Genomic DNA, 72,089 nt, shown 5'->3' with positions numbered 1-72,089 from the left:
AACTTATTTGAAACTTACTCTATCCATTTAAACATGAAACATGAAACTTGTGAATCTTGAGACTTTTTGTGCAATGTGAACGTTTAATTCTTGTGTGTAGTTCCGCCTTAACAATAGTAGCGCTATAGGAGTAATGCACCTCCCCGTTAGTCTTTGGGGTATTGTTAGGAGGAGACATATCAACCTCCCGTGAAACTTTGGGTTAGGTACTTAAACGCATTGGGAAACTTGGGCTATCACTTGGACTACGTAAACTAGCACGTTGAAACTATTTTGTTATGTTCATGTTGGATATGAGTTTTTATTCTATTATGTTATGTAAACAAACTTGTATACTCGCTCTTTGCTTTTGCATTGAAACTCTATTTTAATACATGTTGCAGGTTGATTATTGAAGTATGGATGATTCATGAAACAAGTTAGGGTGGACTAGATACACGCCTAGAATATTTTATCTCTTGTTTGTTATGTTACTTGTTGAAACAATGTTGTTATTTCCTTTTGAATCATGTATGACTTTTAGTTTTGAAATGAAATTTGAATTTAAATTAATTATTGTCACATAGTGTTATGACGTTTTGAGCAATCTACACACTTCGTCTCATCCCGATGTTTCCGCCATCGGTTGGGGTGTGACAGATTGGTATCAGAGCCATAACTATAGGGAATTAGGAAAATTGCCATGCTTTTGCCCTAATCTATAGTTCTAAGAATTTTGCCTCTTATATGTTGTTTAAAACTTTTGTACTCTACCATGCATGCTTCCTAGCTATACTTTCGATTAAATTTATGTGCCTTTCCTAAGGCTAACACGAGTACACTTATGCTATTTTTATACTCTTGTAACACCAACGAGAAGAATTTACCAAAATAGGCGTGAAACCCACAATTTGGTAAACGACTCTCATTCTACCTTTAATCTATTTTTGCACGAAATTTCACCATTAAGCTAGGAGTGACATCCACAACTTAATGGTAATTTCCATTTTAACTCTAGTGGACCCTCGTCAAAGTGTCAAAATTTATTTTGGCCGACGAGTACCAACCACATTTAGGGTACGAAATCGTCAAGTTAGGGGTGAAACCCGCATCTTGTCGATTAAGTCCCATTCCTTGATTTTTATTCTCGCCAAAGTCCCGAATGTTTCAATCATTTAGAGATGTGTAGTAACCGGAAGGGTAAGATACCGTTAATCGCTTCTCGACGAGAGTATCTTACTTATAGGCCAAAGCACAATATCTCTAATTCGAAAGAACTTTCGACCCACTTTGGAATAGTCGACGTTTCTCTACCCGAAACACTCCAATGTTTTATTGAGCCTCTCTTTTATGTATCTCAATTTATATGTGATTTTATACTAGAACGTTCGTTCATTTCAAAATGTCGTTTTAAACATTTCGCACGTTATCGCAATCACAAACAATAATAATCCCTCGTGAACAAACTAAATTTACAATGCTTTCATTCATTCATGTTATGCTATGTGGAATCCATGATTATGCTAAATGAGATGTTTAAACATTTGTGCTATGAAACTTTTATGCAATAAGTCTTTTGTGCCATGAACCCTATATGCTATGTGATCAATTTCGTTTTCATAAACAAACATTATGACCAAGTCTCACTCATTTCGTTCTTTAAATCTTAGATGTCTTCTCGTCTCTCCAACGCGTCTAAGAAGTCAAAGTCTCGCTCCACCAAGAAGATGATGGCTTTCATGGCCGATCAATTCGCTCGCGTCGTCCCAAAGGTCATTTCCGAGATTCGTGCATCTGAAACTCCTCACTCTTCCGTCGACTCTAAGGTCGAAATACGCAAGCCCGCCTCGTTCAACTTTAAGCACTTTTCTTCGTGCAATCCCAAGCCATTTACTGGCAATGATGGGGTGACCGCTATGCTTGAGTGGTTTGACAGCATAGAGGTCACATTCATCAATAGCGATTGCCCTGACGAACTCAAGACACGTAGTGCAACCGGGGTATTCCAAGCCCGCGCTCTTGAGTGGTGGTCGAATGAAAGAAACATCCGTTCGAACGAGTTGGCTTATGCGTTGACCTGGGAGGAGACTAAGGCCCTAATGATGGATGAGTTTTGTCCACCGCATGAGCAAAGAAAGTTAGAGGAAGAATTTTGGGTTCTAAAGCAGATTGGTGATGACAACCTAGCCTACACCACCCGTTTCAAGCAACTTAGCTTCATTGTCCCTCACCTTGTTTCAACCCCTGATCGCAAGAAAAGCAAGTATATCAATGGTTTACCCCCTAGTATGCGTGACACAATCGAGGCAGCCAAACTCGATAGCATCGAAGACATTTACCGTTTGGCCGTGTCTTTGAACAACAATCGCGTTCGCGATAAGCAAGCCGCAAACCCCGTTTCTTCTAAGCCAGCCCATCAAGTTACCCAACAATCGAATAACAATAGGGGAAAGAAGCGAAAGCAATCCAACCCCGTTTGTAACGCGATTGTGCCGCCTGTTAACCCAAATCCTGTTGCTCCTGTTGATGCCCCCAAGCCGTACACTGGGATTCACCCCAAGTGTGCCACTTGTAACTTCCATCATCCCACTAATGCTAGGTGTCGTCGTTGTGAAAATTGCAACCGTTATGGTCATACCATAAACTATTGTCGCCAAGGGCAGCCAGCTCAACCAGTTCAGCCCGCGCAACCAGCTCAACAAGCTCCACCTGCTCCCCAAAACGCAAGACCCGCTAGGGCATGTTTCAAATGTGGGGATGTTAATCATCTTCGTCCCCAATGCCCTCAATGGATCCAAGAGCAGCAGCAGCCTCCTCGTGGACGCGTCTTCAACCTAAACGCAAATCAAGCACGCAACGACAATGATGTCGTTAACGGTACGTTTCTTGTTAACCATCTTTATGCTTCGATACTATTTGATACTGGTGCGGACAAAAGCTTTGTGTCCTTAGAATTCGAATCATTGTTAAAATGTGCACGCTCTAAGCTATCTAAGTCGTTTTCCGTTGAAGTCGCCAATGGAAAGTCTATCCTAGTCGAATCCATTCTCCTCGATTGTCGTCTCATTCTTAACGAGCACGTTTTCTCTATCAATCTCATACCCATGCAACTGGGTAGTTTCGACGTCATCATAGGCATGGATTGGCTTCAAAAGAATCATGCCGAAATCGCTTGTCACGAGAAATTCGTTCGCTTACCTCTTCCCTCTGGTGATGTTTTACACGTTTATGGAGACCGACCTTCAAGGGGACTAAAGCTGATGTCCTGCACACAAGCAAACAAGTACTTACGCAAACAGTACTTTGCCTTTTTAGCCCACGTTGTGGAAGAAAAAGGCAAGGGAAAGAGCCTAAGTGATGTTTCAGTGGTGCGTGATTTCCCTGACGTCTTTCCTGAAGAATTGCCCGGTCCTCCTCCTCCTCGATCCGTTGATTTTCGTATTGACCTCGTACCTGGTGCAACTCCTGTTGCCAAGGCTCCTTATCGTCTTGCACCTTCTGAGATGCAAGAATTATCCTCGCAACTCCAAGAACTCCTCGAGAAGGGTTTCATTCGTCCAAGTACCTCTCCTTGGGGTGCTCCCGTGCTCTTCGTTAAAAAGAAAGATGGTTCCTTTCGCATGTGTATCGATTATCGTGAGCTCAACAAACTCACCGTCAAGAATCGTTACCCCCTTCCGCGTATCGACGATCTCTTTGATCAACTCCAAGGCGCTACCTGTTTCTCCAAAATCGATCTTCGTTCTGGTTATCACCAACTTCGAGTCCTCGAAGAGGACGTTCCCAAAACCGCTTTTCGTACTCGCTATGGACATTACGAGTTCGTGGTTATGCCTTTTGGCTTAACCAACGCACCCGCTGTGTTCATGGACCTCATGAATCGTGTTTGTAAACCTTACTTGGATCGCTTCGTGATCGTCTTTATTGACGATATCCTCATTTATTCTAAATCTCGAGCCGATCATGAGCGTCATCTTCGTCTTATACTCGAACTCTTGCGTAGTGAACGTTTATACGCTAAGTTCTCTAAATGCGAGTTTTGGATCAAAGAAGTTCAATTCCTTGGGCACGTTGTTAGTGAAAAAGGAATTCATGTCGACCCTTCAAAAATCGAAGCCGTGAAGAATTGGACCGCGCCTAAATCTCCTTCTGAAATCCGTTCTTTCTTAGGATTGGCGGGTTATTACCGCCGATTCATCTCGAATTTTTCAAAGATCGCCGTTCCTCTCACCTCGTTGACTCAAAAAGAGAAACCTTTTGCTTGGGGTCCTGAGCAAGAGGAATCTTTTCAAACTCTCAAGGAGTTGCTTTGCAATGCTCCTATCCTCGCTCTCCCTGATGGGAATGATGATTTTGTGGTGTATTGTGATGCATCGAATCGTGGTCTTGGTTGTGTGCTCATGCAACGAGACAAAGTCATCGCTTACGCCTCTCGCCAACTCAAAATACATGAGAAAAATTATACTACCCACGACCTCGAGCTTGGCGCAGTTGTCTTTGCGTTAAAGATTTGGCGACACTACCTATATGGTACTAAGTGTGTGGTTTTCACTGACCATAAGAGCCTGCAACACATCTTTGACCAAAAGGAACTCAATATGCGACAGCGACATTGGGTGGAATTACTTAACGACTACGATTGCGAGATTCGCTACCACCCTGGTAAGGTGAATGTCGTGGCCGATGCACTTAGTCGTAAGTCTCATGTAGATGTCATTCGTTGTTTTCATGTCTCAAGCGATCTTCACAATCGTATTCGTGAAGCGCAATACTCGTCTATCAATGAAGGTTCCATGTCGGTAGAAATACGTGGAGCATCTGAAAGTCAACTCGTTTCGAAACCTGATGGTCTTCTCTATTGTTGTGATCGCGTCTGGATCCCAGATCGCGACAATCTTCGTGACCTTATCATGAACGAAGCACACAAATCTAGGTACTCAATTCATCCTGGCGCCGACAAGATGTACCATAATCTACGCACATCCTATTGGTGGCCTGGTATGAAGAGAGACATTGCTGTGTACGTTTCCAAGTGTCTTACCTGTTCGAAAGTCAAAGCCGAGCATCAACGACCTTCTGGTCTACTCGAACAACCTGAAATCCCTGTTTGGAAATGGGATAGCATTGCGATGGACTTCATAACTAAACTTCCTCGTACACCTGCTGGTTACGATAGTATTTGGGTGGTCATTGATCGTTTGACCAAGTCCGCACAATTCATTCCCATTCGTGAGGATTTCAAGGTTGAACGACTTGCTCGTATCTATACCAATGAAGTCATACGCCATCATGGTGTTCCTCTCGACATCATTTCTGATCGTGATGGTCGATTCACTTCGCGTCTCTGGCAAACTTTTCAGTCCGCTATGGGTACTCATTTAAATCTCAGTACGGCCTTTCATCCTCAAACGGATGGACAGACTGAACGTACTATCCAAACCCTAGAGGACATGCTCCGTTCTTGTGTCATCGACTTTGGTGGTAGTTGGGATGTGCATTTACCTTTGATCGAGTTCTCGTATAACAATAGCTACCACTCCAGTATTCAAATGGCCCCTTTCGAGGCATTGTATGGTCGCAAATGCCGATCTCCTTTAAGCTGGCACGAGATTGGTGACAAACATTTTACTGGCCCTGAGATCATTCAAGAAGCAACGGATAAGATTCTCCAAATCCGTGACAATCTACTCAAGGCTCGAAATCGTCAAAAGAGCTATGCTGACAAGGGACGCAAACCTATGGAGTTCAACGTTGGGGACCATGTCCTACTCAAGGTGTCTCCTTGGAAAGGAGTGGTTCGTTTTGGTAAAAAGGGAAAACTTGCCCCTCGCTATGTTGGTCCTTTCAAGATACTCGAAAGGATTGGTAAGGTGGCTTATCGACTCGATTTACCTCAAGAGCTCAGCAATGTTCATCCAACGTTCCACGTCTCAAACCTAAAGAAATGTCTCGCTGATGAAGGACTTCAAGTTCCTCTCGAAGATCTTCAAATCAACGAAACTATGCATTTCGTGGAAAAACCTGTCGAAATCGTGGACCAAGAAGTCAAGTTATTAAGGCGCAGTAAAATCCCTATCGTCAAGGTTAGATGGGAAGGAAAACGTGGCGCTGAATTTACATGGGAACTCAAAAAGGATATGAAGTCGAAGTATCCTCATCTTTTCCCTACGTCTTCCTAAATTTCGGGACGAAATTTCCTAAAGGAGGGGAGACTGTAACGCTCCGCATTTTCGCACTTTCTTATTTTAGCAAGTCGTGTTGTACCTTCCGTATTTAGACTCTTGTACTCTCTTTGTAACCTACTTTCGTTTCGTTTGTAATTCGAGACTATTGATCATAATGAAAACGAAGCTATTTTATTCATGTTTGTGTTAGACTTATGTGCAATGTTCACGTTTGAACGATATATTATCCTAGACTCTCGATTTGTTGTTACGCTCTAAGCTCGTTAAACTAATTGAAACTATTATGAGATTCGGATCCAAATTCTCGCAAGTCGAAAGCTTTGTGAAACGTAAACGTTTAAAAATTTTTATTCGTTATAAATATGGTCATTATTCAAGTTTAAACTAATGAAATTAATTAAAATAATTAATTTTGTTATTTAAATTTTTTTTATTTTTATAATATCTAGTTAGTCTCGTTAGATATTAAAGTTAGTTTTTGTAAAAAAAAAAAAAGATATTAAGTTAGTAAATACAAACTAACTTAGTTAGTTTAAACTTAAAGTTAATTTTCCTTTTTAAATAACAACTTAACTTGGTTAATTAAAGTTAAGGGACTAATAGTGCAGTTTGCTGAAAGTTTAAACCTGCAGGGACTAGTTGTGTAACTTCTGAGGTTGAAAATCAAACACAAAAAAATAAAGGGGGCTGACCAGACTCGAACCCGGGTCTGCCACCCCAGTCACACGCGCACAAACCAGCTGCTCTGCAGCCTTTTTATTGAACAAAACCCAACCTTATTAAATTTAAACACTCGCTTAAAAGGCCTGATCAGCGCGACCAGACCCTTTAGCTCGCTGTTTGAGCGGGATTTTGGGTTTGTTTTGAGTTTTAAACATGTTATAACATTAAATACTCAACCATAAACTAACCCAAACCTTCTCCTATAAATACCACACTAATCCAAGTCCTAAACACTTTACAAACTCATCTAAATCTCTCTCAAATCATCCAAAAACGTAGCTGCAAATTGGTGTTCGAGCAGATTCATCCTACTTCACAAAAGTGAGCATATCTCACTCGTTTCTTGTCCGTTTTTGCTCATTCTTTTTCCTACTTGCTTGGTTAATCATGTAGTTTGATTCCTTGACTTCTCCTTGGAGAAATCAGACCTGGAATTGCTCCGAAATTGACCAAAAACTTTCTGTTTTGTTTCAAACTTATGCAAACTTCATCCAATTTGTGTGAAACACATCTCAAACCAATGTCCTAATGCTTACAACCTCTCTTATGGTTGGTTAGGCTTAAAAACATGGTTGAGACATCTAAATCAGAGGTTAAAACCTCATAAACTTTCTGTTTTTAATTAGGGTTTTACCCACAAGTAATGTTCAAGTGTGAAACTTGTTGAATGTGAGATGGTTGGATTAGCTTGGGCTATCCTTCATAAGAATCCACTCATTACTTGATGTTTTACTATAGATTAGTTGTTGTTAATACTTTGATACTTGTATATTCATGACCCTCCTTGTTGTTTATAACAACAAGTGTAGTGGTGAACAATAGAGGTGCCTAAATGGAAGCTTGTTCTTCCTACCTCATGTATGTATTCTATGACACAAAGAGGTACCTAAATGGAGACATTAATCTCCTACCTCATGCTTGAATCTTAAGACTTGTACAACTATATAATATCTAAGTTATTCTATACGTATACATCTAAGTAACTAAGACTTGATGATGACTTAATAGTTATTTGTTAAGTGGACGTTACATCATCTATGACCATGCCCTTGTTACGACTCTAATGGATCTTAGAATCCATGAAATCATACCAACTCTTTTGAGTTTCAATAGTGTCAAGAACAAGAGTTATGTGTACAAGATGATTATTTTCACCTATGTTACTTTCTTTATATTTTAAAAACTCCGAATCTATAATCTTCCGTATACGCCAAACTCACACACCTACGTTTCCTTGTGTAGAAGGACAAGGTGCTTCGAACTAATTCATCTACAAACTTGCTCTCGGAACTTCAAGTCACCACTTGTAAACCGTGAGTATACTCGAACCCATTTCTACTTTTAACACTTTGGGTGCAACATGTATTCTATATTAAACGCACACGACACTTGAAACTTATTTGAAACTTACTCTATCCATTTAAACATGAAACATGAAACTTGTGAATCTTGAGACTTTTTGTGCAATGTGAACGTTTAATTCTTGTGTGTAGTTCCGCCTTAACAATAGTAGCGCTATAGGAGTAATGCACCTCCCCGTTAGTCTTTGGGGTATTGTTAGGAGGAGACATATCAACCTCCCGTGAAACTTTGGGTTAGGTACTTAAACGCATTGGGAAACTTGGGCTATCACTTGGACTACGTAAACTAGCACGTTGAAACTATTTTGTTATGTTCATGTTGGATATGAGTTTTTATTCTATTATGTTATGTAAACAAACTTGTATACTCGCTCTTTGCTTTTGCATTGAAACTCTATTTTAATACATGTTGCAGGTTGATTATTGAAGTATGGATGATTCATGAAACAAGTTAGGGTGGACTAGATACACGCCTAGAATATTTTATCTCTTGTTTGTTATGTTACTTGTTGAAACAATGTTGTTATTTCCTTTTGAATCATGTATGACTTTTAGTTTTGAAATGAAATTTGAATTTAAATTAATTATTGTCACATAGTGTTATGACGTTTTGAGCAATCTACACACTTCGTCTCATCCCGATGTTTCCGCCATCGGTTGGGGTGTGACAGATTGGTATCAGAGCCATAACTATAGGGAATTAGGAAAATTGCCATGCTTTTGCCCTAATCTATAGTTCTAAGAATTTTGCCTCTTATATGTTGTTTAAAACTTTTGTACTCTACCATGCATGCTTCCTAGCTATACTTTCGATTAAATTTATGTGCCTTTCCTAAGGCTAACACGAGTACACTTATGCTATTTTTATACTCTTGTAACACCAACGAGAAGAATTTACCAAAATAGGCGTGAAACCCACAATTTGGTAAACGACTCTCATTCTACCTTTAATCTATTTTTGCACGAAATTTCACCATTAAGCTAGGAGTGACATCCACAACTTAATGGTAATTTCCATTTTAACTCTAGTGGACCCTCGTCAAAGTGTCAAAATTTATTTTGGCCGACGAGTACCAACCACATTTAGGGTACGAAATCGTCAAGTTAGGGGTGAAACCCGCATCTTGTCGATTAAGTCCCATTCCTTGATTTTTATTCTCGCCAAAGTCCCGAATGTTTCAATCATTTAGAGATGTGTAGTAACCGGAAGGGTAAGATACCGTTAATCGCTTCTCGACGAGAGTATCTTACTTATAGGCCAAAGCACAATATCTCTAATTCGAAAGAACTTTCGACCCACTTTGGAATAGTCGACGTTTCTCTACCCGAAACACTCCAATGTTTTATTGAGCCTCTCTTTTATGTATCTCAATTTATATGTGATTTTATACTAGAACGTTCGTTCATTTCAAAATGTCGTTTTAAACATTTCGCACGTTATCGCAATCACAAACAATAATAATCCCTCGTGAACAAACTAAATTTACAATGCTTTCATTCATTCATGTTATGCTATGTGGAATCCATGATTATGCTAAATGAGATGTTTAAACATTTGTGCTATGAAACTTTTATGCAATAAGTCTTTTGTGCCATGAACCCTATATGCTATGTGATCAATTTCGTTTTCATAAACAAACATTATGACCAAGTCTCACTCATTTCGTTCTTTAAATCTTAGATGTCTTCTCGTCTCTCCAACGCGTCTAAGAAGTCAAAGTCTCGCTCCACCAAGAAGATGATGGCTTTCATGGCCGATCAATTCGCTCGCGTCGTCCCAAAGGTCATTTCCGAGATTCGTGCATCTGAAACTCCTCACTCTTCCGTCGACTCTAAGGTCGAAATACGCAAGCCCGCCTCGTTCAACTTTAAGCACTTTTCTTCGTGCAATCCCAAGCCATTTACTGGCAATGATGGGGTGACCGCTATGCTTGAGTGGTTTGACAGCATAGAGGTCACATTCATCAATAGCGATTGCCCTGACGAACTCAAGACACGTAGTGCAACCGGGGTATTCCAAGCCCGCGCTCTTGAGTGGTGGTCGAATGAAAGAAACATCCGTTCGAACGAGTTGGCTTATGCGTTGACCTGGGAGGAGACTAAGGCCCTAATGATGGATGAGTTTTGTCCACCGCATGAGCAAAGAAAGTTAGAGGAAGAATTTTGGGTTCTAAAGCAGATTGGTGATGACAACCTAGCCTACACCACCCGTTTCAAGCAACTTAGCTTCATTGTCCCTCACCTTGTTTCAACCCCTGATCGCAAGAAAAGCAAGTATATCAATGGTTTACCCCCTAGCATATTCAAAGAATGTCGAAGTATAACCACGACAATCTACACCTATCATCCGATGATTTAGGAACTTATTTGCCATTTCTTCCTTTTCATACTCAGGACAGAATTTTCTTTCTACAAGATTCTTAAATTCTTCCCAAGTCATAGCATAAGCCCTATTTCTTCCTTTAGCTTGTAACACAGTGTTCCACCATTCGAGTGCTCCTTCTTTAAACAGATTTAATGCGTACATGACCTGATCATCTTTGGCACACTTACTTATTGCTATTACTGCTTCGGTTTTCTCTAACCAACGCAGTGATGCAGTTGCCCCTTCATTGCCTGCAAATTCAGTGGGTTTACAAGCAAGGAATTCTTTGAAAGTGCAACCAGGTGTTGCAGCTTTCAGTTTCTTAGGGAGCGGCGTGTGCTGGGATTCATTATCATGATTAACATGATTATTGCCCCCGTTTATACTGTTACTGAAGTTATCTTCAGAAGTACGTTTACTAGGAACGATATGTCGCTGTTCGATTAGACTTTTTACAGCAGCAACGAATGCTGGAATAGCATTGGCTATCCCTTAAGCAACAATATTTTCAATATCTCGTCTAGTCATATATTGATCCCCTGGATGTTGCTCCGACTGATTAACCTCATTTATCGGTTCATTACCAATATTTGCCATCTGATAATATATATAATTTTTTTTATTAGTATCTGATAAATAGTAATTATACACAAACAATCAGACAATTTACAATACACGTATAGTCAAAACTATCGATTTCTCGATTTCATTTTATATCGGTTATAGTATGCATCAATACACACCAATATTTTACAAAGTTTTATTCGTAGTTATGTTACAGACTGATTTCACTATTTCTTTTACTATTACACAACTATAGTTTTACCATCCTCCTATCTCTCGTCACTTGTCGTCCTAAAAACGAAGTTCCCTTTCATCATACTTCCAGGCAATTTGTCCCCCTATCTCCCTGATTCTATTTCCTGCATCCATCAATTCTTCACCATAATGGCGAAGTTCCGCCATATTTTCATTACTCATTGGTGGATTAGGTAGGGGTTCTGGATCGAATTGTGGAAGAAAGGAATAAGGGTCGTTGACAATATTTTGAAATTGCCAATCATTCGTCCACCATTCGTCCATTTCTACAGGTTGAGAGTGGACTATTGGTTCTGGGATTGCTGGTTCAAGATTTATAGGGAGTTGATTTTCAAGAGGATAGGTAAAAACATTAGTATTGACAGGCTGAATAGTCTCACAGCTTGCCAATAGAAAATCTATTTCCTCCTGAAAAGTTATTCCCTGGTTTTGGTTGGAGCTCTCTCCAATTTCTATCTGAGTTGGTCTAGAACCTTGTCCTACTTCCATTTCTATTTCTTTAGAATATTCCTCAAACTGTATTTCCATTTGCCTAGAATCTTTCTTGACTTCAGTTTCCATCTCTTGCTGTTTAGAACTTTCTTTGAGTACAATTTCTTTTCCTTTTTCTAAAGGGTTGTTTATTTTAGGAAGTTTCGTAGTTGGCTTTTTCCTACGTATACGACTACCCCATACATAATTCTTTCTTTTCTTTCGTTTTGGCTTTGTCAAAGGTGGAGCATTGAATTCTACAGGTTGTTCCACATCAGCAAAGTATCCAGTAAAATCTTTGGAAACTTCTACATTCACCGGGTAAAGATTGAGGTTCTGAAAGGCTTCAGATATCTCATTCATGCTGTGTAGCATATATGCAAAATGCACAAAAAGGCTAAGTTAAAACTTTGGAACAAAGTTTAACAAATAAACATTGAAGTTTTATTGCACACTATTTGTACAAAATAACAGGAAAGAACACACTCGGATTTATTTATTTATTTACTGGGAAGTGCTATTACTAGACCTAGGGTATTTAAAGATCTGCATGTTCTGCTATAGTGGCTAGCATATACAAATTTGCCCATTTCTCATCTAGCTTGTCTTCCCAAGGTGATTTATTGATTAATTCATGGGTTTCTTTTTTAATCTTCTTTTCTCGGATTTGCTCTTTACTTTTCTTAATAATCATACTCCTTTTTCTAGGAGAAAGCGGTTTCTCATATTGTGCTTTTCGCACAAATATTTCTTCTTCAGGAATTGTAGGGAGTTTTGAAGATTTGGTTTGGGATGAACTTCCCTCTTCGTAGACTGACCTATCTAATTTAAGATAGATATTTTGCAGCTTTTGCTTACCCATACTGTAACTAACACATAGTCAGTTTAATAAAACACATAATCACATAATAGTAATCAGGAAAAATTAAGTATTTCTAAATACTTAATTAGCTTAACTCAGTGGCTCTGATACCACCTTATTTCTGTCACGGCCCCCGACCCGGTTTGACCCGTTTCAGGAGCTGCGGAACAGAAATCCCGTGATATTTATTTAATTGATTTTAGCAGCAGAAGTTTATCAACAGGATCTTTTTAGAGCTAAAAACTTTTCCCGATTATTTTATTTCACAACTCGGGATAAAATCCCGGTAATTTACAATAACATGATTTTACTGAGAAATCTTTATTTTAGAAAACATATTTCTCTATTTTATAATGGGCCGCTTTCTTAAGCTTGGAATGCTCTCCAGCACTTTTCCTGAATTACAATAGATCACCTGAAACATGTTTGAAAAAGGTTTTTTGTCAGCGGGAAATACTGAGTGAATCATTCTATTTATTTAGAATGACTCGTTTATTATAATTTACAGTATTAAGAGTTTTTACATATGTTTCTAATATCTACCAACTACCCACAGTATTTGTCACTCGACTCATTTCGGTGACTGTGGTCATATCACCATTGGCTGCCCCAATGAATGACGAATATCACTTAATTTTAGGTTCGCACACCTAAAGTGATAACAACAGTAGTAATGTGCACAATACCCCACATACCGGCTGTAATTTGGTGATTACATAAACTTAATCACTGTAATTATAATTCTGAAAATAATTTGGAGTATTGTAAAACAGTTGATAAAAAGAGAATGACTCACATTGCAGATTTAACACGGACAGAATATGATTTAGCCTTGTTAACCTAATTTAAATAATAATGCACACAAAACCGGGTTAGTGATCAATACAGCATTTACGATAACTCACGAGATCAAATTCTTACAACGAACGACAAAGTGCAATACTTAAACATCCATCGATTTAACGACGAACGACAAAGTATAACCCTATGTGGGCGGCACTTAAACATCCATTGGATATATTGATCAGTCGGAAAATGAATCGTAATAGCGATCGAGTGATTACCCTGTTTTGCGGCAGCACTTCGAGATTAGTGTGTGTTTAATTGTACTGTAACAGCCTTAATTCGACGTACAGACAGAGTTGAGACGTCGTTTTCGTATCCAATTTCAAGTCCCAAGGTCGGCTATTTATAGCAATTTTTGAGACTCCCTTACGGACGGTATGCCTGATCCCTTACGGTTCGTAAGCTAAGCAGTCTAATTATAGGCTGCCTAGGCTTGGGACTAGCTTAGCTGATTCAAAAATTTGGTCAAATCATAATTCAACAACGAAAATTATTGATAATTATCACTAGGGTTTATCCCCCCCTTGAGTTTTAGGGGCCCTGATCCTGATTCCGATTGTTCTGAAAATTTTAGGGTTTATGCGGAATCACTTGGGTGTCTCAATTAGGATTTCTTTTTTGATTAATTATCATTCTAATTATGGATTTTAATGAGAGTTATTACAGTAGGTAACTGATCTGCTGTAGGTAAATTGCTACTGATCTGCGTTAAAAATGGATGAAACAGTTAAACTGGAAAATTCCAGTTGTTAAAATGGTGCGTTGCGTATCGGGTCAAAAGCGAGTTGTCTAAGTGTTTGAAACATGCTGTTGTTAACTGCTGGTGTTGCGTATAAATTCAAGAACCTTTATATTGGTGGGACTCAAAAATGTCAAATGCAATTGGGTATTGTCACACCCCGATTTCCACGTGTCTCACCGGTGGGCCCGGTGGGGGATTACCGTGACGTAGTTGGCAACAATATAGTCAAACCACACAATTATATGAATGCACAACAGAAGCATAAAGATAAATATATTTCAACGTTAAGTGTAATATCAAAGTATCACCATTGTTGAAAATAAAATCCACAGGGGATCAATAGTAATAACAAAAGTATTGTTCAACAGACTTCAGGCATCTTAAGCTTGCGAGACTTCTAATGATGCTAAGGAGAAATCCCAGCCAATTACGCATAGTACCTGCATTTAGTCTTTTTGGAGAAAATACGTCAGTTTACACTGGTAAATACATTCAACTGGCACTTTTGTAAAATGTTTAATAAAATTGGTTTAAATGCTCAAGGCACAAACTCTTTATAACTTGGGATAATTTATAATCAAATCTTGTAAAGAATTACATGTTACTATGCGTTCGGTCGCCCGGGTCGTGCCCGGTTAAAGTTTAATAGACACGCCACATAGCATAAAACCGTGGCGGGTAACCAACGGCTACACTTTTATAGTCATGGACATAATGCCGGGTGTACGCCTACACCCGGATGTCGAGGTCGTGGCCATTCGTAAATGCTGCCAAGGATATCCGGGACATGGTCATTAAGCCCTCAAAGGCGTTAAGCCAAACAAAACAAATTTTTAAACGGGTCACATTGATAATACCCAACTACCAATGAGTTGGTGTCAATTGCCCGACCAAGCGGTATTTTAAATACCGTAACCCAAGCCCGTATAACGGAAAATAAGTTAAAAGTATTTACCTTTGCAAGTATAATTCCTTAATTGAAATAAATTGCAGATAGCTTTTACTGGTCCCCTATTCTGGAACGAAGGTTTAAATTAACCTATTAGAATCCTAACGGGTCTTTAATTTAGCCGTAGCTTAGACCGGTCAGTTTCAATGGATAGCTACGGTTTAATCGCGTGAAAGGCGAAAACCGTGAATGGAGTGTGATTTTGACCCAACAAGTTTGAAGACTTGTTTTATATGGGTATAATAATCATACTCTGGATTTTGGGGTCAAAACAATTTGGTTTGACCCGTATCGGCTAGTTTATGTAAACTAGTTACATAAGCCGAACCGTGCGCGCAAAAGGCGCAACGGGTAACCGTAAGAGTCCTACACTGTTTTCCTAAGTCAACATGCTTCAAAGAGGTTGTGGTATCAGTAGGAAACCTTCCATAATGCCCGTAACGAGTTTAAGTTCATATTATGCCCCGTAGGGGTATTTCAGTCTTTTTAAAGATTATAAAAGAGGTTTCAGAGTTCTATAGGAAATTTGAGTTTCCCGAATAGTTTATAAAGTCTAAAATACTTTATTTATTAATTAAAATCAGTAGCAACTGGAATCGGGTCAAAAGACCTTGTAGAACTCAAGTTATGGCCGAAAAGGGCATATTCGGTATTTACCGAACCGTTGCCATAACCGCAGGTTATGAGCAGGTTAAAAATAATTAAAAATCTTTAAAAATCCCAAAATATTATTTTACATCAGTGAGTAAAAGGTTTGGTGTCTAAATACGGGTTTAGATAGGCGTTATGCTAATTGCGCTATTTAATTACTAAAGTTTCGTCATTTGTGCTATTTAGCATAACTCCTATTCTGGACCTTGGATTGACATGAAATTTTAGAGACATGCTTGGAAATCAGTAACCAAGGTTATGATCCTTTCACATGTCCGAAATTCTCGTCTTAATTTAAAAAGGGCGTTACGGTCAACTTTTAAGCATTTAACGGAAATGTGTAAAGGACTCGGACAAACAACGAACCGGTCACAGAGGGTTATACCATCATGTAACCTGGTCCTAAGAGAGTCCTAAGGCATATCTAAATCAAACTTTAACGGGTCAGAACTGAAGTCAATGCAAAAGTCAAACTTTTGCGACTTTCGGCTCCGAACCGGGTCTAAACAGAAAATGGTCGGATCAAACAAGCTTAGACTAGTTCATATACTTATTATCATGTTTTATGAGTGTTCAAACAGGTTACATATCATCTACATTACAGATTATGCAAGAAATCGCAAAATGACATTTCTGTTGACTTTTTCTAAGCACGTTTGACTCGATATTTGAACTAGTTAGAGTGGGAATCAGAGGGTGCCCTTTTAGGGGTTTAAAGCCCACATGATTACCAACATATAACTATCTTTGATTCGACAAACCACTGGACCATTCGTGATTTATCGCATAGTCAATCGTTAATTACGACGGATTGACTTTTAAGCTAAACTAAGCAATAACTAAGCCATAAAAGGGTTGGCATACTTACAGAAGCTTGGTGCACGACTTAGGATGTTAGAAGGGTGCTTGAGAGCTCCAGAGATGGTTTAGAATGCAGGTTTGAGGTGTGTTTCACTTATGCACAATGCCTTGCCTTTTATAGTGAAAAAATGAGGCTTAGGATCATTACACATCAACCTACAAGGCATCATGGATGTTCAGCAGATGGCCCTGGGTGCTAGGGGGCATGTAGACGGCGCCCATGCTTCATTTATTGCTCAAATGATCGTTCACAACTTCAAACAGCAAGTCTGTCCAAGAATTCTGCATCTGGGACTTGTACGCGGCCCGCATTAGGATCAAGCAACTCACACGCGGGCCGCATGGATCCTAATGTCAGAAAACGTATCTTCCTCTGGCACGCGGCCCGCATTGGCTCAAGCATATCTTCAACGCGGCCCGCCTGAGGGCTAAATTCAAAGATTTTCAAATCTTTTGTAATGATTAACCTGACCTTTCGGTTTCGAAGGGGTAACTTTGCGATTTGGCCCTCGATTATTTACGATTAAGGGCCTCGTGACACTTACCCGCATTGTTAAGTCCCCGGTTAGTTTAATTACTATCCGAAAAGCCTTAACTTTCATTGTTGACGTTTTTAACCCCTCTCATACGAATTTGATCATAACTTTCTCGTTTTAAAACAGAACTTCGCGAAATTTACATAGTATATTCTAGTGAGCGTATTTTACTGTTACAAAGCCTCGGGTTCGTCAAAGGGTCACTCAGAGGTATCAATTAAACATGTTGACACAATTAACCCCTGTAGCTTGTAATCTCTCACTTTCTCCCGCGTTTCGCTCCGTACGATCCATGATTTATTCGTTTGAAGGTACGAGCATCATTTAGGGTTACTATACAGTATATTTACCTTTTGTTGACATTTATAACCCTCGAATTTACATACTTTCAAGGTTTGTCAACTTTAGTCCTTTATTTTGATTTTTAATGCCACGTGTAAACTCATGACACGTGTTAACACATTATTGGACACAAAATTTCGAGGTGTTACAGGTATGAGTAGATAGATGATGACCCAATATGGCCGTTTGATTTAAGGATGAAATAGTTAATCGAAATGTTGTTAAACTGATGCTGCCGCTGTTGAGTGTTAACAGATTCAGCAGCAGCAGTCTTAAGTGTTTTACATATATCAAATCATTTTTCTTATAAACTGAATATCATATCAAATCATCTTTTTATTTTTCGTCACGTTGCTGTTTATATTCATACATTAATATAATCATTTTTGGGGTGTATTGGTTTGATTATTATATACACAGTCTACCCCTGCTAATAAAACAAATAAACCTTTCTGAATAAAGAAGTACTGTATACTTTTTTCATTGTTTCAAATTCAAAGTGATTACTATACAGTTTTTATGTTCCAAATGAGCCAAGCGCATATCTTCAAAAGAGCTAGACATTATTTTGTAGTCAATAGTTACTTTCTTGTAGTTTTAGTACTATTCTCATCTGTGGATTATATAATAATACATGCATGAAACAAGAACTTGAAGGGGTATGGTCCCAGATCTCGCGTCAACATCGACCGCGAGTGACCATTACCCTTATCAAAACCCCCCACTAGCTAACAACCTACTTGTGCCCATGCGAGAACGCGTCGGCACAAGGGTTGAATCCAATCTATCTAGTAACGAAGGAGGACTTACATGGAACATGAGAACGGTAGAGTGATGCGACATAGCATCACATCTGGTGTATGAAAACGGAAGTATTCACAGCGATACGGCATCGCACCGCATCCAGTGAACACTTCTATCAATACAAGAAAGCCTTACCTTAGGCATAGAAGAAGATGAACGTAACGGTGCGGCTGACACCGCACCATACGGGCATTTTCGTCACGACAAGGGATGCAGGCAAGACGACGATGCGGCTAGCACCGCATCTCGCGTATTCCTTGATCACAAGTAGGAGACGCGGTAACTTCAGATGTTACCGCACGTAGCGACGCGGCTTGCACCGCATCCTATGCACTCAAACAAGTGGGACTGACACCACAGTGCAAGTGGCACCAATGGCAGTTACCTGTCAGAGCTACGTATGTGACACCCCACGAAAACGCTTAACGAAACTAGCTTCCTCAGTGACTGTTTGCTAAATTTCGGGGCGAGATTCCTCTTCAATTGGGGATGATGCCACAACTGAGCAAAACCCGCAACAACTCTGATTTCTTACTTCGTTTCTCTCACACTTGACGCTTGCCAATTTCGGGACGAAATTTCCTTCAAGTTGGGGATGATGTGACAACCCGAACTTTCGAGGCAAGTAACGCTCCATCTTTTGATCCTTACTCTTCGTTGTTTTCCGCTAATTCGTTAAAACAATACACTAATAGTTAAAGTATGACGTAATGGATCGCGCATTAACCTTGACCACTGTTTAATTAGGTCGTTTACTTGGGCTTGAGCCCATGTCCTACAACCGGCCCAACATGATTCATTTGCTCCGAAGCATAACCCGTTTCCAGGCCCGCATCTCTGCGGCGGTTATGAACCCGGGGACTTTCCTGAGCATAAACCATTGAGTTGTCAAAGCCCAATCACATCGGCCCAACTCTTGCATTGTTTGTTTAGTTCCAGTAATAAGCCCAAATGTTGTCTATTGTCTAAGAGTATATAACCGGCCCAACATACTTGTTTAATAGCTTCCTTTATAATTTGATTAACCGGCCCATATCCCAGACGAATTGTAATCGAAATCAAAGTCAACCTAGTTTAAAACTACAACAAACTCAACCTTTCTCTCTCTCTAACCTACGTACGCAGCTGAGAACCCCCCCCCCCTTCGCGAGACATCGTTGTTTTGGATCAAGTGTGCGGTGAGTAAATCATTCTCTTGTTATCATCGTTCTTTGGTTGCTATTAGCTGCTCGAGTAGGTGTTAATTAAAAAGTGTATTGATTAGTTATGCATGAATCATCGATGGAATTGATTTAATGTTGTTGTTATCGGTTAAATGGATGTTTGTATGTGAATAAGGATATAACATGAATTAGTCATAGTGTCAGAACTCAGAACCTGTCTGGTAGAACTAGTCGGCACATGCTACTGATCAAAAAAAAAAGGGATTCAAACATACTGTTGGTTTTTTTATTATTGTAAACAATATTGGGGATGGGGGTAAAACAACAATAATGGGCCGACAAAAGGGGCTTGATCTGGTAAACATTTACATGAAAGACTGACTTAGTTAAATAACCAGTTGGGCTAGCCAACTCCTTAAATATATGCTAAGTAAAGACGGTGGCCTTGATTGGTGTGAGTTGTGGATTGATTTTTGTAAGTGACTGGGCTGCACGTTTACATTTATATTAGATCAACTACACTGGGCCGCATAACATTCCAATGGATCTTGATTGGTTGTTGGGCCGCACCCTCGGCTGAGAGGTGGGCAGATCACGTAATGGACACAGTAGCACTAATGGACTTTGAGGGGTATGCGAATAAATTAAGTGTGCACGTAACATGAATGGACTGTTGCTAGTTTAAATTGTAAACAGGTAGTAACAATTGAGTTAGGCTTCTGAATTGGTTTGAATTGGTAAACTAGTACGGTTACAATGTGTGGACCGAATCCTTGGCAGGCTGTTACATGTTAAGTAACGATTCGATGGCACATGGTGAACGGATTAACTTTCATGACTTGAATTACATGTGTTTGCTACGTGTGTAATAAATGTGCATTATTTGAACACAAAATACGTGGATTAATTGTACATGAAAGATGTAGTTTATGTGCACCTGAGACGGATGGTTATCGATAATTATGTTAGGACGTGTTTGATTAACTGCTAAACAAGAAACTAATCTAACCGAGCAAACCAAAGGTGAGTTCATTGCATTTTCTCAAGCATGCGTCCTGGTGGTTTGGGACAACTGGTAAACATTTGGAAGGGAAACATTGGGTAAATAACTTAATCGGTTTTGGTTATTGCCTGGAGGGCAATGGGGGTGATTAGTTGATAGCGCTATTAGGTGGGAAACCTCACACCGGGCCGTAAGGACGGGCGTGAACTAATTATCTGGGTATGGCTATGGTTGTTAGAGGCACACTCCTCGGATACATATGGGCACTCTCCCTAGGGTATCTAACGAAGGCAACATAGCAATCGGTCGTTAAGGGGTACCCACTCCCCGGATACTTATGGGCACACTCCCTAGGGTATCTAACATGAGCAACATCGTAACACAACATTGAATCGCATTAACATATATCTGGTAACACAACACGTTAACGAAACCTTGAACTCACCAGCGTAGTCTGACACACTTGTTTACATGCTTGTAGGTAATCACGGAAGGAACTTGGGAACTTGCTGTCTGATGCTGCTGGAGTGGTTATGGTCATGATAAACATTTATATTGCTTGGGTTTAGACACATTTATACTTTTATGCTTCCGCTCATCACCTAGGTTTTGGTTTAACTTTTCAACGTTACATTATTTCAATTGGGAATTTCAATACTTTATAACTTGCGTTTGATATGATTGGTGGCTCTTTGTTGGATCGTTACATCTCCAATAGGGACACGCCCTAGGTGGTTATTTGGGGGTGTGACAACGTAAACAATGGACTGACGTGGCGTAACCTCCACAACCGACGAGCCTGGCACACCTGCAAAGGTGCAGCACGTCGTCAGTCCATCCATCATCATCCTCCTTCACTCCTCGGCTATAAATACCAACCCCAAACCAGGTTTGAGGTATCTCTTCACAACTCTCTCACTACTACTACTATCTTACTTTGCTTCCCAAGCAAACTACTGATTCTCACGCCGGAGAGTGGTAACAAGGAGCACCCCCCACCCCATCCTCCTTGTTGCGAGTCACGGCTTGTTTCCTTGTGCAGGAGATCAACCACCGGTGATCCAGCCAGCGATCCTCAAGAGGAAGGGATTAACCCTTCTTGACGAGACCAGTGTGTTAACCCTGCCCGGTTAACCATTGTTTCATCATTGGCGCCCACCAGTGTGGTACCCTTTGTTTCCTCGATTGCTACAAAGGGTACCACCAAGTACAAATGGCAATCGAGGATGAAGACAAAACGGCATTCCGGACTCCCACCGGAAATTACTGCTACACAAAAATGCCGTTTGGGTTGCGCAACGCGGGCTCAACCTACCAAAAGTTGATGAACGACACTTTCCGCGACCAAATAAGCAAAAGTGTCGAAATCTACATGGACGACCTGGTCGTCGTGAGCATGGAAGAGGATACCATGCTCACAGATATTGAAAGAACATTCCAAACTCTGCGCAGCGTTAACATCAAGCTCAATCCAGGAAAATGCTCGTTTGGAATGGAAGAAGGCAAATTCCTTGGGTTCATCGTCACTAAAGATGGATTCAAGGTAAACCCGGAGAAAGTCCAGGCGATCGAGCGCATGCCATCGCCTTCATCGATGAAGGATATGCAACGGCTAGCCGGCAGGCTAGCGGCGCTTAACAGATTCTTAGCCAACCACGCAGCTAAGTCTTATCCGTTCATCAAGACCCTGCGAAGCTGTTCAAAGAAGGAACAATTCCAGTGGACCGCAGAGGCTGAACAGGCTTTTCGGGAAATGAAGGAGTGTTTGATACAACTCCCAACTCTAACCGCACCACGCAAAGATGAGCCACTCATATTATACCTATCCGCCGCGGATAACGCGGTGGGTGCGGTATTAATAGTGGAGCGAAAGGGGGTTCAAACACCCATCTATTACATCAGCAAGATGCTCAACGACCCAGAGACGAGGTACTCAATAATGGAGAAATTGGTGCTAGCATTAGTGCACGCTTCAAGACGGTTGCGACGCTACTTCGTAAACCACGTCATCACAGTGCTAACCAATTACAGGATCGGCCCGATCCTATCCAAACCCGACATCTCTGGGAGATTAGCAAAATGGGCAATCGAGCTGGGCGCGCACACGATACACTATAAACCGCGCCCGCGATTAAAGGCCAGATCTTAGCTGATTTCGCCGCCGAAGTACCGGTAAATCGCATCCAAGAATGCGAAGAAGCACAAACTCCTGCACCAACGCCATCCTCCTCCGAGACATGGGCACTATTCACAGATGGTGCCTCCAACGACGAAGGTGCGGGTGCAGGTCTGCGACTCGTCAGCCCTGACGGACAAGAGCTTACATATGCAATCCGCCTCGAATTCAAAAGCACAAACAACGAGGCAGAATATGAGGCCCTGTTAGCGGGGCTACGTTTAGCAGTCAAAATCGGCGTGCAACATCTGGAAGCACACGTCGACTCTTTGTTAGTTGCAGGCCAAGTACGCGGCGACTATGCCGCAAAAGGGGATATCATGATCCTCTACCTCGAGCAAGTCCTGCAACTAAAATCCAAATTCGCTTCGTTCAATATTCGCCATATTAATCGAAGCGAAAACAAGTCCGCAGATGCACTATCAAAACTTGCATCTACTAGCTTCCAACACTTGGCAAAGGAGATACGCATCGAAATCCTGCAAAATCCTTCGGTACCCCTGCGCCAAGTCAACGTCATTCAATGCGGTTCAACATCATGGATGACACCTATTATCGCATATCTACAATCCGGTGTGACTCCCGAAAGCAAATCAGAGGCACGCAAGCTCCAATACAAAGCGTGCCATTATCAAATGGGAGACGGTATCTTGTACCGCAAATCATACCTAGGGCCACTACTACGATGCGTCAACCCCCAGGATGCCACATACCTCATCCGAGAGATACACGAGGGCATATGTGGCATACATGCTGGACCACGCATGGTAGTGGCCAAAATCATGAATGCCGGGTATTACTGGCCCGGCATGCACCTGGACGCCGTCAAAGAGTTGCCCAAGCGCATTGACTGTCAACGTCATGCTCCAAAAACTTTGCGGCCAAAGAACAACTTAGTCCCCGTCACAACCGCATGGCCCTTTCAGAAATGGGCAATTGACGTTGTGGGACCTTTCCCTGACGCTCCAGGTGCGGTCAAATTTATCATAGTAGCGGTTGATTACTTCACAAAATGGGTAGAAGCGAAACCGCTCGCCTCAACCACCGCTATGATAACAAGAAAGTTCATTTGGGAACACATCATCTGCCGTTTCGGATTACCAATGTGCATTGTCACCGATAACGGCACCAACTTCGCTGCCGACGAATTCCAAAAATGGCTAAAAGAACTACACATTGAGCACATATTCTCATCAGTCGCACACCCGCAAGGGAACGACCAAGTCGAGAGTATCAATAAAAGCCTAGTCGAAGGGATCAAGGCACGGTTGGGAACGGCCAGACGTGGCTGGGTCGATGAACTCCCAAGTATCTTATGGGCTCACCGTACAAGCCCAAAAACAAGCAACGGGGAAACACCCTTCAGCCTAGTCTACGGTTCAGAAGCGGTGATCCCAGCGGAAGTAGGTCTCCCGTCTCCTAGAATGTTGGCTATTGAAAAACTTGACAACAACACGGAACGTAGGATCGATTTGGACCTCTTGGAAGAAAGGCGCGAAAACGCTGCCATCAACGAGGCCAAATACAAATCCAAACTTGAAAAGTACTACAACACGCGCGTCCGCGTTTGTACTTTCAACCCAGGAGATTACGTCCTACGTGACAATGAGGCATCTAATGCCGAGCGCCCAGGCAAACTTGCCCCCAAGTGGGAAGGACCCTACCTCATCAAAGAGGTCTTAGGGAAAGGCGCGTACAAATTGCAAACACTAGAAGGCGAACCTATCGCACGCATATGGAATGCACAACAGCTTCGACGCTATTATATGTAAGCCATGTTCTTACATTTCTCTATGTAACCTATCGGGCCGCAGGCCATTTGCAAATAAATAAATAAGCAAGTTTATACATTATTGTTTGTTATTACTATTACAAATGCGTGTTCCACTTTGCGGTATCCCAAAAACAGATTGGTAAAATCTTCATTCGCGATACCCATACAAAGTGGTATCCACACACAAATATTGTAATAGGCCAGCAGAAGGCAAAAAGACTTGCATATTTATCCGGCCGGATAAACAAGTTTTTGTCAACACTTAACACAATTCCTGAGCCCAAAAAGGCAAACAATGGAATTGACGCGGACTCATACGACAAAGGTATGGAGTACACTTGACCCCATTCACAAATGGGTAGAGTTCCGGACATATAAGCTTTTACAAAGCTTACACAATTCCTGAGCCCAAAAAGGCAAACAACGGAATTGACGCGGACTCATACGACAAAGGTATGGAGTACACTCGACCCCATTCACAAATGGGTAGAGTTCCGGACATATAAGCTTTTACAAAGTTTACACAATTCTAAAACCCTAACGCGGTAAATAACAGAATTGACGCGTACTCATACAACAAAAGTATAGAGTATACTTGACCCCGTTCATAAATGGGTAAAGTTACGCATACATACGTTCAGACATACAAGAATTAAAAACACTTGTACAAATTGAACAAAAAACTTTATATTCAAAAAATTCAAACACCCACACGGTGCTTAATGGATTTACATAAAGTTCCTAATATATACAAGAGGAAAACAAAAAGGGGGCACACTTGCCAACCTAAACCCTATTTCGTACCGCTGGTACCAGCGTCGTCTCCAGCACCACCAGCGGGATCCTCCTCTTCCGCATCGGCATAGAGCATCCGCAGCCGATCTACATAATCCGCAGCCTCTAAACAGTCGTCCAATTTCTCCACACAGGAGAGAGGCGTATCATAAAAGGAGGCTACGACCGCGTTCAGGCGACCTTCGGTATCCACATCACGGAACCCGGATCGCTTATCAGTATAACCGCCTGCGGATAATACATTGATATGCCCAATGCAGCGGTTATAACCAGCTTTAAAGCCAACATCGCGCACACGTTCCTTAACCAGGTCCAAACCAGATGCGGTCTCAGGGGCATTCATGATAGCCTCAACAATCTTCAATAAAAGGATCATAAGTCTCGGATATTAGTCCAAGCAAATCTAAAGAAAAGGGATACTTACACGCGCGATACCGTGAGCCCGCAACCACTCACGGTCAGCCTCCAGCTGGTTAAAAGAGGACACCAAGGCATCCTTGGCCTCAACAGCGGCGTCAGCCCGCTTCTCCGCAACAGACACGCGGGCAGTAAGGTCTGTAACCGCGACCTCCCGGGCCTGAACCTCAGCCTGTCAAAAAATAGTAAACAGTTTACACGATAAACATTTACGAAACAAGGAAGAAAGTAACACAGTTAAAGAAACATACCTGCAGGCTGGCAACAACTTTGTCCAAACGAATGCGCTCCGCATTCGCCTCTTCAAGAGCCTTAGAAGCACGGCTCTCCCTCTCTTCAGCCTCCTCAAGGGCTTTCGCGGCACGAGCCCCGGCTTCTTTGGCCTCTTCAAGCGCCTTCAGGGCGTCGGCCTTCGCCTGCAGCGCTTTAACATAAATGGCCTCAGCCGCAGCTTTCTCCTGGCTCAAGGTAGCGTTCGCTGCCTTGGCATTTGTCAACTCCTGCCGAGCATGAAACAGAATGTCATTCTGCTTAGCCCAAGATGCATTCCACTTCTTGCGCTCATTGGACATTTTTTCATTCCAACTCTTGCGCTCATCAGCAAGAAGTTTAGCAAGGGTACGCACCTGTTTCAGCTGGGCAGTGGCAGCCCATTCAGAAGTCTGCTTCTGCTTCTCAAAAGCAGCCTTGTCCTTCTCGAGCTGCTCCGCACCCGCGCGCGCAGCCTGGACCAACTTTTCCGCTTCCGCCCGCATACGAGCAGCCTCCTCCTCGCGGCGACCCAGCACTTTATAATCTTCCAAAATGGCATTTGCCACAATGGAAGTCCCTACCAGCATTGTTGAGAGCTGGTTTATACGCAGCTCTCGGGGTGCGGCACGGGCACGCTCGACTTCAAAAGGGGTGCCCAGACCACCCAGAATCTCCTTGCATGCCGCAGGGTCATTAGAAATATCGTCCCCCTGCATAACAGTCCAGGGGGGTCGGTGATACATCATACTGCGACCCTGGGAGTATGTGCGGTAATAATACTCCAACTCAGTCTCCCCAGGCTGAATTGGAGGCCCATCATAACCCGCACCACCGGCATCAGCACCGGTAACCTTCACACCAGCAGAAGAGCTCTGCGGCTCATTAGCAGTCTTCTGCGCCTCCGCATCAGATTTCTGCTTACCAGTTACTGAAAACCTCAAGTCCAATCCATCACCCTCATTAGGAGAGATCAGATTGTCTGAGGAATCAACAGTGTCGAATATCCGGTCAGCAGTCGTTTCCACCGTTTTCTCCAAGGGGGGATCGCGAACCGGCCCAACAGAAGGGGCCGTAGGCTCCTTGGGCACGACAGTCTCCTTCGATACCCCCGCACCCGCATCAGCGGTATGAAGAGGAGACGAAGGGAAGTCAAAAAAAGAATACCCTGCATCTCGGGATTCTGCAACACAAAGAGCATCAATGATTATTCCCACCTATTGTACATACAAAACAAGGAAAAGGGATATACTTACCAGCATCAGCTGCAGGTTTCTTTTGCGCCGGAGCAACTCTCTTGGTCTGCAGTCTCCGACGCTTCGGTGCACCACCACCAGCAGCCTTCTGCTCTGGCCCTCTTTTCTCACCAACAACGGGGGGAATCACAGCAGTTCCACCCGCAGCCGCACCACTACCTATAACACCCAAACCCTCAAGGGTGTCAGATACTACCACGTAATCGGTATATCCCCGATAACAAGATCGATAGGTACCTGCGGCTTCAGCAACTGAAGAAGGGGCAACTGAGCCTTCAGAACTCCCCTTGCCACGACCCCGCACGGTTTTCTTCACCGTTTTCTTCTCCACAGTCTTTTTTGGGACGCGTTTCTCAAACTTCCCCAAATCCGCAAGGATACCTGGATTGACACAATCAACAAAACCAGTCAAAACGATAAACTGCACAAACTAATGCCACGTACGACTTACCTCTTGCGTCTCCCGGCACCGGGGCATCCAGCACCGCACGCGACGGTACGCGGAAGTTGCTAAGAATTTCAAGGTTGAAGCCTTTCTTCAGCTCAACCGCAATCAGTTCAACCCGGCCCTCGAAATCGGGCTCAAACATTCTCCACAAGCCAACCGCATCCGCTGATACATGCATGCAGGTTACTACAAGGCTTAGGAAGTAAGGAAAATAACAAAGTGTAAAGAGCTTACCACCACCCTTTTCCCGCAAAACGGGCCTTTCCTTCCTATCTGGTCTCGAGAGCATCATCCGCAATATCCACAGTTGATCGTTATCCAACTTCTTGAGTTCAATAGGCCGCAGCCTAGAGAACCAGTCCACGGCCTTTGCGGTAGCAACAGGAATATCTTCATCAGAAACTCCAACGTTGACATTCCTGAAAGACATGCTAGCATAGACCGCACAGGCTTTCACATAGAAGAACCTCTTCTTCCAGCCTGTCACACCCTTAGGGGGCGTCATCAACTTCAAGCTCCCATGCCGTTGAGTAAACGAGAAAAAACCGGTGTTCACCGTCAACTGGTAGAACCGCCGGAAATTTTCCACTGTAATGGGCAAGCCATGGGCACGGAATGTGTATTCAAAGTTCCTAATTCGGAACATTCCAAAAGGACTAAGTTGGGAGATATGGAGATGATAATACTCCAATACCTCCGCAACAAACACCGTCACCGGCAACCTAAGGTTGCCGTCGGTGAAAAAATCAGCCCACAAGGTTATATAACCGGCCGGAGCATCGGCACCGGTGTCCCCCTCTTGTGGGTAGGTAGCATCCCAATCTTTGGCCATCTGCACAGTGGCCATCAGGAGTTTAAAACCACCCTTTGACCACTTCAACACCGGTAACCCACCACCGGGAACGTCAACGTCATCATCTTCATCAGCCGCTATTACCGGCTGTTCTGGGTTTTCACCCTCCACATTATGTGGACTTGATGGTTCAGCCATCAGATATAACAGAAGAAACAGACGACAGTGAGTGGAAAAACTAAAAACCTCACCGGAACTTCAAGAAATATCGTCGGAGAAGACAAAGAAAAGATTCTCTCACCGGCAAATTTTTGAAATTTCGAACAAGTGAGGGGAAACCACGAACGGTTTCCCCTTATATACCCATCGCAATTAATGCGGAGGGAGAAAACAAACCGTCACGTTCAAAAAGAGCGAATCGCATGACACCACGTGTCAAGCGCCGTTTTCGCTGACGGTTGTCACGCGCGCGTGGCCGCCCACGCGCCTGACAAAAGAGACGTTTACACTCTTCGCTACAGTGCATTTAATGCCTCGGGCAGTGCAAACGTCCTTTCATTTCAGCACATGCCAGGAAGATCTCACCAACTTCCACCAACTCACACGTGAGATCAGCCACGTATGCAACAAAAAGCGACTACATTATCCAATTATAAGCGGCATGCGGTTTCTCTGGTATACCGCACCATAACCCATACCGCATGTCGTTTTTAACATACCCCTAAAAATAGGTAAAAATATATATCTCTACACTATAATGGGGTATAATACCTATCCGCACTACCCACGAGCACACGTGGAACATGCGGACATGACACACACGAGCCCGTTCAAGTGTGTCAGATGCTCAGAACCAGCGTTGTCCGTTGGACTGAACCGCATCTCAGACACAGGGGAACCGCATTGCCTTCATTCTCTTCAAGCTTCAAATCCCTCCTGTCCGGTTCACAACCGCAGAGGGTACATGAACACCTCCTTTAACAAAAGGAAGGAAGGGAATGCACGCGAACGCACATCAGCAACCCTGTCTCCTGAACCTTCAAGAGCTACATCCGAGCAACACACCCGCTTCGAACGAATGTGGTAATGCAAAACCACAGACACTCACGAGGAGCTACGGACATAACCATAGCTTCCGCAGAGTGGTTGCTATGGAAGAGCCAAGCTCACTCCACATCACCGAGCAATGCTACTTCAAGGCAAACTCGGTATTGGAGTGGGAAGGTAAGTGGCTACAAAACGAACGCAGATAAGCGCTCTAAACGAGCCTTTGTCGAACAGCAAGCGTCCGAACAGCGGTAACAAGTCTGCTTATGACTTTGTTTGCCCGCCTATGGGCCGGATAGAATAAACAATGGTGGGCATACCCTTGCCTATGACCATGTTTATTTACCCATAGTACGAATATACATTGTTCGACCAAACATGGCCAACAATGACGCAACGAGGTAACCGCAAAGAACGTGCGGTTACTAGAGAGCTATGACGACGAACACGAAAACCCAACAAAAAAGGGATCGTCACCTCATGACTAGATGCTGAACATAGAGCTTGAGCAAAGCACTTACAAGCATCAACTACTTTTGATCCCAGTCTCAAAGATTGGTCCAAAAGTTTCTTTTCTTCTTCATGCACCAATTCAACAATTGGTATGAAGAAAAGACCACCTTTAAAGGATGGGAAACCTCTGCATACCTTCAAACCACCATCTCAGAGGTTGGTTCGAAGTTTGTGCAGCATTACTAACAAAGTCTCCAAGAGACCTTCGGCACAACAACAGGTGGCAAGCCACCTGGTGACATAAATCGGCTGAGAATTTCGCGTCCGACGAGATTCCTTCACCGATACGGAAGAGGCGTCAGATGACCCTTCCAAACCTCCAGCTTGATTTACATACAGAAAAGACCACACATGGTCTAGGATCTTCTACAGACTCCAAACTACCTTCCAAACACCATAGTCCAGTACTCCTCCCACATACAACTTGTATGTGGCAGCAACACTAGACTGGGGGGACTTGAAGGGGTATGGTCCCAGATCTCGCGTCAACATCGACCGCGAGTGACCATTACCCTTATCAAAACCCCCCACTAGCTAACAACCTACTTGTGCCCATGCGAGAACGCGTCGGCACAAGGGTTGAATCCAATCTATCTAGTAACGAAGGAGGACTTACATGGAACATGAGAACGGTAGAGTGATGCGACATAGCATCACATCTGGTGTATGAAAACGGAAGTATTCACAGCGATACGGCATCGCACCGCATCCAGTGAACACTTCTATCAATACAAGAAAGCCTTACCTTAGGCATAGAAGAAGATGAACGTAACGGTGCGGCTGACACCGCACCATACGGGCATTTTCGTCACGACAAGGGATGCAGGCAAGACGACGATGCGGCTAGCACCGCATCTCGCGTATTCCTTGATCACAAGTAGGAGACGCGGTAACTTCAGATGTTACCGCACGTAGCGACGCGGCTTGCACCGCATTCTGTGCACTCAAACAAGTGGGACTGACACCACAGTGCAAGTGGCACCAATGGCAGTTACCTGTCAGAGCTACGTAAGCAATGGACTGACGTGGCGTAACCTCCACAACCGACGAGCCTGACACACCTGCAAAGGTGCAGCACGTCGTCAGTCCATCCATCATCATCCTCCTTCACTCCTCGGCTATAAATACCAACCCCAAACCAGGTTTGAGGTATCTCTTCACAACTCTCTCACTACTACTACTATCTTACTTTGCTTCCCAAGCAAACTACTGATTCTCACGCCGGAGAGTGGTAACAAGGAGCACCCCCCACCCCATCCTCCTTGTTGCGAGTCACGGCTTGTTTCCTTGTGCAGGAGATCAACCACCGGTGATCCAGCCAACGATCCTCGAGAGGAAGGGATTAACCCTTCTTGACGAGACCAGTGTGTTAACCCTGCCCGGTTAACCATTGTTTCATCAGAACTAAATCCCGGTAAAAGGTATATATGAAAACTGGTAGTTTAAAGGTGTTGAAAATACATACTATATAGGGTCGATAACACAACCCAATTACCAGTTTTAAAAAGAAAACCACATAACTTTGTCTGAAGAAGAAGAAGAATGGAGATTTTGGTCAGACATTTGGAAACCCTAGGTGGAGATCGCATACAACATCCTGGAGAAAAATGACATTAGAAAGTTGTTTTTTTTGTTACGATTTAGCCCATCACATGCCTCTCATGTGATCAGGTTTTAACTAGAAAGTGGATGGAGTTAGTATAGTGGAGTAAAACTGCAATAAACTAGAAACCTTTGTATGAAACTTGCAAGACTTTTAAATTTTGTAAGATATAGCAATTGGCAATAAACCACAAGGACCAAAACCGCAATTTACTCAAGAAAATATGTTATTAAAAGTAAATATAATAATAAACTATTATAATATATTAAATAATAAAATAATAAAAACTATATATTATTACAAAAATAAAGTCACTATTTATCGTCCCTCGAAAATCAATATATATATATATATAATTATAACATCATTATTAAACTCTTCAACCCGTCAGATGAGATATACGAGATATACTTTGATGCTTCATCTATCAATATTATCAAAATCGTTACTAATATTTATTTTTATGGTCTTCGATCAATGCAAAGTATGTATCTATATACTTTTGAGCATATCACAACTTGATTTTTTTGGTTTTATCTTTTGATTACAATATCAAGTGCAACTACCATACGGATGCCACAATAAACCTAAGCAATACCGACCAAACTCTCGTCGCAACACGCGAAAAAATTCCACTAGTTTTAAGTAATAACAAGTCAAGTCACTTATAAAAGGTAGTTGAAAACTTAAAATAGCAAAAGAAAATTTAAACCGGTTCATCCAGTCAGACCGGTTAAACTACGATAGCTTCATCAAGTGGCGGAACTAGCCCATTAAATCAGGAGTATCCCAAAAAAATTTACCGTGCAATCATACAATATTAAAAAAACAACAATAAATAAATAAAGTAAAATAAATACCTAATAGATTTGTCATCTCCTTCTTTTCATAGCTTGAAATCGTTCCATCACATCGTCTACTTTTACTTTATGAAAAAAAAAAAATCGACCGCACAAACATGGCATTGTTCAAAAATTCCGGGCCATTCGATTACGTAAATCCGTCTAAGCTTCGATTTCGAAAAACATCTTTCAACGGTTGCGGTTGCAACCGGTAAAACCAAAGCTAGCTTCATTATCCGATAAACCAAAGGACAAGAACTATGTGTTCCCATTTCAACCATAAGTCGCCCAAGATCACTTATTCTATTATTTGGGTTTTATTAGTTATTACAATTTGGGCTTAATTATCATAAAACTAATCATTTGGGATTTGTTACCAAACAAGTTTTGGGCTTAATGAATAATATAAAGTTTCATAATTTTCTCTTAGAGGTATCCTCGTATATGTTTTGAGATATGCTTTGTATAAAACCGAAAAAAAAAGTTACACTACGAATACCGGGTTGAGCCGTAGCCCATACTACGGCTCATTCTACATTGGTTCCGCCCCTGGCTTCATCTATCATAAATCATGAAAGCTCCTACCAACAATGCCAGCATCAAGGTTCAACAAGACATAAAATGAAGTGGACCACCTAAAACGTGTAAGAAAACCCTAAAAAACATGAAATACAGTTCATCCCAACACAAGACAATTAACATCAACCGGTCAAATTTAATAAAACACTCTCACATGTTACTATTCACAGGAAACAGAATGATAACAACACACTTCCCATACCCAACCCAACCATCAATCAAACCTTTTATAATATTCTTTAGCTTCATCTTCTTGAAGCTTTACAAGTCTTTTTAGTCACCTTTTTTATTTATTTTATTTTATTATTATTTTGTAATTAAATAATAATAATTAATAATAATCTTTACCTAAATTGACGGAGTAGCTGTGGTCAAATTCCTATTATTTTCCTGTGTTTGTATCCTCCAAGTCTTCTGTTTTTCGTGTGTGAATCTGTTCGATAATTACAATTTTTGCGTGCTTCATAATTTCATTGGGTGCACGTGAATGAAACATCTTGAAAACACACAGAAATTGTTTTTCAGTATTTGGATATTATTTTTATTTTTATTATTCCTGAATTAAGGGTGTCTTGTTTTTCTTGTGTTCTTGAGGTTGAACTCAAAAAGGTCTCAACTTTGGATTCTTTTTTCAATTTTCTTGAAGGGTTTTGGTGGGTTTTTCTAGTTTTTTTGTGAAAGTTAAGAAATTGGGTATTCTTGAATTAAGGTTGTCTTGTTTTCCTTGTGTTTTTTAAGTTAAATTTGGATCTTTTTATTCAATTTCAGATTCAAAGAAGGCGTTTCTTGAAGGGTTTTGGTGGGTTTCTCTTGCTTTTTGTGAAATTCAAGAAACTGGGTCTTGAAAAGTTTCGATTTTTATTAGTTAGGTCAAGTGGGGTTTCGATTTGCTTCAAGGGTTTTTGTGGGTTTTTGATTTGCTTCAAGGGTTTTGGTGGGTTTCTTGATTAACCTCGTACAATTCAAGAATTCAAGAATTGAGAGTTTGTGGTGTTCTTGAAGCTTATCAGATGATATGGATGAACAGTTAGAGAATAAAGTTGCAAATGTAGAATCTTATGGTGCTAGTACTTCTAATCAAGAGGTTTCTAAACCGAAAGATTTGAGTTATAGTGCTCCACCGCATCCTCGAAAGGGTTAGTTACCATAATCTTAACTTGTAATACATAGTATTATTGATGTTGGTTTCACAAAATTTTGAGCCAGTTGTACTACAATTGCATGTTTTTATGTCGGGGACATGTGTTCCCGAAGCGAAATTGCTTAAAAGATTGCTTTATTCACTGTAAAGTGATTATTTACAGGCCTTATTGTTAAAGTTAGCATTCATATATTGATCATAAATTGATAATCATGCTTGCCTGTAAATTGTAATTGAGTTATCAGTGTCTGGAATCATCATAGTTGGTTTTTTGTTGCAAACAAAGCAATTCACAAAACAAGGGATTCGGGACAGAAAACGTGTAAAAAATTATGCATTTTATCCAAATTTGCAAATTCTTACATGATCATGGAGTGTTTTTATCTTTAAATTCTTGCAAGAACAATTTTTTTTCACCAAAAAACAAGTTATATGGCTAACAGTCTAAGTAGTTAATGCGGTAAAATATCGGATATTGGTCAAGGACCGATATTTGAGATATCGGTTATCACAGTGGGATATCGGTAATTTTAATATCATGCTAAATTTATATATATAGCAATTTAACACTAACAATTGTAATAAGTAAGAATTGACTAAGACTTAAAACACTAATAGCAGCAATAAGAAGAAAAATGAACGGTAGAAATAAGAAGAATGGTACTGATATCGGGAAAATCGGTGATTTATCGATCAAATATTGTCCTATATCGGTCAAATATCGGACAATATTGCTGATATTATCGGTACTGATATTCTGACCAATATTTTGTACCGCTATCTCGGCAAGGGACCGATAACCGATATATCACTAATATATCGGTTGATATATCGGGATATTAACTACATAGCTAACAGTATTATTTGGTCTGATTATTTTTATTATTTTGCATTTTGTCATATGAAATTATTAACTTAGTAATGGCTAAAAGGGTCCTGAATTTATTGTTTTCTTATATGTTCTTTATGAGATTTCAGCGTGCGCTCTTCATGATAAATTTTATAACAAGAAAAGTAAATTAGATATAATTCTATGACTTTGTTCATGTGTTCTTATTCTTCAGGTGGGATATTAATTTTTTAATTAATGCATAGTTAGTCCTTAAAATAACATGCACACTCGTCTTAAAGTTTGAATAGTTCCAAAAATGGTTCACTTTATGCTTGATCAACGTCCCAAAACCGAGTCCAATTCCATATTTAAACATCAAGATTAACAAGATCTTCCTAAACTGCCCTTCTTTAAAGTAGATAGTGGTTTCGCACTTTCGCTTTAAATTCAATTATCTTATCATTACTTGTTACATGTAAATAGGTACTAGTTCACTTCGAAAGTGGTAAACAAATTGTTTTTATTTTATATTGTTTATTTATTTATTTATTTATCTTCATATGAAAATTTATTTGGTTATTGGTTCTGCATTTTAACGTCTGTTTTTTTTTAAAGCCTTGAATCATAGTGTTACAGCACCTGCGACCGTACGCCGAAAATTATTCACTGATCATAAGGAGGCTGCATATTCTAAATCCATGACTGAAAAATGGTGGACGCAATCATGGATTCCAAAACATGAACTCAAATTAGATCGATTGTCAGAACGTGAAAAGGTGAGTTTTAATGTCACCTATTTAGATATTATATTGAAGGGCCAGGATCATTTCAGAACCATAAATATTTACAGAACTCGCAGAACTCCTAATAAACAATCTTTTTAATTATATATATTTATGTTTAGGATAATTTTATCATTTATTATGTGTATTTTTACGATTACATACATGTTAAGAGTAATTTAATCATTTTTTATATGTAATTTTATAATTACACATATGTAAACTAGTTTTTTTTACATATATGTAATTAGTTATGACACATATATATAATTTTGGCAATTAAACATATGTAAACTACTTTTAACATGTATGTAATCAAAGAAATACATATAATAGATGATAAAAACATCCTAAATACAAAAACTTATATATAAAATGATTGTTTATTATGAGTTCTGAAAGTTCTGTAGTTATTTAGAGTTCTGAAATGAACTCAACCCATTGAATACAAATATGTATTTATATCTATACTTATGCTGCAGTTAATATACCACCGATATATCGTTTATCGGTCCCCATGTAAAATATCGGTACCTATATTATCGGCGATGTTGACCGATATATCACCGATTTTCCCGATATCAGTACCTTTCTTCTTAGTTCTACCATTTGTCTTTCTTCTTATTGCTGCTGTTAGTGTTTTAAGTCTTAATGAGTTCCTACTTGCTACAATTGTTAGTGTTTAGCAAGTTGCAAAAGGTTAATTTGTTAATGGTAGGAGAGTATACTGGATTTTTAGTGTTAAATTGCTATATATATAAATTTTGCATGATATTAAAATTACCGATATCCCACCGCGATAAGCGATATCTCAAATCTCTGTCTCCGATATCCTATTTTTTACCACATTTACTGCTTAGCTATGCAGTTAAAGCGGTCCAAAATCGAATAGCGGTCAAGGTCCGCTATATGATATATAGGTTATAGCGGTGGTATAGCGGTGGTATAGCGGTGATATAGCGGTGATATAGCGGTAATTTTTATACCATGCATAATTTATGTATTTTTATATATATATAAATATATCTTTGAAAAATATTAATAGTAATATCAAAATTCATAGTAATATCATTCCATTATCAAAAACCTCTTGCAAATCAAATACTAATAGTAACTTTGAAGTATTTAATTTAAGAATTAACACAATCAAACACCGTTACTGCTATAACCGATATAGGCCACCGCTATAGCGCCGCTATAGCGGTATTTAACGGTATTTAGCACCGCTAATAGCGGAACCGCTATAGGCCACCGCTATTTGGACCGCTACACACCCTGAGGTCCGCTAACCACTATAGCACCGCTATTGACTGCTTAGGTGCTTAGCTAGTAGTTATGCATTATCACTATTATGATTTATGGAAGAATTCAAAAGCTTATTGTTAGCGTTAGTACTATTATTAATTTTATTATTTTTAAAATTTTCAGCAAAAGCTTATTGTGGAACTCGTAAAAATTCAAAGTGATGGTACGGTGGAAGTGGATTTATCTAAAAGTGCACCCGTAGCTTCGGAGTTGTTTGAATATCAGAAAATTGAAGGGTTCCATCCGGATATGGATTATATTGTTACCGATACTAATAAAACGGTTCCAAAGTTAAATATTGCAGTGCTTGTGGTTGGTACAAGAGGAGATGTTCAACCTTTTCTTGCTATGTCAAAGAGACTTCAGGCATGTTTTCGCTAAACAAATACACTCGTTGTCTAAAAGTATTCTATTTTGCATTTTTTCTTTTTTCCCAAGAAAAAAAGTTCATCTTTAAATATAGAGTAAAATGCCATTTCCGTCCATGAGGTTTGGCCAGTTTTGCGATTTTCGTCCAAAGGTTTATTTTTTCACATCCGGATCCTAAAGGTTTGAAATCTTTGTCATTTTCATCCAGCTCGTTAACTCCATCCATTTTTCTCCGTTAGGTCAAGGGTATTTCCGTCTTTTTGTTGATTTAAAGGGCAATTCGACCACTTTCGCTTTATGTAAAAAGACCGAAAACCCCTTAAAAAGACCGAATTGCATTTTAAGTTAACAAAAAAGACGGAAGTACCCCTGACGTAACGGAGAAAAATGGATGGAGTTAACGAGCCGGATGAAAATGATAAGGATTTCAAACCTTTTGGATCCGGATGTGGAAAAATAAACCTTTGGACGAAAGTCGCAAAACTTGCCAAACCTCAGGGACGAAAATGGCATTTTACTCTTAAAACATATTAAAAATCCTGGATGCATTATTATCATTTGGTAGAAAAGTGAACATAATATTATTCTTTTAAGAGGTTACTTCTCATTAAAAGGTTATATTTTATTTGCAGGAATTTGGTCATCAAGTTAGATTGGCAACACATGCAAATTTTCGCTCTTTTGTAGAATCGGCTGGTGTAGATTTCTACCCTTTGGGCGGTGATCCCCGTATTTTGGCCGGATGTAAGAGGTCTTTCACGTAAAATTAGTTGTCAAAGTCGGCGGAGGGGGGGGGGGTGTTTGTTTTAAAATGGGTCGGATAGGATTGAGCCAAAACATTTTTGTCAATAAATTTCAAGTTTTCTTTAAACAAGAAGTGTGCCAAATATGATCATGTGATATTATTACAATAATTATCGAAACCTTTTTTTTTATAAAATCATTTAGGAGGTTAAAAATATACTATGGGCAACATTATTGTTTTTATGTTGCACGTTTGACACGTTAGTGATAAATAAAGGTCTATAACGAACCGATATCAAAATCATTTTTGATTATTTTGTTTGATGCCGTTGTTATACGTAAAAATATATATATTTTTTTTGATCTTAGATATGGCGAGAAATAAAGGTCTTATTCCGTCAGCACCCGGTGAAATATCTACACAAAGGAAGCAATTAAAGGCGATTATTGAATCACTTCTTCCTGCATGCACGGAACCCGATTTGAAAAGCGGGAAACCGTTTCGGGCTCAGGCAATCATTGCAAATCCTCCGGCGTATGGTCAGTTCATGTTACCTTTTTTACTGAATATTTTCTGTTGATTATTATTTATAATTATTATTATTTTCTGTTGATTATTATTTTTTTCGATAGGGCATGCACACGTTGCGGAAGCTCTTGGTGTACCTCTTCACATGTTCTTCACAATGCCTTGGACGTGAGTTTTGACTTTTTATCTCCTACATTTTGACCCAAATAAATCCTTCTTTTTTCTATTATGTTGACAATAAAATTGGTCATTGCATGTCTTTTGAACTCTATAGATTAAGTTAATCACATTTACAATATGCAGGATCATATTGCTATTAAAATAAGAGTAAAACACACGGATGGTCCCTGTGGTTTACCAAAATTTTAGATTTGGTCCCTAGCTTTCCAAAAGTACACGGATAGTCCTTGTGGTTTGTACTTTGTAACGCATTTAGTCCCCAGCCAACAAATCCAAAGGTTTTAGCATGTCTAAGTTAGGGACTAAATGCGCTACAAAGTGCAAACCACAGGGACCATCCATGTACTTTTGGAAAAAGCTGGGGACTAAATGCGTTACAAAGTGCAAACCACAGGGACCATCTGTGTACTTTTGGAAAACTAAGGGCCAAATCCAAATTTTGGTAAACCATAGGGACCATCGGTGTACTTTACTCATAATATTATAACAATATAATATTAGTTCTTACGTCTCTTTTGTATAGGCAGGCCGACGTCAGAGTTCCCTTCTCCGTTAGCGCGTGTGCCCCAAAGTGCTGGTTATTGGGTACATCTTCATTCATGAATTTGTCAACAATTAAGATTTTTAATCGTTGTTTTCAATAACAAATTCATGATTTCTTTTTTTTTTTTTTTTTTTTTCTATCCAGCTATCGTATATAGTTGTAGACCTTTTGATATGGTGGGGCATAAGAGGATATATAAACGACTTTAGAAAAAAGTTAAAACTTGCTCCAATTGCTTATTTTAGCATGTATCGCGGTTCAATATCTCATTTTCCGATTGGCTACATGTGGAGCCCACATGTTGTATCCAAACCAAGCGGTAAGAATTGTTTATTGTGCTTATAATATATGTGGCAAAATAGATGTGTCGGGCGGGTTTGGTAACACGTTACGGTCAAAATGGGCAATTTTTAGTATGTGTCGAAACGGGTCGGGTCAGATCGAATAGAAAAACAACCACCTATTTTTATTATTATTATTATTATTATTATTATTTTTGAATAGTTAATCTTTTAAATATAATTTAAGAGAACTTTATTTTACAGAGACAATCTGTTTTATTAAAATAAAATGAGAAAATTGCCATTTTAGTCCCTGAGGTTTGGCCCCAAACGCCACTTTAGTCCAAATATTTTTTTTCCTCTTCAAGGTCCTGAGTTTTCCCATTTTTTGTCGTTTTCGTCCAACTCACTAACTCCGTCCAAAAATCTCAGTTAACTCATGGGCATTTTGGTCAATATACATTTTTCTTTTTTGTTTTTGCCATTTTTATCCAACCCCTTTTACATATGGTTTCTTTTTCTTTTAGTTTTCATCCAACCAAAAATCTCGGTTAAAAGACTTTGCTTCTAATATGCAAGGGTCGAGTATTCATATGTTGATAATCGTAACACTTGCAACAAAACTAATCATTTCGGAGTTACGCATTCTTTTAACCGAAATATTGGAGACTTCACTTTCATATTCTAAGGCATCTCTCCTTTTTTATATAGTAACTAGGTTATAACCCCGTGTATTACACGGGGTTGAATAAATAATTTTTTTATATTAAATAATAAAACAATATATCTTTAAAAACCTCAATTATTGTACGGGTTGAATAAATATAATTTTATATATTAAATAATAAAAAGTTATATATATAAGAACCATATTGTACGGGTTGAATAAGTGTAATTTTATATACCAAATAAAAAAAGTTATATCTTTAAAACCACGGGTTGAATAAATGTAATATTGTTTACCAAATAATAAAATAATACATCTTTAAAAACCTTATTTATTACACGGGTTGAATAAATGTAATTTTATATACCAAATAATAAAAAATTACATCTTTAAAAGTATGCGCATTACACGATTTGAATAAATGTAATTTTCTATACTAAATAATAAAAAAATATATATCCTTAAAAAACCCCCGTGTATTGTACGAATTAAATAAATCTAATTTTATATATCAAATAATAAAAAAGTTATATCTTAAAAAACCTCATGTATTACACATTGATTGATATATAAAATTACATGTACTCAACCCATACAATACATGAGGTTCTTAAAAATGTAACTTTTTTCATTATTTAATATATAAAATTAAATTTACTCAACCCGTACAATACACAGGGTTCTTAAAAATATAACTTTTTTTATTATTTAATATATAAAATTACATTTATTCAATCCATGTAATAAACGGGATTTTTAAAGATATATTATTTTATTATTTAGTATATAAATTTACATTTATTCAACCCGTGTATTACACGGGATTCTAACCTAATAATAATAATAATAATAATAATAATAATAATAATAATAATAATAATAATAATAATAATGCTGAAATTACGTATGTTATTACTCAATATATATATTTTGTAATTCAGTTGTATATTTCATATATTCATCAATTTTGGTCTATCAACTAATCAATCCGATAATGTTGTTTTACCGTTCAAAAAAAAAAAAAACTAATCAATCCGATAAATTCATGTTAATATTAAATAAACAAACAAAAGAAAATAACAAATATATTATTTAATATAAGATATAAAACTAAATAATATTTAGTTGGAGTATTGTCTATAATTAATTAGAAAAGATTAAACTAAAATAATGATTATCTATAAGAGATGGCCTAATATAATGACAAGTGTCCCTAAAGTGGTTTCTTTTATTATATAGTATAGATTCCTTAAGTATTTCATGTTTGTTACGATCAATTATCTTATTTAGATTATTTGATATCTCACATCCAATTTGCTTACGTGTGGCTTCTATGCAGACTGGGGCCCGATGGTGGATGTTGTCGGTTATTGTTTCTTGAATCTTGGTTCCAAATATCAACCACCTGAAGAATTTGTTAAATGGATCGGAAAAGGAACGAGTCCCATATATATTGGGTTCGGGAGCATGGTATGGACACTGATATCGTATATCTTATATTACAAATGACACATTTTTTTTGTATAATGTTTGACCATAGAAGTCAAATTTTATTGTTTTTTGATGAAGCTTAACAATGTGATATACGTTTATGGTATCAATGCCTACTTAACTATGTAATTAATCGTGTTATAATAATAATTTTCATTTGTTTTTTTAAGCCACTTGAAGATTCGGCAAAAACCACGAATATCATTTTGGAGGCCTTGAGGAAAACTGGTCAAAGGGGGATAATTGACCGAGGATGGGGAGATCTTGGGACTTGTAAGTTTCTTCAATTATTTGACATCATTTCTCTATTAATTTTCTTGACCCGTTGGGGTAAAATTGGAAATTTACAGTTCCAAATATTCCGGATGATGTTTTTCTTCTAGTGGATTGCCCTCATGATTGGCTCTTTCCTCAATGTGCAGCCGTGGTAAGTTATATATTTACACGTTTCTAATATGGGTATGCATTACCATTACAAAAACTTTAGTGGGCGGACTGTCACGGAGTTATCTTTCGATCCCCATGTGGCATCCCCCGTTACCCGGGGATAAACCAATCCATCCCGCTCTTGATCTGGGTCACTGGTTTCGTCCTGCCTTGGACTCATCAGGAGAGCGACAACAGCTCTCGACTAGTGGTGCGTTTGTCGGATAGACAAGTACACCGCCTTATCCGTTGAGGCCGTCCGTGATAAAGTCCCGGACTGGCCAGTGAACCCAAGGGTTCAAGTACAAACCCTAGCAAAACGACCTTTAGACATTTGACCCGTGACAATGCGCTTCTATTACATAAAGATTAAATTTTTATTTTCTTCAAATGCAATTTTTTTTTTTTTTTTTTTTTTTGTGAGGGTGAATATTTAATAGGTTTATCTTGTCGGTCCATATTCATTTTTTTTTGTGAGAAAAGTTGTGCGGTTGTGATTCCCATTTCATGGTTTGAATCGTTGAAATCATATTAAAATCGATCATATATTTTGTATTTTTGCAGGTTCATCATGGAGGTGCTGGAACTACTGCTACAGGATTGAGAGCGGGGGTAATATCTGTATATACGTATATACATATGTGTATATATAATAGTATAGGGGAAGGTTAACGTACAAACAATTGCCCCTTAACGTGCGAAGCGTACGCGACTTAATTACGCATGTTCATTTGTAAATTACGCACGTTATAAAATTCAAACCCTATTCACACATAGGTAAAACACAAAATCACGCATGAGCGAAACACAAAAATTACGCTTGAGAAACCCCTAATTACGCACGTTATTTGGTGGTCGCATACGCTTCACACGTTAAGGGACTTTGTATTTTAAACTTTCTCTAATAATATAATATATAATAATCTTTCAATTCATTTGTTCTTGAGTTTATTAAGTTATATTGATTTTGCATACACGCGTGATCTAAAATTGCAGTGTCCGACGACTATTGTTCCGTTCTTTGGAGATCAATATTTTTGGGGTGATAGAATATATCATAGAGGATTAGGCCCGAGCCCGATACCAATTTCTCAACTCACCGTTGAAGCACTTTCACTTGCAATAGAATTTATGCTACAACCGGAGGTCAGTTAAATAATAATCTTTTTTAGGATTAATCTTATATATACCCTTTTAAAAGTTAAATTATTTTGTATTTTACCCTTTCAAAATAATAAAATTCTCCTTTTTACCGTTTCATAGCCAGCTAAAATAATATCGTTTACTTATAATGACGTCTGTCACTAAATAAACGATCAGGGTGATATAGCGGCTAAAATACCCCCCCCCCCCCCCCCCAATTCTATCATTAGTGAAGGGTATTTTAGACATTTAACAAGTAGTTAATGTTCGTATTTACTCACTTGACACTTTGTAGAACAGATTTAATATTGTATGTTAAAGAGTAAATTGCCATTTTAGTCCCTGAGGTTTGACCAAAATTGTCACTTTAGTCCAAATAGTTTTGTTTTCTGCCATTTTGGTCCCTGACTTTTGTCATTTTTTGCCATTTTCATCGACCACCACCACCTCCCACCACCCACCCCATCACAACCTTCTATCATCGCCACCACCTGCCTACACCGTCACCACCATCACCACTCACCCCACCACCATCACCACCCACCATTTCCACCACCACCGGCCACTTTTCCACCACCCACATCATCAACCAACACCACCGCCATCATCATAAAACCAACAACCACCGCCATCATCTTCACTGTAAACCAGCACAACACCATCCGCGTACCATTGTACCTGCAAAAAAAAGAAAGAAAAATGTGGTTTGACCAAAATTCACCTAAGTTAACTAAATTTTTTGAATGGAGTTAGTGGGTTGGATGAAAAAGGCAAAAAATGAAAAAAGTCAGGGACTAAAATGGCAGAAAACAAAACTATTTGGACTAAAATAGCAAGAAAAAAACTATTTGGACTAAACTGACAATTTTGGTCAAACCTCAGGGACTAAAATGACAATTTACTCTATGTTAAAATTAAAACTGCTAAAATTTTCATAGGTTAAAACTCGAGCAATGGATTTAGCAAAGCTGTTAGAAAACGAAGATGGTGTTGCAAACGCAGTCGACGCCTTTCACCGCCACTTGCCGCCAGATATGCCGCTGTCATCAGCACCGCCCTCACAGCACGAAGATGAAGACGATCCAAACCCTTTACAATGGCTGTTCACTCAGATTGCATTATATTGTGGTTGTGGTCGATAGAGTGTGTTTATATAACGTTTCTCGCGCCCATTTTTACAACTTCATTGTTTTTCGGCATTTCATTCATTTTGTTCATGGTTTTGAGCACCAAGAAATAAGGGTTTATCGGCACATGGTAATGGTTTGGAACAAAGAATCATGTTTTTAAGGTTTGGTTTGGTATGTGTAGGTTAAGTAGCGTCAGTGATGCGTCGGTTGTACATTGTGCATGGCTAGTTGTACAGCGCATGTAGAAGTGATTCATTCTATTGTAGAATGTATGATCATTTCATGGTTTGTTTACTATTTATATTTATTTGGGGGTGATATGTCATGTTATATGAGTTCATGAGTTGTAACTTCGCAAGGTTCGTTGTCGAAAAGCATCGTTGTTCAACGGTTGCGTTGCGACGGGTAATACGACAACAAGCTTCTATAAACGATACACCCATTGGCGAACTCACCCTTAGGCCAAGGTGGGTGGCCGCACACCTTAAAAAAATTAGTGTATAGTTTAGGCAAAAAAAACCCGACCGCATTCCATGAAAATATGGTTGAACACCCCATCCGTACACCCAACAAATAATTCTTGGGTCCATCACTGGATACACCAGTTTAAATGAAAGGTACTTCTTTGATGTAACCATTTATTGTACAAGACTTGACACAATAATATTTTGACATATTTGAGAAAATCATGGGCTTAACACAATAATATTTTGACATATTTAGGTCTTACTCCATAAAAGGTTTGGTCATTGGGCCTATGAGTTAACATTTGGACATTGGGCATTTGGGTTGTTAATTATATAAACTAGTTTTAAACCCCGCGCGCGTTGCGGCACGCTTAATCGAATGGTTCTCGGCTGGATAACATAGCACAATGTATGGAAAAAGTATATCGCAACGTAGCATGCTCTCTTTGCTTCACTGATGTCAAACGACATATAGCATGCACAGCATGTTACTATTGGTGATGTAATACCTGATGATGGAAAGAGTGATCGTTTTGATGTTGATATGCCTATGTTGTTCCTCTCGTATGCTCTTTGAGCATATTCACACTCATCACACCAAGTAAATAAAATAGATGGAACTATAGTATAATTACAAAAGATTACGGTTTGATAAAATAAACATGATAACTTCAGTTAATTCATAAACAGCAAGGAATCTATATAAGTAATTAACTCATAAATAATGCACCTAGAGGTCCAAATCAAAAATAAGCATGAACCTGTATAAATAAGGTGAAATGGCTACGATCCACCAGAAACATCATTTTTCATGGTGAACTGGAAAACTGGGTTACGATCCACAAGAATCATCATTTTCAAGTTCTTATCAGTTATCCCCTTCAAGAAGTTGTTGCATACTGCTCAGGAACACCTCTGAAAAGAAAAGCAACCCATTAACCATAAAACAGTTCAAACCAAGTCATAAACCTAATCTTGAGATCTCCAAATTAAGAAGCAATTAAAAAATTATATAAATGCTTGAAGTTTTAATAGGAAAAAGAAGTACAATTATTGGTGTTCCTTCTGCATATTTGGACAACATATTTTGAACTGGACAACAACCGATTCTGCTGAAAGTAGTTTTCAGAATCAGATAAAAAGTCATTTTACAAATCAAGTAATATTCAAGAAACAATTTTTTATTTCAAACCTGAAATGAACAACATTAACATGATGATCCGAGTATCCAACTTATTTTGAATTGCACCAAGGGGTTCTCAATAGCCTAACTGCTACTCTTGAGTCTTGTGAAAGATGACATTCTTGAAAGCACTTTTGAAGGAACACTGTCACTATCATTCTGCATTCAAGTATAGCATTCCACTACAAGAGTCATTAATTATATGGAGAAAAATTATGAAATAGGGATGAGCAAATGATACCCGTTACTCGTACCGGTACCGAATTTACCGAACCGGGTACATTTTCGGTACCGACTTTTGACATTTTCTGTACCGGTTTGGTACCAGTATCTACCGGTTTTTACCCTCAAATACCGGTACCGTACCAGTACTAAACCATACCATACCAGGCATATTCGGTACCGGTACCTACTTTTGGGGATTTTTGGTACCGGTACTTTCGGTTCCGGTACCGGTTCAGTACCGAGCTCATCCCTATTATGAAACTCAACGACCTTCCCAATTTCAAATCATAGTACCACCAATTTCCTCTTATTTCCAACTTAACATATTTTTCCGATCATCGACTACATAACAACTATACTCACTTTAAACCGTGATACAGTCGAACTCCCACAACCAAACTCTGGCCCCATTGAGTATAGTAAGGTATTACTATTCTGAACCACACGTTCACAAATACAAAAGGCTCTATCTCAGAGTCTACAACCCCAAATACACCATTATCCCCTAATCTAAAACATATCCATAAACCTCAATGACGATGGCAGTAATTAAACATAATACGCACAATCAAATTAACAATAAAGAGAAAATGCATAATCGATAACAATAACCTGAGAGCGTGATGGGTCGATTTAGGGTTCTGTAAACGAATCCGCAAAAACCAATAAACAGCCAACCAAATTAATAATGTAGAAGACACGATGGTTACCGATTTTGCTGGCGGCCATAAAGTGTGATACTCTGGTCACATATTTTGATGCCGCCGGTGCTGAAATTCAATAAAGGATACGCACACCACCGCCCCTCTAACGCGATACCTTCAAATTCCCACCGCCATTCGTAGCTGTTTAATGTTGGATGGATGATTAGCCGGACAAGGGAAACACCCAAAGATAGTCACGCATCAGCAGCTACTCACACTTAGGGCTTCGCCTCTGGTCTTACCCGAAGGCCAAGAGGGTGGCCAGCCGGCCGGAGACCATGGTCGGTTCTAAGATACAACATTTCATTTGAGGTTTGAGGGAACTGTGAAGACCTCGGATAGTAAATCACGTCGGGGCCCGGTTAACTCGATAGTTTGTGTGTTCCATAGCTGATTTGACCCCAACTGAACCCCTTAATCTTAATGATCTGTAACTGCAACCTCTAGGTCCAAATGACTAAAACACATAACATACTTTATTCAATGATAACAATAATTATAATGATAATAATAACAATAAGAAAATGCAGATTTAGTTAATGTGGACCTGTTGGATAGGATCAACAACATTTTCCCTGGATAGCTTGTTCCCATACCGATCAGTGACATGAAAAATTGCCAAACATGAACTGAAAAGCACGATGTTCAGCCGTAAAATCGACTACAATATAGGTTAATCACCTTGAAACCAACATGATGAGGCTCAGACCAAGCTATTAAGCTATCATGGCTGCACCATCGGTTGCAAGCGGAGAACAATGCACCTGCCATCCTCGATGATGCCACGCCAAGTAATGATCTGACCAAGATCATCATAGCCTGTTGATATTAGATAAATACATAAATACATGTTAATAAGAGAACTGAAACGAATAGTGATTATCATGGTGTTGTAATTTGATTGGGTTTTTTTGGACGGTAGCATCCCAAGTGTTTGAGATATCTTACGGTCCTTCTAAGAAAAGAATTAACAGCATTATTAGTAGAGTAAATGTGACAAACAAACAATTTTTCCCAGTCAACCAAACTCTATTTCAGTGACCAAAAGGACCAAACTACTACCGATAACTCAAATTGCAAAGGCAATAGTGAGCTGATTCATCAGGCTCAGAGAATGCAAAAGGACCAAGCCACCACGGCTGCAAGTGGGGTTGCATGTGCTAACCTGACATCCTCCAAAGCTGCCATGCCATGGCGACATATTGGCTTTATTTTGATAACTCATCATCGCCTCCGTGTAACAACCGTCCATTTGAACCGATAACAGCCAAACACAAAATACAAACACTGTTCACGCGCCTCAACTATTAATAAATTATATATTATATATATATATATATATATATATATATATATATATATATATATAAAGAACACAACATAGGCATGCCCAAAAATGAATGATTTAGGCCTTATCATCATAAACCCTAAAGGCCCTTTTTCAACACCATCGCCAGACCATATTTCAGATGTAGGGTTTAGCATCGCAAACCTGAAAGGCGCTCCAAAACCGTCATAATCGGAGCACTTTCCACAACGCAAACCAATGAAGAATACATACAGATGATAATAATGTAAGTTTACAATAAAAAGGGAACTTAAACAGGTTGGTTAGAAAACATAATATTGTTCTGCTTGAAGGGTGTTTTGCGACCACAACAGATGAAGCATAAAAAAGCAAACCTCTGATTAATTGAATGATGTTCTGCAATCACAATCGCCACCAGCCAGAGAGGCAAACATCATCATCGTACCAGCCATCCTATATGTTACCGGAAACCAATTCTGATTCCCACGACAGTAACCGGCATTGTGATTGAGCTACGATGGCCCGGCGAAAGTCATTTGCGTCACTGTTTAGGTGTGTGAGAGAGAGGGGGAGGTGTAAACTGAGAAAAGGTGGGGAGGTGGCCATCACGGCGGTACAAGACGGAGATATGGCGGCAACGCCGTCGATCCTCCCCTTTCTCTCTCCGATGTAAACCCCTCCCTCTTATACCTCTGTAAAAAAGTGTACTATGGCGAATAAGGGAAGAAGACATGGAAAAGGATGGGGTGACATGTGTTACCCGCCCATAAAACTCGAATCAGATTACCACACACAATGGTAATCACTATTCATTTCACTTCTCTTGTTAATAGATATTAATATTAATTATATTAGTAACTAGGATTATGACCCGCCGCAATGCGGTGGGGATTCTTTAGTTATATACTAAGTCGGTCTAGGACCCGCACATTATGTTAACCCTGTCAAACGGGGAAAAATAGACGATGTAAAACGTTCTCCCACACACGCATGTTGTTAAACGTGTCAAACGGGGAAAAAATAGACGATGTAAAAACGTTCACCCACACACGCACGTTGCGTCGTGTTACTCGCAAAATTTAGAACGAAACGTAAAAACGTTAAGCCAAAGACGCACGCTGTGATGTGTTATGTCACAAAATTTAGAACCAAGCATAAAGCGCAAAATTTGCGGAAAATGAAAACTATAAAGGAACAAAGTTGAAAGTAAAAAAGTTATGAAGATAGATTGCAAAAGATAAAAAGTTTTGGGTTAAAAGTAATTTATGAAATACTTTTGGGTGAAAAGTAAAAAAAATATCATTTTTTTTTGGAAAACCCTAAAGCCAACGTTACGACAACCATATGCATAACCATTTTTTCTTTGAAAAACCCACAAAGCACACCCCGCGTTGCAGCGGAGCGTAAAACAGTGTCAAATGGTACTAATGTCACACAACCGTCATCGACCACCAACACTGACTTGACCTAGGATATGCGTGTTGCGATGAACCTGTCAAACATGGAAAAATAGAGGCAAAAACGTTGAACCACACATGCACGTCGCGTCGTATTAACTCGAAAAATTTAGAACTATACGTATAACGGAAATTTGCGAAAGATGAAAACTATAAATGACAAAAGTTATGAAGTTAAATTGCAAATAATGAAAAGTTTTGGGTTAAAGTTAAAAAAACAAATTATGTAGGGTTAAAATCGTAAAAGATACAAACCTTTAGGTTAAAACTAAAAAGTCAAGTTTTTTTTGAATAATGTGCAAAGCATAATGTACAAGTCCTTATGCATAGAAAACTTGCTAATTTATATAGGTTTTAATAAGTGTTCAATTAAGAATCATATGTGAAAATTTATAAATTTCTGATTTGGTTTTTCTTAGGTGTCGGTTTCTAAAATTCATGTGGTCGGATTCGGATGTTCGGGGATTGCAACTAAGTCTTGGTTAACTAATAACTCTTAACCAGATAGATTTCTAGTGCGGATAGTGAAAATTCGGTCAGTATTAGTTTGTTATGCGAATAGGGATATTCGGTTGGTATTGATACGGTACCGCCACTTGATATAGGAACCGAAAGAGAAAACCAAAAAATAAAGTCACGATATCCTCAAAAGGATATAGATATATGTTTTTTATCGTTCGAAAACCATAAAAAACGTATACTGGTAGCGCTGCTGATAATACAGATACCGATATACAGTCGGAATCAGTTGAGTTGATCATGATGTTTTGATTAAATTGTATTTTTATTTTGAACAAGTTAGAATGGCTCAAGCTTATTTATCGTTTATATATTGACATATTTTTAACCATTAAATAAATATAATTAGTTTTTATCATAAGTTATTTGAAATACTAGGTGATGTACCAGTGGCGGACTTATAGTACAAATAGGGGTAGCACGGGCTACCCCTCAACCTCGTCTCCGTAGTGTAAAAATACCCCTTAACTCCATTTCCGTAGTGTAAAAATACCTCTCAACTCCGTTTCTGTTATATAAAGGATGCCTCTGATCCTAAAAAAAATTCAGGATACCCCTAACTTTTTCGGCTGGTTCCGCCACTGTGATGTACCATTTTGCTTTACTTGGCCAAGCAATATACATGATTTTGCCTGTGAATCTCGCAACTCATGATTTCTATATTGGAGTAAAATCCAAGTAATGTTTGTCTCTATATATGTGTATATGTATATGCATGTAAAGAAAGATGAACAAATAAAAACATTTTCTAAGAATTGTAGGAAGAATTTGTAGTGAAATATGTCCTCCTTGCATTTTTATACTCAACATGTCCCTCTTATATTTTTATACTCAAAGTTAGAGGCGAATAAGTGTATTTAAGGTATCAAGAAAACTTTAATCCAAATGCTTTTTTTTTTCGCATCTAGGTCCTTCTCGTTTCAGAATCTTGTCATTAACATCCTTGAGGTTTGCAATTTACTGTAACTTTCGTCCTTCGGAATTTGGCCCTTAGGGATAAAATTGACGAGATTTCAAACTTTTCGAATTTAATTAACACCTTTATACGAAAGTCGTAAAAGTGACCAAACCTCATAGACGAAAATGACATTTTACTCTTTTGTATGTTATGAAGTATGAACTTGTTTTTTTTTTTTTTAAAAGATTTGGCTTATCATAATACTTGCATATTTCAAACATTTTTATAGTGATACTGATATGTATATAATTTATCATACTTTTGATTTGTTGTAGTTGCTATAAACACAAAATTATATAAAATAATAGACTGATAAGAAAAAGAAATGTACTTGTCTAACAAGTAAGTTTTAACAAACTAACAAGTATACCCTATACCTGAATGAGTATTACACCAGGTATAACTCGCATGTTTTACAATCAAATATAAGACTGAAAATATAAGACTGAAATTATCAATTTACGTCTTGGGTGGGGTTCTAAAGTGAACACTAGTGTATTTGTGAACTGAGTGAACAAATCCTGGCCATTGATTTACATCATCAAATCGTAAAATACATTAGTGTATTTTCATCATCAAATTCTGATCAAATTTTGGCCATTGATTTACACTTGTGTATTGATAATCAGAGACTATGATTAGTTCACACAGTTCACTATCAAAAAGATTGTTCACAAATGAACCTAACCATATACTTCTTCCTATAAGTTTTACGTATATTTGTAATTTTTTTCTTACATATTATATAACGGGTTAACCCACTAGATGAATAAAGAATTGTGTGATCCGATTTTCGAAACGTTAAAAGTGGTGCGATCCCCTGAAGCTAAAGACCACCAGAGGTGGTCGTCCGGATTCACAGGATGGATGCACGTGGCAGACAGTAATTTTTCTATATTATTAAACAAACATTCTAAATTATGTGCTAATGATGACAGCTAAACATTTGCTAATTACAATGTTATTCCTTCTGATTTCCACTTCAAAAGGTCATCATTGGTGTATGTATCTAATCTTCAGTCAAAAGTAATTATTTTTAATTGCACCTTGAAAACATATCATAAATATGATTTGTCTATTAATATGATTATGATTTGTTAGTTGGCTTAAAGTTCATTTCTTGCTTAAAGAAAGCAAACTTGAATGTGTGTGTGTTTTTAAGGCAAAACTTTTTAAGAAAAAAAGGAATGTATAGAGAAAGAGATTACATACAAGATTTAAAAAATATACAAGTTAAAAATAACCAATGTGACCAATCTATAATGTCTATTTTTAACCTATTTTTTTACCTATAAGAATCCATACATCTTTATTTCAACAACCAAGTTTGCAATGTTAACATTCTTTGAGGAGAATGTCACTTTGTTTCTCAGCTTTCAAATGGCCCAGCAAGATATTAGTATTAAAGCATGAAATGCTTGTTTCTTGACAACCGACCCATACACTGATTCCTGTACTTTGAGGAGATCTGAAAAGTAGAAACCGAAAATAGGAGGGATATCACACCAACCCGTGATATGCTGTTAAACAATTGTTGCAACATAGCACCCAAAAAATAGGTGGTCAGTGGTTTCCTCTACCGAATTACATAGCGGACAAACTTTTACGACTATAGGTATACCCCTTTCTGCTTAAAGCGACCCTTGTGGGAATTCTATCTATAGCTGCCCTTCAACCAAATATGTTGATCTTCTTTGGTACGCAGAATTCTATCTATACCTGTTGGTTTCTAAGTGACATTAGAATATAGGATTTTACACAATGATTGCACCGAGAATACCCTTTCCTGATTCCCAGCCACCTCCAAGAGTCTTTGCAATATGATTTCCCCAACTTGTCCAACGAGTACAAGCAAGGCATCGAATTCATTAAGCTCCTTAGTCGAAGAAGGTGTGTGATTCCAGTTCCATACTATTGATGCTTCTTGCCCAATCCAATGCAATCTCTCTTTGACCTAACAACTTTTTGTTTTCTCCGACCTGAAAAGAACTGGAAATTTGGGTTGCAGTCCCCAATCCAATTGTCAAGCCAGACCATATGCCTGTCTCGTCCCCAAGGTTACCTTTAATTTAGCAAATTACTTGAACCTGTTGGTTTCTAAGTGACAATTCCGATTTATTAATGTTTGACCAATCCCCCTCTACCCGCCCTGATTTTAGTGGTCAAAATTCAAATTTTCTCAGGCTATAATGGAGAGCCTCCACCACACACGCCAAATTCTATTTTCTCCACCTTAAATCTCCAAACCCATTTAACCAAAAGACTTTTATTAAAATCACTCATATTCCCCAGCCCAAGTTATAACAACCCTCGAATAAAGCCATAACAATTCATAATCGAGACTCCAAACGCGTACTGGAAACCAGAACGAAAAACGATGAAATCAAATTTTAAGTGACGTCACACTATGCGACAAGGTTTGTATAGGGTGGTCGCGTGACGCGGCGCTTCAATCTTCGACAGGAGACACGTGCCACCACGTGGCATGCCTACGTGGTGACTCATGCCACCTATGCCCTAGTCTAACCCATTCGCACTGCGCAAAGGTGAACCAGAAACATAATTGGACATTCAAACTCGTTCATTCTCTGTTCTCTTTCTCTCAAAGTACTGTTGTTATACCCGAAGCCCCCAAACCACTAAAACTCTGCTCGGTAATCAGCATGCTAACCCGGATCACTAGTACGATACCCTGTCCAATTGATCTGAAACCAATTCAACGGATGTTTAAGTACTACCTGAATAAGGCTATACTTTGTCATTTACGTTGAGGTTTCGATCTCATGATTATCGTTAAAGTTTGAATCGGGTTAATACACTAATACGTGTTGCATTGTGTGCTTAATTAGGAACCCAAGACTTACACCAGAAGGCTATTACTGAAAACCCTAAATCTACAAAGTGAGTTATTCTCTTTTATCAAATGCTTTCAAAACCCTAAAGGTCTTCTAGTTGTATTTATAGTGATTAAGTCTTTGTATTCTTAAATTACACAGCCGGTATGTGGGGTTTTGTATACATTACTTGATAAGCTTTGTAACATCCGTCCAAAAATGGATATTCAAAATCCGACCCGTTTTGAAATTCGAATCCTATCCTTGAACCAACGGAATTTTTTTTCGCGAAATGGATAATCGATGAAAGATTTTTATCCTAATCTAATTCGGTTACAAATGCGGTTATCTATTTCTTCGTTTAACTAATTAAATTAATATATTTCCAATATATATATATATATAAATATATAGTTATTTATGTAACAAGTTAGTTAATAATTAAATCAATTGTTTGAAATATAAAGTTTGGTATAAACTAGTTAACCAAGTTAGAATTCTAACCCCGTTAGCGTCGGTTAGTATAAACATGTAAGTTAAGGAATTTAATTGAAAATTTTGGGAAACTTTAGTTTAAAAACAAAAGGCTCAATACAAAGGACCCTTCACTCTAAAGAGAATTTTATAACCATCAATATACTATACTGTGGAAGATGCCTTCGTTTGAAAAGTATAATCATATTACCACCTTTTGTTATACACCTTCTTAATCAAAATAATGTGGTTTCTAACTTTCTCAGTGAATCCGTCACATTACTAGCTTCCTACATGCACCACTCAAACAAATAAATAAGACTTAAAAATCTAGTTTCTTTTCAAACACATTCGACCGCCAAAAACAAACCGCGTTGACTGCTCCTCCATTCTTCACTTCGACAGCTAAGATACGACAGTCGGACTTACCATATCTCGATTCAATTAAGGCCTAATTGATTCCCTGATTTCTTTCACTCGACCAATTAACGAGAGTTTCCAACTCTCGGTCAACTTTCCAAACCACCGAAGACCCATTCGACACCTATAAATATCGACCCACACCTTCACATGAACCGGCATCATTCTTCCCGATTCACCCAATACATCTTTCACCCTTTCTGTTCGAACACCACACTCACAAACACTCTCTGTTCAATTAACAAACTCGCCGGTTAAACGGAGCTTGCCGGAGAAAGATAGACGTCGCCGGAGATCGAGAAGACGACCGGAGTTCGACGGAACTCCACTCCGTCCCTGTTGCGGTATACCATCCTCCCAACCTTTCATTTCATTTGTTTTAGTTTGACGTTTATAAACTGTTGTCATCGGACATCACTCGAAACCCCGCTCCCTTTAAAGACGTTACCGGAGAGGACCTGCAAGTGGCCGGAGCTCGCATCGATACCGGGATCCACCGGAGTTTACGACAGAAACCGTTTCGTCACTGTTTCGGTATAATCTTCTCTTGCTTTTGTTTTATTTTTCGTTAATCAATTCGATACACATCCAATGTTCAAACAACTAAAATCTATAAGTTTTATAAAAAGGTTACTGTTAGTCTATTTAAGAAAGAAAGAAACCGAGTTCGATACGGCCTGGTTCCGGGTTGGGACACTTATATTTTTACTGTAATAAAAAAATATGTTGATGCCTTTATGATTTACTTACACATAAAGACTTGAATTTGTAAACTAGAATCTTATGGTTACATAATCTGGTTACATAATCTGCTTTAGAGATGATTATTTATAAAATCATGATTTTGAAAATAAAATTCTATTCAGAATACAAGGTTTTGAATTATATTTCATATAAGAGATATATGTCTTGTTTTGATCACCATATTTTCTTAAGACAAATATTATAAAATTATAATTTAAACTAATAAAGAATGAATTTCTATTTATATTAAGTGTATTGCCTTGATTTAAGATTTGAAGGTTTAAAAGACTAGCAACACACATAGCTAGACGATTGATATATTAATCACATATAATAAATTATAAATTAACCACATTTATCTCAAAAGTTTAATAAATACTAAATTATTTTCATACTTGTTATTAGTATACATTTAGGTTATACAAACGTCTCCAAACCTGAGGAAATTTTAAGATAAATAATAACTAGTTTGTTATGTGGTATTTATACATTTAGGGTAATCATTCATTCTCTTGAATTTCCCAATCTTACTCGTACAAGAAAGCGCAACGCAATCAATGTGAGTATACTCGATCCCATTTTCGTTTTAAACACTTTGGGTGCAACATGTATTCCATATTCAAATTACACAACACTTGAAACTTGTTATATGCGCACTCTATCCATTTTAAACATGACACAATTTGATGTTTGTTAATCTCGTATGCTAGGTAAACTTTTCGTGTCTATATGCTCATTAACCTTGTTAAACTTATTAAACTTGTTAGACTTGTTAAACTTGTTAAACTTGTGAGACTTGTTAGACTTCTTATACTTATTTACGCACCGCCCTTGAGTGAGTCTTGGGGTGGTTGCGTTGGAAACTTGTGAGACTTGTTAAACTTCTTATACTTATTTACGCACCGCCCTTGAGTGAGTCTTGGGGTGTTTGCGTTGGAAACTTGTGAGACTTGTTAAACTTCTTATACTTATTCACGCACCGCCCTTGAGTGAGTCTTAGGGTGTTTGCGTTGGAAACTTGGGTTGACATATAGTGACACTGTTTCAGCATATTAGTAACTTGTATTATGTTGTTCATGTTGGATACGAGTACTTAAACTATTTTATTATACTATGCTACGTATCAAACTTGTATACTCGCCAACATTTTTTTGTTGATTTTATTTTAATACATGTTGCAGGTTGATATCAAGATTCAAGAAAACAAGCTAGGATGGCATTAGAAACCCATTTTAGCAATTAATTAATGTTTGGATTTGTTTGAATATTCGAGACTTTGTATTACTTTTCTAGTTTTAATAAAATGATTTAATTCATATTGTCACAATTAGTGTTATGTTGTTTTGAGCAATTTGTTCGTCTCATCCCGATGTTTCCGCCATCGGTTGGGGTGTGACAAGCTTTACTATTAGACAAAGGGTTAGCCAATAGTAATATGACCACAGTCACCGAAATGGGCGAGTGACAAGTACTGTGGATGATTGAAAGATATAAACAAATACAAAAAGTGCAGAGTATTCCTCTGCCATAGCCTTGCGCCAATGAGATTCTTTGTTGGCAACGGAAAATGAGGTATCTTAAATGTCAAGCGGGGTGGCGGAGGTGTGAAAGGAGGCGAGATTGTAAGAGTAGTTTTGTTTGGCATTAGGTCTTAGGTTTGGTAAGAATGTACGTAGTTGATGTGAGCAAAATGCAACATATAAATTACATCAATTGTGGCATAAAACTAACCCTTTTTTAGTACTAGTGTTGGAAAAAGTGTGCTTTCGTCTTCCTTTTGTATTTTCAGGATTAAGTGAGCTCAAATGAACAAAAGAAGCAAAAAGGCAGCTAAATCTAACATAAATACAAGAAAAGGAATAAACGTGGCATGCCCGACCCCTAGACAGCATCCTCCCAAACAAGAACAAGAAAACAGAAGGCTGAACACGCCCCGTGCTCAATGAGCACGGGGGCGTGCCCAAGTGTCTGCAGAAAAGACAAAGCTGTAGAAGCTTCTATCACCCACCACGGGGGCGTGCCCAGCGGACACGAGGCCGTGGTCAACTCTAAGATTCGCAGAATCTAAGGAAATCTTGATAGTACAGATACACTTCTGCACACGGGGTCGTGCCCAACGGACATGGGGGCGTGGTCAACTAATGCAGACAAACTGCAATTAATGAAGAAAGAAAAGATGGGTGTACACGGGGCCGTGTCCGGGATTCTGTGCAGGCTATAAATAGGGGTGCTTGGCTCACTTGCAAATCATCCCTTGGCAAACCACCTCTCTCACACTTCACCTACACTCCACCACCACCACAACACCATCATCCACCACCATCATCCATCATCCATCATAAAGTGTGTGAGTAGTCTCGGGATCCAAGATTGATCGTAAGATTTCTTGACAATCAAAGGCCATGTTTGCCTAAGTCTCTTACATCACTTGGTGAAGACAAGCATTTAGTGTAATACTTTTTATTTTTAATCTTTTCGCACTTTTTATTTGGTTATGTATTAATGACTTTAATAGCTAGTTTCTTATGTTGAAGGTGAGTCTTCCTTATCATTTGTCCGTGGTGTTTTGGCATTATTTACTGTCTATATAAAATAAAAGATTTTCACCATTCATATCTCCACGGTCTATATAGAGATATGCTAGCTACCTGGTCGGTGGTTAAGGGAATGGTTTGGTAAGAGTCTTGCCTTGTTCAGTGTATAGATCCTGCAAGGACCTGGGTCAAATTTAGTATGACCTCCTTCAATACCCACTGGTATTGGATGGCGGGGGTCCAAACTCTTTGATCCCATCATATGTAAACTACTATGAAAACTTTAACCCGACTACTTAGGACTGTATCCCTGCTGACTCAGACTACTAAGCCGAGGGTAACGTCACCTTCAAAAAAGGGGCCTACCACATTACGCATTAATAACTTAATTAATTATCTTTCAATAATCCGACCCTTTAGGATTGTATCCTTGCTGACTCAAACTACTGGGTTGAGGGTAACATCACCTTCAAAAGAGGGGCCTACTACAATAACTAAGATAATCTCTTAAAAAGTGCAAAAGTGCGGAAATAATCAAAGGTTGCACTAAAGGCGAGTCGGATCCAAGTGATTCATCTTGTCTATCTGTTTTTATTTTCATTTTTTATTTTCAGCATTTTAGTTTTATTTTCTAGTTTAAAACCTTTTTTTAAATTTTTTATTTGATTAGACGTTGAGGATAAACCGGTGTTAAAAGCTCTTGTGTCCTTGGACGACCTCGGTATCTTACTAACACTATACTACACTCACGATGGGTGCATTTGCCCATATGTGTGTTTGGTGTTAGTAAGTATCGTGTTTTATAAATTTAAAACTTGATTAAAGTGGTTAAAAAAGGGCTAAAAATATACCTAAAAATATATCACACCACACACGCATCAGTAGTGGAAGTGGTGCGATTTAGGTGGTAGCAAATGTGGTTCTAGCCGAAGGTGTTGATTGGTTGTGTAGTAGTGGTGGGTACGAGGTGGTAGAGTATCGGTTAAAAGTTGGGACTGAAGGAGTTGGATGGGTTGAGGAGCGATAGGAATAGGTAGTAGGCTGGGTAGTATTAGTTTGGGCTTTTGGGATGAGAGATTGTGGGTCGGTTGTGATGGTGTAGGTTGGGCCGCCTGTGATGATGTGGGTCGAGCCAGTTGGGATGAGTGTAAAGGCTGGGGTGGTGGAGATGGTACATCTTGGGCCTAGTCAGGAGGGTTGGTTTGGGCTTAGGGTGGGTCAGATAATAGGATGGACCTGGTTGGATAAGAGGAGACACATGGGTTAATAGGTGGGGGGTTGATGGAGGGTTTGGTAGACGAAGAAAGAAAAGGAAAAGTGTTTTCATGGAATCGAACATGTCTGGCGATATAAATGCGTTCAGTGACTGGGTCAAAGTAGTGATAACCACGATGAGATGTGTTGTATCCGAGGAAAATGCATGGTGTAGAACGGAAATCCATTTTGTAAGCATTATAGGGACGAAGACGGGGAAACACTAACGACCAAAGACCCGAAGGAAGGATAAATCAGGTGTGGTTTAAACAAATGTTCAAAGGGAGATATGGTGGAGTGTGTGCTAGAGGGCATGGATTGGTCAGATAAAAAATGGTTTCAAAAGCACAATGCCAAAAACGCTAGGGAACATGAGTTTGTGGCATTAGTGTTAGCCCGGTTACAACGACATGACGGTGAAGGCATTCAAGAATACCATTCTGTTCACTTGTGTCGGGACAGGACAGACGGTAAATAATTCCAACTGAAGCAAAGGAAGTGGAAAGATTTCAGAACTCCCTTCCCCAATCAGTTTGTAGATATTTGAGTTTGGTAGAGAATTGTCATTCAACCATAGTGACAGATTGTTTAAAAATTGCAAAGACATCAGGTTTACGTTTCAAAGGAAAGAACCACATGAACTTCGAGAAATGGTCAATACATAATAAAAAATAGTTGTGGCCATCAAAAGAAATCACAAGGGCTGCCCCTCACACATCACAAAAAATAGATAAAAAACATGAAAACTTTTATAATTAGAAGATAATAAGTTTAGTTTGGAAGATTTTCCAACTAAACAAGGATTACAATTAAAATCAAAAGTCTTAGCAGAAATAGGAAAATGATATTTAGAAATCATAGTCTTGAATAATTGGGAATGTGGGTGTCCCAAACGTTGATGCCATGTAGTTGTTGTAGTACGAGTTGTTGAAAAAGCGAATTTTGGAATCGATTGCTTTATTGGAAATTTGATTTAATAGAGTCCACAACCAGTTGAACCTGTCAGGAGGGTAATGCGTGTAGACTTGTCCTTCACAAAAAAAAAGTGCCATGAAATTCAAAGAAAACATGATTATCTTGACAAAATTTTTGTATTGAAAGAAGATGTCGTTTAAGAGCAGGAACATGAAGGATATTGTTTAAGTAAAAGGTTTTGTTGGGTGAGGATATTTTAGAGGAACCTATATGTAGGATGAGGATGGGTAGGGCCTTACCATTATCAACATGTAGAATATCATCACCAAAGTAAGGTTTAGCAGAGTCGAAATCTGACATATACAGTGCTGCATGACCATTGGTACCTGTGTCTGGATTCTAGTTTATAGATGACGCTTGTGAGCAGTAGTCAGCATAATTGGCGGACAATTTTCTTGTCTTGAAAGTAGACAGATCTTTTTTGGACATTGAGAAGGAAGGTGTCCAATTCCACACCTATTATAGCTTCCATAAACAGTATTTTGATTAGATGCCCAATGAACTGACATGAATTACGGTTTGTGGTCCCCTGGTTGCGATTGTAGTTGTCACGACCACCACGTCCTCCGCGATTACCACGACCGCGGCTGTAGTTGGATTGTCCGATCCTGTTTGTGTTAAAGGCTTGAGAAGTGGAGTTTGATGAGGAACTCTGGCCTGGTTGTAGTTGATACCCTAGATGGGCAACAAGCTGCTAGATTGTTTGGAATGTATCAGCCGGAACTGATGATGAGGTGGCTGTCGTGGCAACCATGAATGCTTGGGCACGGGTAGCCTTGATGGTGGGGTTTTGGATTAAAAACTCATGGTCTGGAAGGAGACTAGGAAGTTCATTGAATACCATGGTAAACTGTCTAGCAAATAAGGTTTGTTTGACACGATTGTATTCCTCGCGAAGACCTGCAACAACAAGCATAAAAATGTCTTTATCTAGCATCGGTTGTCTAATGTTTGCAAGGGCGTTTGCATACTCCTGTGCCCTCACAAGGTATGCAGTCGACGTCTCGTCTCCTTTAATCTGAATCTTCAACAAATGTGTTTTCAAAGTAAACTCTCTATAGGAGATATGTGGGGCATAGGATTGTTCAAGACCGAGCCAAAGGTCATGTGAAGTGACACCTGGGGGTAGTATGGGATCCGTAGTTGGGGAGAAAATTACCCGCTTGATTGAATACGGTACTAAAGAATTTCTACCTCTTGTTATAGTGTGTGCTTTCGAAGGGGCACACATAGGAAGATTCTGAGAGAGTTAAGATAACCGACATTTCGACATGTGCAATAGTTAAGATAATCGAGATTTCGACATGTTCATCATTGCATAACCAAGTCATATAGTTGGGATTGGGTTAGGTGACAACAGTTGTTCCTTCTTTTCTAGAGGTTCATGGAGAGGTGATGGTTGGAAGAGGACAGCGAATACTCCTATCGACATAGCCGAATAGGCTGTGGGTTGCAAGGAAGGGTTGTATCTGTTGGCGAATGTCTGAGTCCGATTGTGGCTTTGGCGTGGATCGGGCTCGGGTATTAACTTGGAGTGGAGTCCAAGTTTAATTTAAATATGAGATAATTATCTATTCCTAAAATAAGGAGTTATTTTAGATAATTATGTGGTTTAAAATAATGCAGAATCCTGGTTATATTCTAACATGTTTTGGTTAGTCTATAAATACCGTGTATAGGGTAGGGATTATGTAATTGAAGTTTTTGAGTTAGATTTCTTCAATAAAATTGCGTGTTTGGCAATCTGTTTTTCTTTTCCTATGATTACCTTCAATTGGTATCAGAGCTTTAAGTTTATTCAAGGGCTTGCTCGTGCCAATCGATTCCTGCGATCTAGAGGATATCGGTTGTGAGGAGATATCAAAGACGGAGACCATCTTAGTGGCATACGATTCTGTTTTGATTCATAAAACAAGTTGGAAGCAGTCCTCGTGACTGCTGATTGTCTTGTGAAGTCGAACATAGTAGGTTGGAAACGGGAAACCGTTGATTGTCCTACGCGAGTTCGACACGAATCAAAACATAATCTGTTCTGACCGTCTTACAGGGCTGGAAAAAGATTTGTTGCAGACGTATTCGCGTACCAGGAAAAAGTTTCAGATGACAGGGAGTATTGATGCAAGCGGGTCAAATCCGCCGACAAAAGAACCAAACATGTTGACGTTTCAATGTCCGATGTTGACGCCAATAAACTACACCATATGGAGCATGCGAATGGAAGTAATTCTTGGAATTCATGGAGTCTGGGAAGTGATAGATCCGGGCTTAGACGATGCCAAGAAGAACAATATTGTTAAAGGCCTCCTATTTCAATCCATACCGGAAGATTTGATTCTTCAAATCGGGAAACTGAAAACCGGCAAGGAGATGTGGGAGGCTATTAAGACAAGGAATCTAGGGGCTGAACGCGTGAAGGAAGCGTGACTTTAAACATTAACTGCCGAGTTTGATAGTTTGAAGATGGAAGACACCGGTACGATAGACGATTATGCAGCGAAATTGTCCGGTATTGCTTCAAAATCAGCCACACTTGGAGATGTCATATCTGAACACAAGTTAGTAAAGAAATTTCTCACAAGTGTTCCCAGGCGATTTGTCCACATTGTGGCATCACTTGAACAGGTTTTGGATCTTAAAACGGTTGGGTTCGAAGATGTGGTTGGTATATTGAAAGCTTACGAAGAAAGGATCAAAGAAGAGAACAAAGGCAACAAGACTCAAGGAAAACTGCTTTATTCAAGGGCCGAATCTTCCAACAGAAACTATGATTCAACAGAAACTCGAGGTCGTGGTCGTGGCCGTGGTCGGGGTAACACCCAAAATCATGGTCAGCGTGATTCCTCGAAAAAAGTGAAAATCAAAAACAAAAGGGCAAACGTGACCTCTCAAATATCAAGTGTTATCGTTGCGACAAGTACGGACACTTCGTCTCAATATGCCCAGAACGAACCCGAGACCACGAGGCAAATCTCAATGAGACGAAAGAGGGAGATGCGGATCATGAGGAAGGAACTTTTTTCATGATGAACCATGTTCAAGAAACGATATTCTTGAATGAAGATAAGTTCATCCCTCCAAAGATCGAAACCAATAATGAAGAAGATGATGTATGGTATTTGGACAACGGTGCGAGTAATCATATGACCGGTAATTACTCGTACTTTTCTGAATTAAATGAACATATAACCGGACGGGTGAGATTCAGAGATGGGTCGTGCGTGAGTATAAAAGGAAAGGGATCTATCTTGTTTGAAGGAAAGAGCGGAGAGCAGAAACTACTGAAAGATATTTACTATATTCCATCGCTCCGAAGTAACGTGACCAGTCTCGGACAAGCTACAATATCCGGTTGTGATATTCGTCTTCGGGGCAAATTCTTAACCATGCGAGACAAAGGTGGAAGATTGCTTATGAAAGTCCAGCGAAGTGAAAATCGTCTTTATAAAACCCGACTAAAAGTTGGAAAACCTCATTGTTTACAAGCTAACATTGATGAAGAGTCTTGGATATGGCATGCCCGACTTGGCCATATCAGCTTTGGTGCGGTGAATTTGATGCACAAGTTAGCTAAAGGGGTACCGGTTGTTAAGCATCAACATCAGTTCTGCGAGTCTTGCATGGTTGCTAAACAAACGAAACGCTCCTTCCCAAAAAAAGCAACATATAGAGCAACACATATTCTTGATATGATACATGGGGACCTTTGCGGACCAGTCGATCCACCCACACAAGCTGGTAATATTTATATTCTGGTACTTATTGACGATTTTTCAAGATGTATGTGGTCTTTTCTCTTGAAAAATAAGAGTGATGCGTCAAATGTCATTAAAAGATTCATAACGGCGATTGAAAAGCGAACCAGTAAAGAAGTTAAAACGTTCCATACGGATAGAGGCGGTGAATTTACTTCTCATGATCTTAACCGGTTCTGTGACCAAAGAGGTATAGCACGAATGTTGACGGCCCCTTATGCACCTCAACAAAACGGCATTGTTGAACGGAGAAACCGAACGCTACTCGAGATGACTCGGTGTCTCATGAAAGCAAGGGGTGTACCAAATTATTTCTGAGGCGAAGCTGTTTGACATGCAACCTTTATTATAAATCGAACCCCTACGCGAGCATTGGTAGGAGTTACACCATACGAAAAATTTTATGGTGAGAAACCGGACCTGGAAGATTTGAGAGTATTCGGCTGTGTGGCCTACGAAAGAATAGTTGCAAAGCACTTGAGGAAACTCGATGACAGGTCCAAACCATTGGTTTATCTCGGCAAAGAACCCGGTTCAGGTGGATTTCGTCTCTTCAATCCGCGTGAAAATAAAATTATTATTAGTGCCTATGCTGATTGTGATGAGAAAGAGGTTGGAACTGGAAAAATGTGCCCGGATATCAAACCCAAGCTGAAAGCGAACCAGGCTCCTTTACGGTTATATGGGGAGATACTCAAGATGCTGAAGTTGAACAGCCAAACTACAATGAAGTGAACCCAGCAGCCGCTGGACAACATCAGCCAGTAAATGGCCAAGAAACAACGCCGCAAGCCAGCAGTCAGGTCCAAAACGAATCAATCGGGGGCCCAGCTCGTGCAAACAGTCCACAAAGAGAAGAAACAGACTCTGACAGTGATGCTACGCCTGTCCCGGTACGTCGCTCAACCCGTGTGTCTTTGTTACCAAGAAAATTGAATGATTACGAGCTAAATGTTAATGAACTGTTGTTAACATTTGACGAGGAACCGAGGAACTTTAATGAGGCTAAAAATAAACCGAAATGGGTTAAAGCAATGAAAGTTGAGATAGACTCTATTGAGAAGAATAACACATGGAGACTTGTTCCTCTACCAAAAGGTGTTAAGCCCATCGGGTTAAGGTGGTTATTCAAAATCAAGAGAAATGCGGATGGCACGATCAATAAGTACAAAGCGCGCTTAGTTGCTAAAGGCTATGTACAACAACCTGGTATTGACTTTGATGAAGTGTTTGCGCCGGTAGCTCGACTCGAGACAATACGACTTTTGATTGCTCTCGCAGCCGGGAAAGGATGGAAGATTCATCATCTAGATGTCAAAACGGCCTTCTTGCGTGGTGAGTTAAAGGAAGAAGTGTAAGTGACTCAACCTGAGGGTTTTGAAAAACCGGGAGAGGGAGAAAAAGTCTACAAGTTAGCAAAAGCATTATACGGGCTAAGGCAAGCTCCGAGGGCATGGAACCTAAAGCTTGATAGTATTCTAAAGAATATTGGTTTTCAAAGATGCTTGCATGAAAAGGTTGTTTATAAAAAGGTGTCTAATGGTGAATTTATTATTGTGACAGTTTATGTCGATGACTTATTCGTGACAGGCACAAGTTTAGAGTTCATAAATCAGTTTAAGGCAAAGATGGCATCTCAGTTTGAAATGTCAGATTTAGGTGAGCTAACTTATTACTTGGGTATCGAAGTCTCTCAAGAACAAGATTGTGTGAAAATCAAGCAAGAGAGTTATGCTATGAAAATCCTAAAAGAAGCTGGTCTGGAAGATTGCAATGAGACTTTAATTCCAATGGAATCGGGACTCAAATTGTCGAAAGGCGAAGAGGAGCCAGAAGTTGAAGCTACTCATTATCGAAAATTAGTGGGTTGCTTGCGCTATCTTCTGCATACACGCCCAGACTTGTCATACTCAGTTGGGGTAGTTAGTCGCTACATGCAAAGTCCGAGAAAATCACATGCACTTGCCATTAAGCAAATCCTACGTTATCTCCGGGGAACAACCTCATTTGGAATAAAGTATGAGCGGTGTAATGACATGAAATTAGTAGGATATAGCGATAGTGGTCACAACTTTAACAGAGATGATGGTCGAAGCACTACGGGTCATGTTTTCTACCTTCGTACATCGCCTATCACATGGTGCTCACAAAAGCAAGCTACCGTAGCATTATCTTCGTGTGAAGCTGAATTCATGGCAGCTACTGCAGCTGCATGTCAAGCAATTTGGCTAAGGGAGTTATTGGCAGAGTTGACAGGGTCGGAGAAACAAAAGGTGCTGATCCGAGTTGATAATAAATCAGCAATCGAATTGTCAAAGAACCCGGTTTTTCACGGTAGGAGTAAGCACATCCATACTCGATATCATTTTATTCGAGAATGTGTAGAAAATGAGCAAGTGGTGGTTGAACACGTATCCGGAGATAAACAGAAAGCGGATCCATTAACAAAAGCCTTGGCGCGTATAAAGTTCATGGAGATGAGGCCGTTACTTGGAGTGCAAGAGTTACACTCCATGACTCAGAAATTCAGAGGGTGATTGTTGGCGAATGTCTGAGTCCGATTGTGGCTTTGGCGTGGATCTGGCTCGGGTATTAACTTGGAGTGGAGTCCAAGTTTAATTTAAATATGAGATAATTATCTATTCCTAAAATAAGGAGTTATTTTAGATAATTATGTGGTTTAAATTAATGCAGAATCCTGGTTATATTCTAACATGTTTTGGTTAGTCTATAAATACCGTGTATAGGGTAGGGATTATGTAATTGAAGTTTTTGAGTTAGATTTCTTCAATAAAATTGCGTGTTTGGCAATCTGTTTTTCTTTTCCTCTGATTACCTTCAGTATCATGAGTTTCCAATGACCATAGTTTGTAGAGGTTAACATGAAGCCAAACTTATGCGAATTGTGTGAGGTCTTTTCTTTGGTTGTGAAGGTTGTGAGTTGTTGATCGGCCATTTTGTGGATCGATTAGAAGGGTGACATCATGTGAGAAAGAGAAAAAAATGAAAGAACCCTAGGCTCTGATACCAAGATAAAATTGGTAAAATTTTGTATTTGATCGTTTTAGGATTGTGCGTTATTACGGATACAATAGGGTTCTATATATAGATTAATCTAATGCATTTGGGTCGACTATAATAAGCTAGGGTCGGCCCCACACTAAGCTAATACTATCGACTAATACGTTTTGTAAACGAATCTTCCGTTGCAATTTAGAATTAAACCTAACATAAAATCCCAACATAAAAACGATTGTATAGCATCAGTTAAGATATGTAAGAATTGCTACACGTTTATAACATAACGTCTACACGTGTATATATAATAAGTGTATTATACTTCATTTATTGGAAGTTGTTGAAGATGTACATTGAATTTCATCATTCATCACTAGTTATTGTCATTGTTGTGTAATTTGTAACCATCTACTCACCATGACTTAAACCATCTTTAAATTTAAATATATCGTAAATTGAAGCCTCTCCTTAAGAATTCAGAAACATGATCTTTAAAAATTCAACTTACCATTTTGATAAACCAAAGGCTCATACAGGGATGAGCACGATTTGGTATTGCTAGGTTCGGTTATGACCTACACCAAAACCGACATTTTAAGCCGTTAGATTTTAATAACCGATTAGTTTTGGTTATTAGATTTTTTTTGTCAATTATGGTTAACTAATTGTTTTTTTATAAAGTGGAAATGAGTGGACCATTTAAAAAAACGAATGATTATTTTTTTTAATCACAACAATACAAAATGGCTAGAGTTGAAAGTAATAAGTTGGTTCGGTTATTTTTTGTTATGAACGCAAGCATAACTGAAAAACAAAAACCGTCAGTTAGTTCGGTTTTTGGTTTTTTCGGTTACGGCTCGATTATTCGGTTTTATGCTCATCCCTTGGCTTATCTATAGATAACTAGATTGTTTCTAAGCAATCATAGCCATGAAGATTGACCCCGCTTGAGGAAAATAACACATTCAACTGAGAACAGAGAACATAATAATATCAATAGTGTGGTGTGGTTTAACGTCTTTATATTTTGTCAATCATAACGGTCATAAAGTAATATGTAGATGATATATTTTTATTTATAGTAGTTATATGAAATTTATTAAAGATAAGTTTTTCATAATAAAGTTAATGCAAAGATTATTTATTGAGATGGTCCAACAAAAGAATTTAATATATAGTTTCTTGCTTAGAATAAGTAAAACTTGTTTTTTCAATCAAATTCATAGTTTTTTTCTTAACTTTTTTTGTTGTTTAAAAAGACAATGTTGCTAATGTAATAATCAACACGCAAGGGAGTCTGTTGGCCCATCAACAAGTTAAATTATATCGTACGTATTAGTTACCTTTTATTAATTATCATGTTATTATTCATTAATAATCAATTATCAATCACTAAAAATACTAAAACAAAATTACAAATTATTATATTTCAGCCATGAATCTAAGATTGTATATCATTTTTCTAATAATGAAATATATAGCAAGTCAAATTCATTTTAAGGTAATGAATTAAATTCGGCATAATATATGTAATGGATGAATAATAGGTTATGTCGTGTGTCACAAATATGTGAGCTCAATTTTATTTTTCTCGTTCTCTTATTTCACCCAATCATATTTATTTCTTAAAATTAAAAAAGTAAACTAAAAAACAATTCTAATAGAACACCTTATCTTAAAATATAGTTTTTTACATTCTAGATTTTTATTAATGACTAATTAATATTTTAGTTTATCAATCTATGTAGTTAACTAAAAAAATACTAATAAAACATTTTATCTCTTTTTTTTTTAATATATAGTTTTATAAATTATAGATTTTTATTACTGACTATTTAATATTTTAGTGTTTCAATCTATGTAATATAAGAGTTTTAAATCTAGTAGTAGTATATTATAAATTGATTAAAATTACATAATGTTACAAAAAAAATTAGAAAACTTTGATTCAACTAAAATATTATTTATAATTTATATAAATAAAATATATAAAAGATTATTGCAAATAAATAGTGTTGTGAATGATATAACATGTAGGTCAGATACAAGGAATTAATGGCATTATGCCAGCCAAACTATTGAAAAGAATCCGTCCCCACATGTTTTCTTATTTATTTATAAATAATTGTTGCATTTTGTTTTGTCACCATCTTTCTTCAAGAATGTATGTAACAGTGGCGAAGGTTAGTTGGTGCCCGGGGGTGTACCCGCCCACCCCAATGTTTCGGTTAGAAGTGTATAGGTTCCGATTTTTCGTCCAAAAATTTTAAAAATTATATAGGATCGCCTCCCCCCAATTATTTTTCCTAAATATTTATACAACATATAAATTAAAGTAAAGTTTGTTACCACTTTGTATATCCTAAATATTTATACAATATATAAATTAAAGCAAAGTTTGTTACCACTTTGTATATAAGTGATGGGTAGTTTTGTAAATGTATTTTAAGTCTTATTTGTTTAACCCTATATTACACACCACACAATAAACTTAATTGCAAGTTTTTATGTGTAAGAACGGGTCCTTTGAATGAATGAATTTTTTTAGTTTTATTTGAAACTATTATTATTTGACCTGACCCGAATCAATAGCCGACCCGACCCGAAATATAACTATAGGAAAAAAAAATTGGGTCCCATCATTTTACGCCCCTTCGAAACTTTTGGTCAAGCTCCGCCACTGGTATGTAAAAGAAATTATTATTTTAAACATTAAACACTCCATGGCCCATTGGCATAACATGTGGTTTTACTTGCTCTTTCGTCACTTCACATGTTTCTTCCTGAAATACTTTTGTATGCTTTCTTATTTGTCATTACAAATTTTATATATTAGTTATATTTATATTATAATAATACTTTTTTTTTCTAAAAGGGTTGAACAATTATATAGAAACTAAATGCTATTTTCAAATCAAATGATTGATTCAAGATATAAACACTGTGACCTTTGATTTAAAGGATCCTAAGTTTGGGTTTTTATTTTTTTCTATATATGTTTATTTTTCTAGTTGAAAAATCTTATACTTGAGCAACACCTACGAACTTAGTTGAGATAAAAGATGGCTAAAAATTGGATTTAAATAATTTAGTTGAGTGTTTTTGGCCAATAATAATTTTAACCGACTTTATTCTTGTCAATGGTCAAACCTTTTTTCATTTTGTTTGTATAATGGTCTGTCGTTAAAAAAAACATAACGGAGTTCAGTTTTTTTCCGAATTACAAACTGATGTTTAAGGGCTTTTGATCAGAACGAGGATACGAGCCGATTGATGTAAAATTCACCACGAAACAATGCTCCAAACGACGACATCGGTGCTTCAATTCGGGTGTTTAAACTTCCAATTAACAAAAATTAAGCCGTTTTGAGCATCGTTTCAAGGTAAGTTTTACATCAATCGACTCGTATCCGTGTGTTCTGATAAAAAATCCTAAAACATCGGTTTGTAATTCAGAAAAAAAAAAACTTACGGCAGACCGTTATACAAACAAAATAAAAAGGGTTGGATCACTGACAGGTATAAACTCAATTGAGATTATTATTGGTCAAAAACAACCAGATTGGATTATTTTAATCCAATTTGCGTATATTTTATAGTGTTAAGAATTGTAGAAGCAAGTTTTTGTTTCAAAACTAAGATATTGTATATGATCGTTGGGTATATAAGGTGATATAAATGAATAACGAAATTACAGTCTAAATATAGCTCAAACATGTGTTTTATAAATTTTTAAACATATAATATAACTCCATACATTACATTGGATCAATAATTTTTAGATATAACTAGTTATTTTCCGCCCGCGCGTTGCGGCGGGACCCAATGACTGCAAAAGGCGTGTCTAACGGCAAACAGATATCGAATATCAAAACATAAATAAAATGATGTGGTAAGGATAGTCACTCCGTCATAAAAAAATGATTTTAAATAACCTAATATATAATAATAGGACCCACACGTCCTACACGTTCGAAATTCGGTTGTTTTCAGTTCAGTTATTACGGTGCTAACACATTAAAATATGGATGAGCTCGGTACCGGTAACGGCAGCGAAAGTACCGATCCGGAAAATCATCGAAATTAGGTACCGGCACCGAAAATGCTCGGTACAATACGGTATGGTATTTGAAGGTAAAAATCAATAAATACAGGTATGGTGCTAGACCGGTGTCGAACTGAAAGTAACGATTTTGAAAACGCCAAAAGGTGGGTACCAAATTGGTACCGGAAATGATTTGGTATAGTAAATTTTTTACCGATACGATACCGGTTCATTTACAGAATTTGATACGATTTGCTCATCAATATTCTAAATATCCAAGTTAATTTTACATGCTACAATTCATTCATTACAGAAAAAGACAAAAAAGAAAGCAAAATAAGTTATTGTGTATATAAAACCTCATTCAAACGAAATAGAGTTTACTTACTGTGTGTATGAAAAGTAATCTAAACGGTGCAATTACTTGCATTGCTGCGTTGCTACAGGATTTGATGAGCTCGGTACCAACCGGTACCGAAAATACCGTTATCGAAATCCC

The 72,089-nt window shown here is 38.7% G+C and overlaps 1 protein-coding gene and 2 long non-coding RNA genes across 6 annotated transcripts; 2 read left to right on the top strand and 1 right to left on the bottom strand.

The window, feature by feature from the left end:
- Positions 1-33,253: 33,253 nt before the first annotated feature.
- Positions 33,254-45,036, top strand: LOC110880451 (sterol 3-beta-glucosyltransferase UGT80B1). The gene is made up of 14 exons (XM_035979065.1): positions 33,254-34,290; positions 35,743-35,903; positions 37,338-37,580; positions 38,216-38,327; positions 38,697-38,867; positions 38,961-39,024; positions 39,564-39,621; positions 39,725-39,899; positions 41,868-41,998; positions 42,190-42,292; positions 42,370-42,446; positions 43,010-43,057; positions 43,442-43,591; positions 44,527-45,036. The coding sequence occupies exons 1-14, from the start codon at positions 34,170-34,172 to the stop codon at positions 44,728-44,730; spliced, it is 1,818 nt and encodes a 605-aa protein (XP_035834958.1). The 5' UTR covers positions 33,254-34,169; the 3' UTR covers positions 44,731-45,036.
- A 760-nt stretch (positions 45,037-45,796) lies between these two features.
- On the bottom strand, positions 45,797-49,388 carry LOC118483350. Of its 4 annotated transcripts, none has more exons than XR_004870475.1 (6): positions 48,981-49,384; positions 47,845-48,116; positions 47,304-47,754; positions 46,378-46,527; positions 46,234-46,294; positions 45,797-46,100 (listed from the first exon to the last, which is right to left on the bottom strand). It is a non-coding gene; the product is annotated as an uncharacterized LOC118483350 (long non-coding RNA). The 4 variants fall into 4 exon arrangements; XR_004870478.1 differs by lacking the exon at positions 48,981-49,384 and adding an exon at positions 48,463-48,596; XR_004870476.1 differs by having other exon boundaries at positions 46,234-46,297; positions 46,378-47,754; positions 48,981-49,388.
- Positions 49,389-53,245: 3,857 nt separating this feature from the next.
- On the top strand, positions 53,246-57,817 carry LOC118483349. Its single transcript, XR_004870474.1, has 3 exons — positions 53,246-55,802; positions 56,508-56,571; positions 57,194-57,817. It is a non-coding gene; the product is annotated as an uncharacterized LOC118483349 (long non-coding RNA).
- The last annotated feature ends 14,272 nt before the right edge of the window (positions 57,818-72,089 follow it).

Source organism: Helianthus annuus, chromosome 10 (genome assembly GCF_002127325.2).
Source record: "Helianthus annuus cultivar XRQ/B chromosome 10, HanXRQr2.0-SUNRISE, whole genome shotgun sequence".
NCBI classification, from domain to species: domain Eukaryota; kingdom Viridiplantae; phylum Streptophyta; class Magnoliopsida; order Asterales; family Asteraceae; genus Helianthus; species Helianthus annuus.
Note: the sequence above shows the minus strand (reverse complement) of the source record. Positions and strands in the feature narration are given on the sequence as shown.

Bases quoted from the DNA above. Each gene is read 5' to 3' on its own strand.
- LOC110880451 (XM_035979065.1), top strand. From the start codon at position 34,170: ATGGATGAACAGTTAGAGAATAAAGTTGCAAATGTAGAATCTTATGGT. The intron at 37,581-38,215 runs GCATGTTTTCGC...TTTTATTTGCAG, and splicing joins CTATGTCAAAGAGACTTCAG to GAATTTGGTCATCAAGTTAG. The intron at 42,447-43,009 runs GTAAGTTATATA...GTATTTTTGCAG, and splicing joins TTCCTCAATGTGCAGCCGTG to GTTCATCATGGAGGTGCTGG.